Raw genomic sequence first — 72,089 nt, 5'->3', positions numbered from 1 at the left:
CTCTGTCTCACCCTGTCACCCTCTGCCTCACCCTGTCACCCTCTGCCTCACCCTGTCACCCTCTGCCTCACCCTATCTCACACACTCTCTGTGTCTCACACACTCTCTGTGTCTCACACACTCTCTGTGTCACACACACACGCACACTCTCTCTGTGTCACACACACACTCTTAACAAGGACTAATTGTAGTATAATGTAATACAATAAATAAACATGTCAAAAACGAATGTTGTTCTTACTAGGAATTTATTCAATTTTTTTTAAAGCGGGCCTGGGGCGGGGCTAGGTGATGAGTAGATTTTTTTGTTCAGCGAGTAGATTTTTGGGTGATTTGTCAACCACAATATATATATATATATATATATATATATGTAGAGGTATCAGTACCGTGTTAGCCGAGCTTCAATAATCAAAAAAATAAATAGATGATACCGTTCTGTGGCTAACGAAATGCTTTTATTTGTGCGAGCTTTCGAGATACACTGATCTCTTCTTCCGGCGATGTTACAATGAATGAAGCAAAAGGTAAACTTAAAAACAGTGTCTCTTGGAATGTTATCTGTGCTGTTCCTTCCCCTGGTGTGGATGTGTTTTATGGCTATATATATATGTAAGGGGGCCACTCCCGGCTTCCCTGATGTTCCTTTGCCCCTTGCCTTACCCCTGTGGCAGTGGGGGAAGGGGATGGCGACTTTTCCCAGTTGGCGCCGCTATCTGTGCCGGCGCCGTCGGGGGCCCTGATGCTCAAGCATGCGCAGATAGCCACAGCGGCCATGTTGTGTTTGGTGCGAGGTTCGCGCAATACGCAGAGGTTGGCAAGGGTAGTGGTGGCCATTACAAGTGTACAGGAGATCTGGTAGGTTGCGCAGGTGCAGTTATGTGTAGCGGTGGCCACTACAGCTTTGCACAGGTGCAGTAGAGACCGCGCACACAGTCCCCATAGGAAAGAGGTTCTGAGTGGACTACATCCCCCAGCAGCCTCTGGTGAATGCCCTATGTTCCCTGTCACCTGCAACCAACCAGCCACTGAGACTTGCAGATTCTCTGCAGCAGGGAATTTGATACATTGTTTTGTGCAGTCAGGAAGCAGACTGGGAAGCACATGAGTGAGTGAGACTTAGGGGACAAAGGAGGAAAGAAGGTGGGCAGAGAGCTGCGAGATTCTGCCCTAGGCCAGAAATCCCCAGGCTAGAGTTGAGGCCCTGACTTCCCACTAGTGAGGGTGGGTGGTCACAGGGACAGGCCCTAGTACAGGAACCTGTCACTTTAGAGAGAGAGAGAAGTGAAGGAAGCAGAGACTGTCGCAGCACCATTACAGAGGTTTAGGATCAGACCTCTTCAAGCACAGCAGCAACCAACCGGGTGGGATCGCCCTGGAAGGTAACCCTGACGTATCTTCACCGTCGGATCCTTTGCGAAGTCTGTTTGCAGGTCCTAGCGCTGGAGCGCTCGGCAGGTAACATCCATAAGTGCACCAACTATAAATCAGTACATAGTGGCTGTGCAGTCACACACACACATACCTTATTTTGGGGGTGGGGTTGTGGTGTGGGGAGTTGGACATGGTGTGGGTACACGGTGAGGGGTTGCATCCTGCGAGACACGTGAGTTACTGTGTCTCCTAGAAGAGAGACACTTAATGTATGACATGCATAGTTATGTTACTGTTAGAAAAGTCACTGTTCTTTTATATGCTGTGTGCGTGATATTATATTATTGTCCTGTGAGGAACAACTCCCGCTCTGCTTGGAGCCATCACAGGTGGAGGCGCTGCACCATATAGTATTGTTCAGGAGGATACACCCCAGGCTCTCATTGGCGGAGGCTCAGGCCTCCTGTGAGCCTCACAGGTAAAGCACCACACTGGGTAATACATATAGCTCCCCTCACATGCACCCTATCTGCGATTGGGTGGGGGAATATGGGTTACATATATATATTATATATATATAGTACCGACACACTTTATTCGAGTGTGGCCGGTACCGCAAGCCGGGAGATTTCCCGGCTTGCTAGTGGCCGCCCCTCGGCGTGCCGCGCGTCATAGACGCGCGGTCACGCGTCTTCGGGAGCGTGCGCCCCCTGCACGCGCGTCCAGGGGCTCCCCGAGGGAGCCCTGGTGTCCCGCGATCGCGGGACAGCGGCAGGGGGTTCCGGGGGACCCGGCGGACCCGGCAGCGGTAGGGAGAGCGCCCCGATCGGAGGGCGCTCTTCCGCTGCTTCGGCGCGCGCCCGTCACTCTCGGGCGCGCGCCAGGCTACTGCTGCGGCCAAGAACGGGCAAATGCTCGAATAAACTTGGCCGCAGCAGTATATATATATATATATATATATATATATATATATATATATATATATACTTATTATTAGGCTATAACTGCAGCACTGATTATTGTGCTACCTAGTTCTTGTTGGTTCTTAATAGATTGCTATGAGGGATATTGTTATATGCACTTATGATATAATACACCTCATTTAGCAATCAGGACGCCACACTCCATATATTTTAGCACCCTCCCCATCAGTTACATATGTTGCTGGTACCATGGTTTTTTACCTCACTACTTCTTATTGGGACTCACACTGGTACTGTCATTTAGCGCATGAATATTTATTTTGTTCTAACAAAATTAACACAGTATAGGAAAATATGCATTTGTCAGAGGGAAAGGCCAATAATCTGGAGTCAGGTCACCCTAATGTATATTAAAAATAAACACAGGCCTGTCTGATACTCCCTGATATTATAAAGTAAAGAGGCCACTCTATAATAAATATTTACACAGGCCTTTTTAAGTCTGTCCCTAATAATCTGTAATCAGGAGGTCATTATAAGTGTTAAACAGTAGTGGTACTGTGATATTAAAGTGACAATCCCATACAAGTTTAATTCAGCCCAAATCCACACAATAATGTTAATAAATGCATTATAAATATCACATGACCATATGTATACTGGCTTAGTTCATGGCTGTGTTATTACATCATTACATGTGTAATTAAATCCGTGACATTCTCAGGCTCCCCCCTTCTGTGACAATCATACAGCCGGGCCGTTACATTGCAACACACTAATCCCGCCCCTAGTGACATCACGTGATCAGTAACCAGTCAGAGAAGCTAGCAGGCAAAGAACTACATTTCCCACAATGCACCTCGTGGAGTGTGGCTAGCAGCTACACCTTCTCTCACTAGTTTGTCTCCTGCGAGCTTCCGTACACAGCGTCTTGTTAGAGTGGGGCGTGGACATGTGTAAACTTCAATGGTGGGAAAATGAGACAGTTTTAGCTGCTAGCTGAGCAGTGGTACAGCGCTCTGTAGAAGGCGCTCTCAGTCGGGTGAGTGATTTTTCAATGTGTGTGTTTATTTTATTTCATTTCTCATTTTACTTTCACTTTAAGTACTGCATGCTTATTTTTTTCTTTGGGCATTTATGGATTTAAGTGCTCTGTGAGGCGATTCCTCCATTGAAGGAGGAGCTATGAGGCCAACCTATCACAGCTACTGTACCATCTTCAGTTGCTTTCAGTATACTGATTAATCCACGGCACAGAATATGCAACTTCAAATACATCTATCAACTGTCTATATGTTAAGCCCCCGGACAAGCATTTGCTTGTTAGTTATACACTAGTTTCATACAAGCACTTCACACAGGGGGCTTCAACTTAGGTAGTACTTGACCGGCCGGTCTGAGTGTTCTCATTTCCATATATTTCTTGCCTCTACACTTTATTTACATACTTTGTACTTATTACTGCAGTGTAGCATTTTTCCCCACACCTTAAGGTTCAGTTTATAACAGCTTTGTAGGTCACCACTGCTCCTCATTTTAACCATTTATGTGTATGTGATTAATAAACCTTTATTGATACAATTTGTGTATGTTAGAGTGCTATTCAGGGGATTCTTTTTTTCTGTGTTAGTTTTCATATGTGTGTGTGTGTGTGTGTGTGTGTGTGTGTGTGTGTGTATATATATGTATATATTTATGTATATATATTTGTGTGTGTGTGACCTTGGGCAAGTCACTTCATATCCTCTGTGCCTCAGGCACCAATGTCATAGATTATAGCTCTATGGGGCAGGGACTTGTGTCTGCAAAATGTCTCTGTATAGCGCTACGTAAAACTAGCAGCGCTTTAAAAGAACATGCTGTTATTATTATTATATATAAATGTGTATGTATTTATTTATATAGCACTATTAATGTATATAGCGTTTCACAGTAGTAATACATGTGAAAATCCTATAAATAACAAATACAAATATCAGGTCATGGGAATAAGTGATTTGGACATAAAAGTAACATTTCGGAAGTGTGGACAACTAATACATCTTGTAGATTGCCTTTACAGTGTGATGTCATTGATTCAGTAGATTGTGTGCAGACCAGGACTGCAGTACAGTGTCACTCACATGGATGACTTGCGTGGTAGAAGCTCAAGAACAAGGATGTCAAACTCCAGTCCTCGAGGGCAGCAAACAGGCCAGGTTTTCAGGATATCCCTACTGAAAACCTGGCCTGTTTGGGACCCTCGAGGACTGGAGTTTGACATGCATGCTCTAGAAGGAGCACAGCTGTGGGTGGGAGGTGGATTTGCTTTGCATCAAATGGTTTGGAGCAAGGTTTATTGTATGTATTATCATAATAACAATGCAATGCTTAACTTTTATTTCAGGAGGGATGACTGCAGAACAGAAGTGAATATTGAAGCCATGTGTTCCTTTTCTTGCAAAAGAGAAAATTTGAAGGACAGTTGAAGAGAAGGAAAATTACTACACAGAGACAGATAAGCAATGTGTATATTTCTCATTTACCATTTAGTATTTGTCGTTTTATTGACTCCACACAATCCGGCTGCTACGGGTTTCACATTGAATATTTTCATCTCTACTCTACCCCTTCCTGTGATCTGAACCATGCAAGTTTTCGTTGATTCAATACATCATGAGTAGAGGGTGGCTACAGTATGAAGTAAAGACCCAAGGACCACATCTACTACCATTCATAACAAGAACATGTGCAGTAGCGCACAGCTGCAGTTCTATGTGATTGTTATGAAAGGTTGAGGTGGTTCAATTCTATGAATCTGGAGTGGGATGGATCCTGTTTGCATCATATGGTTTCATCTAGGCCAGTAGATTATATAACTCTCAGTACAGGTTACACATGGCATCAGTATTAGTGATTTAAAGAGGAGGAAAGCTTCAATGTGGAGAACAAAGCCAAGTAATGTTGAAGTTACTCCTTTTACCATTTACTTGGTCAGTCTGTACTGTCTACTCTCCACACAGCTGCTAAGGATCTTCCATTTTAAATACTTTCACCTCCTATTCTGCACTGCTTTGCTGCCCATTATTCAGAGATGCGTTCCAGTCATGTTTACCACTCTGAATCTCTCTGCAGTCATTGGTTCAGCACATCATGGGTAGAGCATGGCTACAGATACAGCAAGCTATTATTATTTTACCGGCTGATCATCCATAATATTGCATTAAAACATAGAATATCACTTAATTTCCAAAAGATTCAGTGATGCTGATAATGCAGAATCTCACAACATTTCCCATCATAATGCCATAATGCACAAGTGGGAGAAATAATCCTTGCTATATCTGTACATTGTGTGACGTATTACCTCCATGACCAATGAGAGCAAGTACATCTTCTGTATAGAGCGGCTGTGTTATGATGCAGTTATTGATCATCATTGACATAATCACAAGAATCTTATGCAAAGGGAAATTGTCCGCAGCGAAGTGAGATTTCAGCCCCCAAACGTCTGTAATATTAATGCAATGTCTTACTTTTGTTGCAGTGAACACTGAAGAGACGGATCTACTACAACACTGTACAGGATGAGCATACGCTACAAGCAGCAAAATGATCTTGCAGTTGACAGTATGTTGTTCTGGTAATGTGCACAATTATTATTTATGGGCTACACACCACAGTGCTGGACATATTCTGTTAACTTCAACTCTACTCCTAACATGGAGATGTCTTCCTGGTGTTACTGATTCAGTACATCATATGCACAGTGTGGTTATGATATGATGGATTGATTTAATGAACCCACCAACCAATGATGACATCTGCATCATCTTCTGTAAAGTGCAGCTACAGCATGATATTATCAGCATTTGGTGCGGTATAATCAGAGGTATCTATGTGCTTTTGTGCCTGTTTTAAGTCCTCCAGCTTAACGCCCCTACACCTCCCACTACACAGGCATACTTACTTATGCATACACTGACATCTGGCATACCTACACACACCCCAGGGCCACTTCCTTCCCCTGATGTCAGGGAGAGGATGGGCATGCAGAGTGCAGTAAGTCTCCACGTTACTCTGGCCAACAGTCTTGGCCTACCTCCAGCATCTGTCACCCACAACATCTGTTCCCTCCTTGTAAAGTGCTGAACTATCTCACCTGGGTCAGTGCTATAGCTGATCACAGTGCCCGATCAGGATGTCACTGTGACAGGCAGCAGTGCAGATTGACCGGTCAATCAATGCAGTGCCGCAACATATGCACTAAATGAGATTTCCGTGCCCCCAGTCAGGTTACTCCCTGGGCAGTGACCCTGCTCACACCCTCCCCTAGTTCCACCTCTGATCACAATTATCTCTCTTGGAGAGTGTAGCAAATTGGAGTTGGGGGAATCTCACCTCTGCCATGCATGGTCACAATCTGGGCACAGGACCCAAATAGTGGGCAATGTGGCACTTCTTACAGTAGAGAATAAGTAACTTTATTCTTTACTTGTGTATTAAGGACCTTATTTGCATTAAATTCAGTCCACATGGGACCAAGACTTTCTGGCTTACTGAACAAAGTGGAATTGTTTCGTAGAGGGTGGAGAATTGTATTTTATCTGAAATTACCCCCTCTGCACAAAATACAAACAATTATACCCATACAAGTACCTTGTGGAAGTTGTTGCCCTCTATCTTCCTGTGGTCTCTCCCTGTTTCTCACCGTGCCTCCTCCCATTTCCTTGCACCTCTGCGTCTCCGCATATATTCCTATACTCAGAGCCGGCTCCGGTCAGTGACATGGGATGCCCAAATATGAGCATACCCATATATGGGCATCCATGCCACTGACCGGAGCCCGCTCTGTTGCGGATATGGAGAGAGACTGGGAGATTTACATCCCCTTATAATTCATATGGTGCATAGTACCGGCACGTATTGTTTTACCGGTACTGTGTACCTTCCTACTTTCACACTGGTACAGTATATGCTGCAGTGGGACTGAGAGGGATATATTGGTAACACATAGTCATTGTTGGGGGAATTCAATCCATTTTGAAAATAGTAATGAAATGTTTTTTACTTTTCTTTTTTTTCAGTAATGAAGAATGAAACATTTCTGTTAAAATTGAATTGGAGGTGAACTGGATTCATCATCAACTCTGCACCAGTGTGAATTGATGTTCTTTAATGTTCTGATAAGGTACATGCAACATCTCTTCCTCAACCCCTGCACCACTCTCTGCCTCTTGCCTCTCTCTCTCCACCTCCCTGCTAAGTGTATTAACCCATCTAATGTAATCCACATTCCATGTCTCACTTTACTCTTCACTTCTCACGTGCCCTCTGGAATGACTGCTCTCTGACTAACAAGGTCTATTTGTACATGACCTCTTCTGCTCTCATCATCCACCACCTCTCATTCCCCTCACCCCTGTCCTACTCGATACCTCAGCTTAATTGAACTCTCTCCTCTGACATCTACCCTTATCTCTAACCTCTCCTCACTTTCTGCTTAAACTAACTATCTTGTTAACTTTTACAATGCTATCATCTCCTCCTCCTCCCTCCTCCTCCTCCCTCCTCCATCATATATATGCCCCTTCTAGGCTCTGACCCACTCATCCCTCTAAGGCCATGATTATCATGGGCACATGCTTGGTCATCCACAGTGTGTGCGAGCGATGCAGAGCCGCCTCGGACCTCAGTGCAGGGATTGCTGCATACCCCCAGCATCTGTCACCCACAAACAATACACACACTAATACTCCCCACAATACACACTATAATACCTCCTCAATACTAATCTCCCCAATAATATTATAGCTCCAAACACAATATACACAACACCCTTACACAAGATACACAATCTAGTACTCTCCTCTGCACCTCTACACACAATATAATACTCCCACACACACAATATACACACTACCCTCCTACCCCCATAAAATACAACCAATAATACACACATACTTTGTGGATGTTGGGACCAGCTCCCGGCATGCACCAGTGAAAGAGAGAGGCCCGCAGAAGCTCGGAAGAACTCCCTCCATCCGTGCCTTCCTCCGTTTCACATCTTCTCCCTGTCTCTCTCCCTCCCTTTCCTTGCATCTCCCTGCGTCTTTACGTATACCCAGTCAGTGACGGCTCTGGTCACGTGATGCCTTAATATGGGCTTATCCATATATGTTCATCCACGTCACTAATGTGATGCCCGCACTGTTGCGGAGCTGGTACTTACGACGGGCACTTATTGTTTTATCAGTACTGCGTACCTGACTCTACCGGCCTACTTTCAACACTAGTACAATATGTGCTTCACTACGAGTGAGTGGGGAATATTGGCATCACACAGTCACTGTTGAATATGCCATTCAATCCATTTTGAAAATAGTAATGCAATGTGGTTTTGTTTTGTTTGCTTTTTGCAGTAATGAAGAATGGAAAAGTTATATTAAAATTAAATTGGAGGGGGACTAGATTCAGCATTTCATCATGAACTCTGCACTTGTGAGAATTTAACTTCTTGAATACCCTGACAGGTACACGCAACATTAAGACTATAATCTGCTGTGCAAGCTTTCGTGCTATACCTCCCCCTCAGGTTTTGATTTATACATTTGCTCCCTCAATTCATGTCCTCTAATATTTGAAAGCTCTCTCCTAGCATTTTCTCTTTACCACAGAACGTCATCCCAATGTAACCTCTCTCTTGTTCTTTCTGCTTGCTGTTTCCTCACTCCTCTGTTAAACTTTTCTAATTTCTCTAACTTCCACACTCCTGCTTTTATCCACATGTTCTCCTCTTTCCTTCCCCTACCTTTGCATGTGTCTACACACTGCACCATTTGTACAGACCTCTATTGCAGCTATTTCTGCACTGCTCAATGAAAAGCACTCTTTAATATCCTATTCTCTGTGCCCCCTCTCTCTGCGCCCCCTCTTTTGGCGCCTCCTCTCTCTGCGCCCCCTCTCTCTGCGCCTATCTGTCTCATTCTCTCTACGTCCCTCTCTCTCTACATAGAGCTATCTCTGTCTCTCTCTACACCTATCTCTGTGTCTCCTTCTATGTTTGCTGATGTGTGGGATATCTCTTATAATCTTGAACCTGCTCATATACACATCGGGCCTCCCTGCCTCTGCCTCCCTGCTAAGAGTGTTAACCTATCTAATGTAATCCACATTCCTTTCCTTACTTTTCTCTTCCCTTCTCCTATGCCATCTGGAATGTCCGTTCTCTGACTAACAAGGCTCTAGTTGTACATGACCTCTTCTGCTCTCATCATTCACAATCAGTCATTCCCCTCACCCCATCTTACCTGTCCCACTGATTTGCCTCTGCTTAATTAAACTCTCCTCTGACATCTACTCTAACCTCTCTGCTCTCTCTCTCTTTCCGCTTAAACTAACAATCTTATTAACTCTTACAATGCTATCCTCCTATCTATATGCCCCCTCTAGGCTCTGACACACTTGTCCCTCTAGCCCACACCCTTGGCTAAATTCCCAAACATGTTCATCACACTTCCACTCGCTGTTCTTAATGCCTATGAAGGAAATCACACAATTGATATTTGATTTTTCTACAGTAAAAATGTCTCCAGTCCTGTATAAAGCTGCTCTCTGGGGCCAAACCACACTACTTTTTTTTCACATTCATCAACACTCAAATTTAATTTACGCTGTCTTTTTTTCCCTGTATTTGACTCCCTCCACTAACCTTCTCCTCACACTTGCCATCCTTCCTTCACTTCTCCTCAAGCATTTGACTACTTCAGAGGCAAGGTGGATGCCACCCACAAGGAGATTCCTTCTGTCCCTTCCCCCTTCTCTCCTTCTACCTAATTCTCCTTCTGCATTTGACTCCTTTTCTTCTCTTACAGAGCTGGAAGCTAATCATCTTCTCTTCTCCCTCTACCACATGCCCTCTAGATCGTATCCCCTCACACCTTACTGCATCTCTTAGTCCCCACTCTCACCCACATCTTCAATTCCTCCCTATTCTCTGGCTCTTTACCCTCTTACTTTAAGCCTGTAGTGGTCACCCTTTTCTCAGAAACAACCTACACCCTATGTGCCTTACTAACTACCGCCCTGTATCCCTCCTGCTGTTTGTCTCCTAATTGCTAGAATGTCAACATTCTTAAATCACATTCCCTCCTGGATCCTTTACAACCTGCCTTTCGTACAGCTCGTTCTACAGACTGTGCTTAAAGCAAATTCCCAAGGTCACTTTTCCCTACTAATCCTACTTGATCTATCTGCTGCGTTTGATGCTCTCAATCACTCTCCTCCTTCATATTCTAAACTCTCTCTTGGTATCCGTAACACAGTTCTATCCTGGTTTTCATCATAACTTTCCTGTCACACATTCTCCATCTCTGTTGCTAACATGTCTTCGTCTTCTATTGATCTGTCTGTGGGTATACATCAGGGCTCTGTTCTGAGATCTCTCTTTCTCTCTACATACTATCATTTGGTGACCTCATCAACTCTTTGTGACAATCCTATAAATAACAAATACAAATATCAGGTCATGGGAATAAGTGATTTGGACATAAAAGTAACATTTCGGAAGTGTGGACAACTAATACATCTTGTAGATTGCCTTTACAGTGTGATGTCATTGATTCAGTAGATTGTGTGCAGACCAGGACTGCAGTACAGTGTCACTCACATGGATGACTTGCGTGGTAGAAGCTCAAGAACAAGGATGTCAAACTCCAGTCCTTGAGGGCAGCAAACAGGCCAGGTTTTCAGGATATCCCTACTGAAAACCTGGCCTGTTTGGGACCCTCGAGGACTGGAGTTTGACATGCATGCTCTAGAAGGAGCACAGCTGTGGGTGGGAGGTGGATTTGCTTTGCATCAAATGGTTTGGAGCAAGGTTTATTGTATGTATTATAATAACAATGCAATGCTTAACTTTTATTTCAGGAGGGATGACTGCAGAACAGAAGTGAATATTGAAGCCATGTGTTCCTTTTCTTGCAAAAGAGAAAATTTGAAGGACAGTTGAAGAGAAGGAAAATTACTACACAGAGACAGATAAGCAATGTGTATATTTCTCATTTACCATTTAGTATTTGTCGTTTTATTGACTCCACACAATCCGGCTGCTACGGGTTTCACATAGAATATTTTCATCTCTACTCTACCCCTTCCTGTGATCTGAACCATGCAAGTTTTCGTTGATTCAATACATCATGAGTAGAGGGTGGCTACAGTATGAAGTAAAGACCCAAGGACCACATCTACTACCATTCATAACAAGAACATGTGCAGTAGCGCACAGCTGCAGTTCTATGTGATTGTTATGAAAGGTTGAGGTGGTTCAATTCTATGAATCTGGAGTGGGATGGATCCTGTTTGCATCATATGGTTTCATCTAGGCCAGTAGATTATATAACTCTCAGTACAGGTTACACATGGCATCAGTATTAGTGATTTAAAGAGGAGGAAAGCTTCAATGTGGAGAACAAAGCCAAGTAATGTTGAAGTTACTCCTTTTACCATTTACTTGGTCAGTCTGTACTGTCTACTCTCCACACAGCTGCTAAGGATCTTCCATTTTAAATACTTTCACCTCCTATTCTGCACTGCTTTGCTGCCCATTATTCAGAGATGCGTTCCAGTCATGTTTAGCACTCTGAATCTCTCTGCAGTCATTGGTTCAGCACATCATGGGTAGAGCATGGCTACAGATGCAGCAAGCTATTATTATTTTACCGGCTGATCATCCATAATATTGCATTAAAACATAGAATATCACTTAATTTCCAAAAGATTCAGTGATGCTGATAATGCAGAATCTCACAACATTTCCCATCATAATGCCATAATGCACAAGTGGGAGAAATAATCCTTGCTATATCTGTACATTGTGTGACGTATTACCTCCATGACCAATGAGAGCAAGTACATCTTCTGTATAGAGCGGCTGTGTTATGATGCAGTTATTGATCATCATTGACATAATCACAAGAATCTTATGCAAAGGGAAATTGTCCGCAGCGAAGTGAGATTTCAGCCCCCAAACGTCTGTAATATTAATGCAATGTCTTACTTTTGTTGCAGTGAACACTGAAGAGACGGATCTACTACAACACTGTACAGGATGAGCATACGCTACAAGCAGCAAAATGATCTTGCAGTTGACAGTATGTTGTTCTGGTAATGTGCACAATTATTATTTATGGGCTACACACCACAGTGCTGGACATATTCTGTTAACTTCAACTCTACTCCTAACATGGAGATGTCTTCCTGGTGTTACTGATTCAGTACATCATATGCACAGTGTGGTTATGATATGATGGATTGATTTAATGAACCCACCAACCAATGATGACATCTGCATCATCTTCTGTAAAGTGCAGCTACAGCATGATATTATCAGCATTTGGTGCGGTATAATCAGAGGTATCTATGTGCTTTTGTGCCTGTTTTAAGTCCTCCAGCTTAACGCCCCTACACCTCCCACTACACAGGCATACTTACTTATGCATACACTGACATCTGGCATACCTACACACACCCCAGGGCCACTTCCTTCCCCTGATGTCAGGGAGAGGATGGGCATGCAGAGTGCAGTAAGTCTCCACGTTACTCTGGCCAACAGTCTTGGCCTACCTCCAGCATCTATCACCCACAACATCTGTTCCCTCCTTGTAAAGTGCTGAACTATCTCACCTGGGTCAGTGCTATAGCTGATCACAGTGCCCGATCAGGATGTCACTGTGACAGGCAGCAGTGCAGATTGACCGGTCAATCAATGCAGTGCCGCAACATATGCACTAAATGAGATTTCCGTGCCCCCAGTCAGGTTACTCCCTGGGCAGTGACCCTGCTCACACCCTCCCCTAGTTCCACCTCTGATCACAATTATCTCTCTTGGAGAGTGTAGCAAATTGGAGTTGGGGGAATCTCACCTCTGCCATGCATGGTCACAATCTGGGCACAGGACCCAAATAGTGGGCAATGTGGCACTTCTTACAGTAGAGAATAAGTAACTTTATTCTTTACTTGTGTATTAAGGACCTTATTTGCATTAAATTCAGTCCACATGGGACCAAGACTTTCTGGCTTACTGAACAAAGTGGAATTGTTTCGTAGAGGGTGGAGAATTGTATTTTATCTGAAATTACCCCCTCTGTACAAAATACAAACAATTATACCCATACAAGTACCTTGTGGAAGTTGTTGCCCTCTATCTTCCTGTGGTCTCTCCCTGTTTCTCACCGTGCCTCCTCCCATTTCCTTGCACCTCTGCGTCTCCGCATATATTCCTATACTCAGAGCCGGCTCCGGTCAGTGACATGGGATGCCCAAATATGAGCATACCCATATATGGGCATCCATGCCACTGACCGGAGCCCGCTCTGTTGCGGATATGGAGAGAGACTGGGAGATTTACATCCCCTTATAATTCATATGGTGCATAGTACCGGCACGTATTGTTTTACCGGTACTGTGTACCTTCCTACTTTCACACTGGTACAGTATATGCTGCAGTGGGACTGAGAGGGATATATTGGTAACACATAGTCATTGTTGGGGGAATTCAATCCATTTTGAAAATAGTAATGAAATGTTTTTTACTTTTCTTTTTTTTCAGTAATGAAGAATGAAACATTTCTGTTAAAATTGAATTGGAGGTGAACTGGATTCATCATCAACTCTGCACCAGTGTGAATTGATGTTCTTTAATGTTCTGATAAGGTACATGCAACATCTCTTCCTCAACCCCTGCACCACTCTCTGCCTCTTGCCTCTCTCTCTCCACCTCCCTGCTAAGTGTATTAACCCATCTAATGTAATCCACATTCCATGTCTCACTTTACTCTTCACTTCTCACGTGCCCTCTGGAATGACTGCTCTCTGACTAACAAGGTCTATTTGTACATGACCTCTTCTGCTCTCATCCACCACCTCTCATTCCCCTCACCCCTGTCCTACTCGATACCTCAGCTTAATTGAACTCTCTCCTCTGACATCTACCCTTATCTCTAACCTCTCCTCACTTTCTGCTTAAACTAACTATCTTGTTAACTTTTACAATGCGATCATCTCCTCCTCCTCCCTCCTCCTCCTCCCTCCTCCATCATATATATGCCCCTTCTAGGCTCTGACACACTCATCCCTCTAAGGCCATGATTATCATGGGCACATGCTTGGTCATCCACAGTGTGTGCGAGCGATGCAGAGCCGCCTCGGACCTCAGTGCAGGGATTGCTGCATACCCCCAGCATCTGTCACCCACAAACAATACACACACTAATACTCCCCACAATACACACTATAATACCTCCTCAATACTAATCTCCCCAATAATATTATAGCTCCAAACACAATATACACAACACCCTTACACAAGATACACAATCTAGTACTCTCCTCTGCACCTCTACACACAATATAATACTCCCACACACACAATATACACACTACCCTCCTACCCCCATAAAATACAACCAATAATACACACATACTTTGTGGATGTTGGGACCAGCTCCCGGCATGCACCAGTGAAAGAGAGAGGCCCGCAGAAGCTCGGAAGAACTCCCTCCATCCGTGCCTTCCTCCGTTTCACATCTTCTCCCTGTCTCTCTCCCTCCCTTTCCTTGCATCTCCCTGCGTCTTTACGTATACCCAGTCAGTGACGGCTCTGGTCACGTGATGCCTTAATATGGGCTTATCCATATATGTTCATCCACGTCACTAATGTGATGCCCGCACTGTTGCGGAGCTGGTACTTACGACGGGCACTTATTGTTTTATCAGTACTGCGTACCTGACTCTACCGGCCTACTTTCAACACTAGTACAATATGTGCTTCACTACGAGTGAGTGGGGAATATTGGCATCACACAGTCACTGTTGAATATGCCATTCAATCCATTTTGAAAATAGTAATGCAATGTGGTTTTGTTTTGTTTGCTTTTTGCAGTAATGAAGAATGGAAAAGTTATATTAAAATTAAATTGGAGGGGGACTAGATTCAGCATTTCATCATGAACTCTGCACTTGTGAGAATTTAACTTCTTGAATACCCTGACAGGTACACGCAACATTAAGACTATAATCTGCTGTGCAAGCTTTCGTGCTATACCTCCCCCTCAGGTTTTGATTTATACATTTGCTCCCTCAATTCATGTCCTCTAATATTTGAAAGCTCTCTCCTAGCATTTTCTCTTTACCACAGAACGTCATCCCAATGTAACCTCTCTCTTGTTCTTTCTGCTTGCTGTTTCCTCACTCCTCTGTTAAACTTTTCTAATTTCTCTAACTTCCACACTCCTGCTTTTATCCACATGTTCTCCTCTTTCCTTCCCCTACCTTTGCATGTGTGTACACACTGCACCATTTGTACAGACCTCTATTGCAGCTATTTCTGCACTGCTCAATGAAAAGCACTCTTTAATATCCTATTCTCTGTGCCCCCTCTCTCTGCGCCCCCTCTTTTGGCGCCTCCTCTCTCTGCGCCCCCTCTCTCTGCGCCTATCTGTCTCATTCTCTCTACGTCCCTCTCTCTCTACATAGAGCTATCTCTGTCTCTCTCTACACCTATCTCTGTGTCTCCTTCTATGTTTGCTGATGTGTGGGATATCTCTTATAATCTTGAACCTGCTCATATACACATCGGGCCTCCCTGCCTCTGCCTCCCTGCTAAGAGTGTTAACCTATCTAATGTAATCCACATTCCTTTCCTTACTTTTCTCTTCCCTTCTCCTATGCCATCTGGAATGTCCGTTCTCTGACTAACAAGGCTCTAGTTGTACATGACCTCTTCTGCTCTCATCATTCACAATCAGTCATTCCCCTCACCCCATCTTACCTGTCCCACTGATTTGCCTCTGCTTAATTAAACTCTCCTCTGACATCTACTCTAACCTCTCTGCTCTCTCTCTCTTTCCGCTTAAACTAACAATCTTATTAACTCTTACAATGCTATCCTCCTATCTATATGCCCCCTCTAGGCTCTGACACACTTGTCCCTCTAGCCCACACCCTTGGCTAAATTCCCAAACATGTTCATCACACTTCCACTCGCTGTTCTTAATGCCTATGAAGGAAATCACACAATTGATATTTGATTTTTCTACAGTAAAAATGTCTCCAGTCCTGTATAAAGCTGCTCTCTGGGGCCAAACCACACTACTTTTTTTTCACATTCATCAACACTCAAATTTAATTTACGCTGTCTTTTTTTCCCTGTATTTGACTCCCTCCACTAACCTTCTCCTCACACTTGCCATCCTTCCTTCACTTCTCCTCAAGCATTTGACTACTTCAGAGGCAAGGTGGATGCCACCCACAAGGAGATTCCTTCTGTCCCTTCCCCCTTCTCTCCTTCTACCTAATTCTCCTTCTGCATTTGACTCCTTTTCTTCTCTTACAGAGCTGGAAGCTAATCATCTTCTCTTCTCCCTCTACCACATGCCCTCTAGATCGTATCCCCTCACACCTTACTGCATCTCTTAGTCCCCACTCTCACCCACATCTTCAATTCCTCCCTATTCTCTGGCTCTTTACCCTCTTACTTTAAGCCTGTAGTGGTCACCCTTTTCTCAGAAACAACCTACACCCTATGTGCCTTACTAACTACCGCCCTGTATCCCTCCTGCTGTTTGTCTCCTAATTGCTAGAATGTCAACATTCTTAAATCACATTCCCTCCTGGATCCTTTACAACCTGCCTTTCGTACAGCTCGTTCTACAGACTGTGCTTAAAGCAAATTCCCAAGGTCACTTTTCCCTACTAATCCTACTTGATCTATCTGCTGCGTTTGATGCTCTCAATCACTCTCCTCCTTCATATTCTAAACTCTCTCTTGGTATCCGTAACACAGTTCTATCCTGGTTTTCATCATAACTTTCCTGTCACACATTCTCCATCTCTGTTGCTAACATGTCTTCGTCTTCTATTGATCTGTCTGTGGGTATACATCAGGGCTCTGTTCTGAGATCTCTCTTTCTCTCTACATACTATCATTTGGTGACCTCATCAACTCTTTGTGACAATCCTATAAATAACAAATACAAATATCAGGTCATGGGAATAAGTGATTTGGACATAAAAGTAACATTTCGGAAGTGTGGACAACTAATACATCTTGTAGATTGCCTTTACAGTGTGATGTCATTGATTCAGTAGATTGTGTGCAGACCAGGACTGCAGTACAGTGTCACTCACATGGATGACTTGCGTGGTAGAAGCTCAAGAACAAGGATGTCAAACTCCAGTCCTCGAGGGCAGCAAACAGGCCAGGTTTTCAGGATATCCCTACTGAAAACCTGGCCTGTTTGGGACCCTCGAGGACTGGAGTTTGACATGCATGCTCTAGAAGGAGCACAGCTGTGGGTGGGAGGTGGATTTGCTTTGCATCAAATGGTTTGGAGCAAGGTTTATTGTATGTATTATCATAATAACAATGCAATGCTTAACTTTTATTTCAGGAGGGATGACTGCAGAACAGAAGTGAATATTGAAGCCATGTGTTCCTTTTCTTGCAAAAGAGAAAATTTGAAGGACAGTTGAAGAGAAGGAAAATTACTACACAGAGACAGATAAGCAATGTGTATATTTCTCATTTACCATTTAGTATTTGTCGTTTTATTGACTCCACACAATCCGGCTGCTACGGGTTTCACATTGAATATTTTCATCTCTACTCTACCCCTTCCTGTGATCTGAACCATGCAAGTTTTCGTTGATTCAATACATCATGAGTAGAGGGTGGCTACAGTATGAAGTAAAGACCCAAGGACCACATCTACTACCATTCATAACAAGAACATGTGCAGTAGCGCACAGCTGCAGTTCTATGTGATTGTTATGAAAGGTTGAGGTGGTTCAATTCTATGAATCTGGAGTGGGATGGATCCTGTTTGCATCATATGGTTTCATCTAGGCCAGTAGATTATATAACTCTCAGTACAGGTTACACATGGCATCAGTATTAGTGATTTAAAGAGGAGGAAAGCTTCAATGTGGAGAACAAAGCCAAGTAATGTTGAAGTTACTCCTTTTACCATTTACTTGGTCAGTCTGTACTGTCTACTCTCCACACAGCTGCTAAGGATCTTCCATTTTAAATACTTTCACCTCCTATTCTGCACTGCTTTGCTGCCCATTATTCAGAGATGCGTTCCAGTCATGTTTAGCACTCTGAATCTCTCTGCAGTCATTGGTTCAGCACATCATGGGTAGAGCATGGCTACAGATGCAGCAAGCTATTATTATTTTACCGGCTGATCATCCATAATATTGCATTAAAACATAGAATATCACTTAATTTCCAAAAGATTCAGTGATGCTGATAATGCAGAATCTCACAACATTTCCCATCATAATGCCATAATGCACAAGTGGGAGAAATAATCCTTGCTATATCTGTACATTGTGTGACGTATTACCTCCATGACCAATGAGAGCAAGTACATCTTCTGTATAGAGCGGCTGTGTTATGATGCAGTTATTGATCATCATTGACATAATCACAAGAATCTTATGCAAAGGGAAATTGTCCGCAGCGAAGTGAGATTTCAGCCCCCAAACGTCTGTAATATTAATGCAATGTCTTACTTTTGTTGCAGTGAACACTGAAGAGACGGATCTACTACAACACTGTACAGGATGAGCATACGCTACAAGCAGCAAAATGATCTTGCAGTTGACAGTATGTTGTTCTGGTAATGTGCACAATTATTATTTATGGGCTACACACCACAGTGCTGGACATATTCTGTTAACTTCAACTCTACTCCTAACATGGAGATGTCTTCCTGGTGTTACTGATTCAGTACATCATATGCACAGTGTGGTTATGATATGATGGATTGATTTAATGAACCCACCAACCAATGATGACATCTGCATCATCTTCTGTAAAGTGCAGCTACAGCATGATATTATCAGCATTTGGTGCGGTATAATCAGAGGTATCTATGTGCTTTTGTGCCTGTTTTAAGTCCTCCAGCTTAACGCCCCTACACCTCCCACTACACAGGCATACTTACTTATGCATACACTGACATCTGGCATACCTACACACACCCCAGGGCCACTTCCTTCCCCTGATGTCAGGGAGAGGATGGGCATGCAGAGTGCAGTAAGTCTCCACGTTACTCTGGCCAACAGTCTTGGCCTACCTCCAGCATCGGTCACCCACAACATCTGTTCCCTCCTTGTAAAGTGCTGAACTATCTCACCTGGGTCAGTGCTATAGCTGATCACAGTGCCCGATCAGGATGTCACTGTGACAGGCAGCAGTGCAGATTGACCGGTCAATCAATGCAGTGCCGCAACATATGCACTAAATGAGATTTCCGTGCCCCCAGTCAGGTTACTCCCTGGGCAGTGACCCTGCTCACACCCTCCCCTAGTTCCACCTCTGATCACAATTATCTCTCTTGGAGAGTGTAGCAAATTGGAGTTGGGGGAATCTCACCTCTGCCATGCATGGTCACAATCTGGGCACAGGACCCAAATAGTGGGCAATGTGGCACTTCTTACAGTAGAGAATAAGTAACTTTATTCTTTACTTGTGTATTAAGGACCTTATTTGCATTAAATTCAGTCCACATGGGACCAAGACTTTCTGGCTTACTGAACAAAGTGGAATTGTTTCGTAGAGGGTGGAGAATTGTATTTTATCTGAAATTACCCCCTCTGCACAAAATACAAACAATTATACCCATACAAGTACCTTGTGGAAGTTGTTGCCCTCTATCTTCCTGTGGTCTCTCCCTGTTTCTCACCGTGCCTCCTCCCATTTCCTTGCACCTCTGCGTCTCCGCATATATCCCTATACTCAGAGCCGGCTCCGGTCAGTGACATGGGATGCCCAAATATGAGCATACCCATATATGGGCATCCATGCCACTGACCGGAGCCCGCTCTGTTGCGGATATGGAGAGAGACTGGGAGATTTACATCCCCTTATAATTCATATGGTGCATAGTACCGGCACGTATTGTTTTACCGGTACTGTGTACCTTCCTACTTTCACACTGGTACAGTATATGCTGCAGTGGGACTGAGAGGGATATATTGGTAACACATAGTCATTGTTGGGGGAATTCAATCCATTTTGAAAATAGTAATGAAATGTTTTTTACTTTTCTTTTTTTTCAGTAATGAAGAATGAAACATTTCTGTTAAAATTGAATTGGAGGTGAACTGGATTCATCATCAACTCTGCACCAGTGTGAATTGATGTTCTTTAATGTTCTGATAAGGTACATGCAACATCTCTTCCTCAACCCCTGCACCACTCTCTGCCTCTTGCCTCTCTCTCTCCACCTCCCTGCTAAGCGTATTAACCCATCTAATGTAATCCACATTCCATGTCTCACTTTACTCTTCACTTCTCACGTGCCCTCTGGAATGACTGCTCTCTGACTAACAAGGTCTATTTGTACATGACCTCTTCTGCTCTCATCATCCACCACCTCTCATTCCTCTCATTCCCCTCATCCCTGTCCTACTCGATACCTCAGCTTAATTGAACTCTCTCCTCTGACATCTACCCTTATCTCTAACCTCTCCTCACTTTCTGCTTAAACTAACTATCTTGTTAACTTTTACAATGCTATCATCTCCTCCTCCCTCCTCCTCCTTCCTCCTCCCTCCTCCATTATATATATACCCCTTCTAGGCTCTGACACACTCATCCCTCTAAGGCCATGATTATCATGGGCACATGCTTGGTCGTCCACAGTGCGTGCGAGCGATGCAGAGCCGCCTCGGACCTCAGTGCAGGGATTGCTGCATACCCCCAGCATCTGTCACCCACAAACAATACACACACTAATACTCCCCACAATACACACTATAATACCTCCTCAATACTAATCTCCCCAATAATATTATAGCTCCAAACACAATATACACAACACCCTTACACAAGATACACAATCTAGTACTCTCCTCTGCACCTCTACACACAATATAATACTCCCACACACACAATATACACACTACCCTCCTACCCCCATAAAATACAACCAATAATACACACACACTTTGTGGATGTTGGGACCAGCTCCCGGCATGCACCAGTGAAAGAGAGAGGCCCGCAGAAGCTCGGAAGAACTCCCTCTCTCCATCCGTGCCTTCCTCCGTTTCACATCTTCTCCCTGTCTCTCTCTCTCCCTCCCTTTCCTTGCATCTCCCTGCGTCTTTACGTATACCCAGTCAGTGACGGCTCTGGTCACGTGATGCCTTAATATGGGCTTATCCATATATGTTCATCCACGTCACTAATGTGATGCCCGCACTGTTGCGGAGCTGGTACTTACGACGGGCACTTATTGTTTTATCAGTACTGCGTACCTGACTCTACCGGCCTACTTTCAACACTAGTACAATATGTGCTTCACTACGAGTGAGTGGGGAATATTGGCATCACACAGTCACTGTTGAATATGCCATTCAATCCATTTTGAAAATAGTAATGCAATGTGGTTTTGTTTTGTTTGCTTTTTGCAGTAATGAAGAATGGAAAAGTTATATTAAAATTAAATTGGAGGGGGACTAGATTCAGCATTTCATCATGAACTCTGCACTTGTGAGAATTTAACTTCTTGAATACCCTGACAGGTACACGCAACATTAAGACTATAATCTGCTGTGCAAGCTTTCGTGCTATACCTCCCCCTCAGGTTTTGATTTATACATTTGCTCCCTCAATTCATGTCCTCTAATATTTGAAAGCTCTCTCCTAGCATTTTCTCTTTACCACAGAACGTCATCCCAATGTAACCTCTCTCTTGTTCTTTCTGCTTGCTGTTTCCTCACTCCTCTGTTAAACTTTTCTAATTTCTCTAACTTCCACACTCCTGCTTTTATCCACATGTTCTCCTCTTTCCTTCCCCTACCTTTGCATGTGTCTACACACTGCACCATTTGTACAGACCTCTATTGCAGCTATTTCTGCACTGCTCAATGAAAAGCACTCTTTAATATCCTATTCTCTGTGCCCCCTCTCTCTGCGCCCCCTCTTTTGGCGCCTCCTCTCTCTGCGCCCCCTCTCTCTGCGCCTATCTGTCTCATTCTCTCTACGTCCCTCTCTCTCTACATAGAGCTATCTCTGTCTCTCTCTACACCTATCTCTGTGTCTCCTTCTATGTTTGCTGATGTGTGGGATATCTCTTATAATCTTGAACCTGCTCATATACACATCGGGCCTCCCTGCCTCTGCCTCCCTGCTAAGAGTGTTAACCTATCTAATGTAATCCACATTCCTTTCCTTACTTTTCTCTTCCCTTCTCCTATGCCATCTGGAATGTCCGTTCTCTGACTAACAAGGCTCTAGTTGTACATGACCTCTTCTGCTCTCATCATTCACAATCAGTCATTCCCCTCACCCCATCTTACCTGTCCCACTGATTTGCCTCTGCTTAATTAAACTCTCCTCTGACATCTACTCTAACCTCTCTGCTCTCTCTCTCTTTCCGCTTAAACTAACAATCTTATTAACTCTTACAATGCTATCCTCCTATCTATATGCCCCCTCTAGGCTCTGACACACTTGTCCCTCTAGCCCACACCCTTGGCTAAATTCCCAAACATGTTCATCACACTTCCACTCGCTGTTCTTAATGCCTATGAAGGAAATCACACAATTGATATTTGATTTTTCTACAGTAAAAATGTCTCCAGTCCTGTATAAAGCTGCTCTCTGGGGCCAAACCACACTACTTTTTTTTCACATTCATCAACACTCAAATTTAATTTACGCTGTCTTTTTTTCCCTGTATTTGACTCCCTCCACTAACCTTCTCCTCACACTTGCCATCCTTCCTTCACTTCTCCTCAAGCATTTGACTACTTCAGAGGCAAGGTGGATGCCACCCACAAGGAGATTCCTTCTGTCCCTTCCCCCTTCTCTCCTTCTACCTAATTCTCCTTCTGCATTTGACTCCTTTTCTTCTCTTACAGAGCTGGAAGCTAATCATCTTCTCTTCTCCCTCTACCACATGCCCTCTAGATCGTATCCCCTCACACCTTACTGCATCTCTTAGTCCCCACTCTCACCCACATCTTCAATTCCTCCCTATTCTCTGGCTCTTTACCCTCTTACTTTAAGCCTGTAGTGGTCACCCTTTTCTCAGAAACAACCTACACCCTATGTGCCTTACTAACTACCGCCCTGTATCCCTCCTGCTGTTTGTCTCCTAATTGCTAGAATGTCAACATTCTTAAATCACATTCCCTCCTGGATCCTTTACAACCTGCCTTTCGTACAGCTCGTTCTACAGACTGTGCTTAAAGCAAATTCCCAAGGTCACTTTTCCCTACTAATCCTACTTGATCTATCTGCTGCGTTTGATGCTCTCAATCACTCTCCTCCTTCATATTCTAAACTCTCTCTTGGTATCCGTAACACAGTTCTATCCTGGTTTTCATCATAACTTTCCTGTCACACATTCTCCATCTCTGTTGCTAACATGTCTTCGTCTTCTATTGATCTGTCTGTGGGTATACATCAGGGCTCTGTTCTGAGATCTCTCTTTCTCTCTACATACTATCATTTGGTGACCTCATCAACTCTTTGTGACAATCCTATAAATAACAAATACAAATATCAGGTCATGGGAATAAGTGATTTGGACATAAAAGTAACATTTCGGAAGTGTGGACAACTAATACATCTTGTAGATTGCCTTTACAGTGTGATGTCATTGATTCAGTAGATTGTGTGCAGACCAGGACTGCAGTACAGTGTCACTCACATGGATGACTTGCGTGGTAGAAGCTCAAGAACAAGGATGTCAAACTCCAGTCCTCGAGGGCAGCAAACAGGCCAGGTTTTCAGGATATCCCTACTGAAAACCTGGCCTGTTTGGGACCCTCGAGGACTGGAGTTTGACATGCATGCTCTAGAAGGAGCACAGCTGTGGGTGGGAGGTGGATTTGCTTTGCATCAAATGGTTTGGAGCAAGGTTTATTGTATGTATTATCATAATAACAATGCAATGCTTAACTTTTATTTCAGGAGGGATGACTGCAGAACAGAAGTGAATATTGAAGCCATGTGTTCCTTTTCTTGCAAAAGAGAAAATTTGAAGGACAGTTGAAGAGAAGGAAAATTACTACACAGAGACAGATAAGCAATGTGTATATTTCTCATTTACCATTTAGTATTTGTCGTTTTATTGACTCCACACAATCCGGCTGCTACGGGTTTCACATTGAATATTTTCATCTCTACTCTACCCCTTCCTGTGATCTGAACCATGCAAGTTTTCGTTGATTCAATACATCATGAGTAGAGGGTGGCTACAGTATGAAGTAAAGACCCAAGGACCACATCTACTACCATTCATAACAAGAACATGTGCAGTAGCGCACAGCTGCAGTTCTATGTGATTGTTATGAAAGGTTGAGGTGGTTCAATTCTATGAATCTGGAGTGGGATGGATCCTGTTTGCATCATATGGTTTCATCTAGGCCAGTAGATTATATAACTCTCAGTACAGGTTACACATGGCATCAGTATTAGTGATTTAAAGAGGAGGAAAGCTTCAATGTGGAGAACAAAGCCAAGTAATGTTGAAGTTACTCCTTTTACCATTTACTTGGTCAGTCTGTACTGTCTACTCTCCACACAGCTGCTAAGGATCTTCCATTTTAAATACTTTCACCTCCTATTCTGCACTGCTTTGCTGCCCATTATTCAGAGATGCGTTCCAGTCATGTTTACCACTCTGAATCTCTCTGCAGTCATTGGTTCAGCACATCATGGGTAGAGCATGGCTACAGATACAGCAAGCTATTATTATTTTACCGGCTGATCATCCATAATATTGCATTAAAACATAGAATATCACTTAATTTCCAAAAGATTCAGTGATGCTGATAATGCAGAATCTCACAACATTTCCCATCATAATGCCATAATGCACAAGTGGGAGAAATAATCCTTGCTATATCTGTACATTGTGTGACGTATTACCTCAATGACCAATGAGAGCAAGTACATCTTCTGTATAGAGCGGCTGTGTTATGATGCAGTTATTGATCATCATTGACATAATCACAAGAATCTTATGCAAAGGGAAATTGTCCGCAGCGAAGTGAGATTTCAGCCCCCAAACGTCTGTAATATTAATGCAATGTCTTACTTTTGTTGCAGTGAACACTGAAGAGACGGATCTACTACAACACTGTACAGGATGAGCAAACTCTACAAGCAGCAAAATGATCTTGCAGTTGACAGTATGTTGTTCTGGTAATGTGCACAATTATTATTTATGGGCTACACACCACAGTGCTGGACATATTCTGTTAACTTCAACTCTACTCCTAACATGGAGATGTCTTCCTGGTGTTACTGATTCAGTACATCATATGCACAGTGTGGTTATGATATGATGGATTGATTTAATGAACCCACCAACCAATGATGACATCTGCATCATCTTCTGTAAAGTGCAGCTACAGCATGATATTATCAGCATTTGGTGCGGTATAATCAGAGGTATCTATGTGCTTTTGTGCCTGTTTTAAGTCCTCTTATCTCTCTTGGAGAGTGTAGCAAATTGGAGTTGGGGGAATCTCACCTCTGCCATGCATGGTCACAATCTGGGCACAGGACCCAAATAGTGGGCAATGTGGCACTTCTTACAGTAGAGAATAAGTAACTTTATTCTTTACTTGTGTATTAAGGACCTTATTTGCATTAAATTCAGTCCACATGGGACCAAGACTTTCTGGCTTACTGAACAAAGTGGAATTGTTTCGTAGAGGGTGGAGAATTGTATTTTATCTGAAATTACCCCCTCTGCACAAAATACAAACAATTATACCCATACAAGTACCTTGTGGAAGTTGTTGCCCTCTATCTTCCTGTGGTCTCTCCCTGTTTCTCACCGTGCCTCCTCCCATTTCCTTGCACCTCTGCGTCTCCGCATATATCCCTATACTCAGAGCCGGCTCCGGTCAGTGACATGGGATGCCCAAATATGAGCATACCCATATATGGGCATCCATGCCACTGACCGGAGCCCGCTCTGTTGCGGATATGGAGAGAGACTGGGAGATTTACATCCCCTTATAATTCATATGGTGCATAGTACCGGCACGTATTGTTTTACCGGTACTGTGTACCTTCCTACTTTCACACTGGTACAGTATATGCTGCAGTGGGACTGAGAGGGATATATTGGTAACACATAGTCATTGTTGGGGGAATTCAATCCATTTTGAAAATAGTAATGAAATGTTTTTTACTTTTCTTTTTTTTCAGTAATGAAGAATGAAACATTTCTGTTAAAATTGAATTGGAGGTGAACTGGATTCATCATCAACTCTGCACCAGTGTGAATTGATGTTCTTTAATGTTCTGATAAGGTACATGCAACATCTCTTCCTCAACCCCTGCACCACTCTCTGCCTCTTGCCTCTCTCTCTCCACCTCCCTGCTAAGTGTATTAACCCATCTAATGTAATCCACATTCCATGTCTCACTTTACTCTTCACTTCTCACGTGCCCTCTGGAATGACTGCTCTCTGACTAACAAGGTCTATTTGTACATGACCTCTTCTGCTCTCATCCACCACCTCTCATTCCCCTCACCCCTGTCCTACTCGATACCTCAGCTTAATTGAACTCTCTCCTCTGACATCTACCCTTATCTCTAACCTCTCCTCACTTTCTGCTTAAACTAACTATCTTGTTAACTTTTACAATGCTATCATCTCCTCCTCCTCCCTCCTCCTCCTCCCTCCTCCATCATATATATGCCCCTTCTAGGCTCTGACACACTCATCCCTCTAAGGCCATGATTATCATGGGCACATGCTTGGTCATCCACAGTGTGTGCGAGCGATGCAGAGCCGCCTCGGACCTCAGTGCAGGGATTGCTGCATACCCCCAGCATCTGTCACCCACAAACAATACACACACTAATACTCCCCACAATACACACTATAATACCTCCTCAATACTAATCTCCCCAATAATATTATAGCTCCAAACACAATATACACAACACCCTTACACAAGATACACAATCTAGTACTCTCCTCTGCACCTCTACACACAATATAATACTCCCACACACACAATATACACACTACCCTCCTACCCCCATAAAATACAACCAATAATACACACATACTTTGTGGATGTTGGGACCAGCTCCCGGCATGCACCAGTGAAAGAGAGAGGCCCGCAGAAGCTCGGAAGAACTCCCTCCATCCGTGCCTTCCTCCGTTTCACATCTTCTCCCTGTCTCTCTCCCTCCCTTTCCTTGCATCTCCCTGCGTCTTTACGTATACCCAGTCAGTGACGGCTCTGGTCACGTGATGCCTTAATATGGGCTTATCCATATATGTTCATCCACGTCACTAATGTGATGCCCGCACTGTTGCGGAGCTGGTACTTACGACGGGCACTTATTGTTTTATCAGTACTGCGTACCTGACTCTACCGGCCTACTTTCAACACTAGTACAATATGTGCTTCACTACGAGTGAGTGGGGAATATTGGCATCACACAGTCACTGTTGAATATGCCATTCAATCCATTTTGAAAATAGTAATGCAATGTGGTTTTGTTTTGTTTGCTTTTTGCAGTAATGAAGAATGGAAAAGTTATATTAAAATTAAATTGGAGGGGGACTAGATTCAGCATTTCATCATGAACTCTGCACTTGTGAGAATTTAACTTCTTGAATACCCTGACAGGTACACGCAACATTAAGACTATAATCTGCTGTGCAAGCTTTCGTGCTATACCTCCCCCTCAGGTTTTGATTTATACATTTGCTCCCTCAATTCATGTCCTCTAATATTTGAAAGCTCTCTCCTAGCATTTTCTCTTTACCACAGAACGTCATCCCAATGTAACCTCTCTCTTGTTCTTTCTGCTTGCTGTTTCCTCACTCCTCTGTTAAACTTTTCTAATTTCTCTAACTTCCACACTCCTGCTTTTATCCACATGTTCTCCTCTTTCCTTCCCCTACCTTTGCATGTGTCTACACACTGCACCATTTGTACAGACCTCTATTGCAGCTATTTCTGCACTGCTCAATGAAAAGCACTCTTTAATATCCTATTCTCTGTGCCCCCTCTCTCTGCGCCCCCTCTTTTGGCGCCTCCTCTCTCTGCGCCCCCTCTCTCTGCGCCCCCTCTCTCTGCGCCTATCTGTCTCATTCTCTCTACGTCCCTCTCTCTCTACATAGAGCTATCTCTGTCTCTCTCTACACCTATCTCTGTGTCTCCTTCTATGTTTGCTGATGTGTGGGATATCTCTTATAATCTTGAACCTGCTCATATACACATCGGGCCTCCCTGCCTCTGCCTCCCTGCTAAGAGTGTTAACCTATCTAATGTAATCCACATTCCTTTCCTTACTTTTCTCTTCCCTTCTCCTATGCCATCTGGAATGTCCGTTCTCTGACTAACAAGGCTCTAGTTGTACATGACCTCTTCTGCTCTCATCATTCACAATCAGTCATTCCCCTCACCCCATCTTACCTGTCCCACTGATTTGCCTCTGCTTAATTAAACTCTCCTCTGACATCTACTCTAACCTCTCTGCTCTCTCTCTCTTTCCGCTTAAACTAACAATCTTATTAACTCTTACAATGCTATCCTCCTATCTATATGCCCCCTCTAGGCTCTGACACACTTGTCCCTCTAGCCCACACCCTTGGCTAAATTCCCAAACATGTTCATCACACTTCCACTCGCTGTTCTTAATGCCTATGAAGGAAATCACACAATTGATATTTGATTTTTCTACAGTAAAAATGTCTCCAGTCCTGTATAAAGCTGCTCTCTGGGGCCAAACCACACTACTTTTTTTTCACATTCATCAACACTCAAATTTAATTTACGCTGTCTTTTTTTCCCTGTATTTGACTCCCTCCACTAACCTTCTCCTCACACTTGCCATCCTTCCTTCACTTCTCCTCAAGCATTTGACTACTTCAGAGGCAAGGTGGATGCCACCCACAAGGAGATTCCTTCTGTCCCTTCCCCCTTCTCTCCTTCTACCTAATTCTCCTTCTGCATTTGACTCCTTTTCTTCTCTTACAGAGCTGGAAGCTAATCATCTTCTCTTCTCCCTCTACCACATGCCCTCTAGATCGTATCCCCTCACACCTTACTGCATCTCTTAGTCCCCACTCTCACCCACATCTTCAATTCCTCCCTATTCTCTGGCTCTTTACCCTCTTACTTTAAGCCTGTAGTGGTCACCCTTTTCTCAGAAACAACCTACACCCTATGTGCCTTACTAACTACCGCCCTGTATCCCTCCTGCTGTTTGTCTCCTAATTGCTAGAATGTCAACATTCTTAAATCACATTCCCTCCTGGATCCTTTACAACCTGCCTTTCGTACAGCTCGTTCTACAGACTGTGCTTAAAGCAAATTCCCAAGGTCACTTTTCCCTACTAATCCTACTTGATCTATCTGCTGCGTTTGATGCTCTCAATCACTCTCCTCCTTCATATTCTAAACTCTCTCTTGGTATCCGTAACACAGTTCTATCCTGGTTTTCATCATAACTTTCCTGTCACACATTCTCCATCTCTGTTGCTAACATGTCTTCGTCTTCTATTGATCTGTCTGTGGGTATACATCAGGGCTCTGTTCTGAGATCTCTCTTTCTCTCTACATACTATCATTTGGTGACCTCATCAACTCTTTGTGACAATCCTATAAATAACAAATACAAATATCAGGTCATGGGAATAAGTGATTTGGACATAAAAGTAACATTTCGGAAGTGTGGACAACTAATACATCTTGTAGATTGCCTTTACAGTGTGATGTCATTGATTCAGTAGATTGTGTGCAGACCAGGACTGCAGTACAGTGTCACTCACATGGATGACTTGCGTGGTAGAAGCTCAAGAACAAGGATGTCAAACTCCAGTCCTCGAGGGCAGCAAACAGGCCAGGTTTTCAGGATATCCCTACTGAAAACCTGGCCTGTTTGGGACCCTCGAGGACTGGAGTTTGACATGCATGCTCTAGAAGGAGCACCGCTGTGGGTGGGAGGTGGATTTGCTTTGCATCAAATGGTTTGGAGCAAGGTTTATTGTATGTATTATCATAATAACAATGCAATGCTTAACTTTTATTTCAGGAGGGATGACTGCAGAACAGAAGTGAATATTGAAGCCATGTGTTCCTTTTCTTGCAAAAGAGAAAATTTGAAGGACAGTTGAAGAGAAGGAAAATTACTACACCGAGACAGATAAGCAATGTGTATATTTCTCATTTACCATTTAGTATTTGTCGTTTTATTGACTCCACACAATCCGGCTGCTACGGGTTTCACATTGAATATTTTCATCTCTACTCTACCCCTTCCTGTGATCTGAACCATGCAAGTTTTCGTTGATTCAATACATCATGAGTAGAGGGTGGCTACAGTATGAAGTAAAGACCCAAGGACCACATCTACTACCATTCATAACAAGAACATGTGCAGTAGCGCACAGCTGCAGTTCTATGTGATTGTTATGAAAGGTTGAGGTGGTTCAATTCTATGAATCTGGAGTGGGATGGATCCTGTTTGCATCATATGGTTTCATCTAGGCCAGTAGATTATATAACTCTCAGTACAGGTTACACATGGCATCAGTATTAGTGATTTAAAGAGGAGGAAAGCTTCAATGTGGAGAACAAAGCCAAGTAATGTTGAAGTTACTCCTTTTACCATTTACTTGGTCAGTCTGTACTGTCTACTCTCCACACAGCTGCTAAGGATCTTCCATTTTAAATACTTTCACCTCCTATTCTGCACTGCTTTGCTGCCCATTATTCAGAGATGCGTTCCAGTCATGTTTAGCACTCTGAATCTCTCTGCAGTCATTGGTTCAGCACATCATGGGTAGAGCATGGCTACAGATGCAGCAAGCTATTATTATTTTACCGGCTGATCATCCATAATATTGCATTAAAACATAGAATATCACTTAATTTCCAAAAGATTCAGTGATGCTGATAATGCAGAATCTCACAACATTTCCCATCATAATGCCATAATGCACAAGTGGGAGAAATAATCCTTGCTATATCTGTACATTGTGTGACGTATTACCTCCATGACCAATGAGAGCAAGTACATCTTCTGTATAGAGCGGCTGTGTTATGATGCAGTTATTGATCATCATTGACATAATCACAAGAATCTTATGCAAAGGGAAATTGTCCGCAGCGAAGTGAGATTTCAGCCCCCAAACGTCTGTAATATTAATGCAATGTCTTACTTTTGTTGCAGTGAACACTGAAGAGACGGATCTACTACAACACTGTACAGGATGAGCATACGCTACAAGCAGCAAAATGATCTTGCAGTTGACAGTATGTTGTTCTGGTAATGTGCACAATTATTATTTATGGGCTACACACCACAGTGCTGGACATATTCTGTTAACTTCAACTCTACTCCTAACATGGAGATGTCTTCCTGGTGTTACTGATTCAGTACATCATATGCACAGTGTGGTTATGATATGATGGATTGATTTAATGAACCCACCAACCAATGATGACATCTGCATCATCTTCTGTAAAGTGCAGCTACAGCATGATATTATCAGCATTTGGTGCGGTATAATCAGAGGTATCTATGTGCTTTTGTGCCTGTTTTAAGTCCTCCAGCTTAACGCCCCTACACCTCCCACTACACAGGCATACTTACTTATGCATACACTGACATCTGGCATACCTACACACACCCCAGGGCCACTTCCTTCCCCTGATGTCAGGGAGAGGATGGGCATGCAGAGTGCAGTAAGTCTCCACGTTACTCTGGCCAACAGTCTTGGCCTACCTCCAGCATCTGTCACCCACAACATCTGTTCCCTCCTTGTAAAGTGCTGAACTATCTCACCTGGGTCAGTGCTATAGCTGATCACAGTGCCCGATCAGGATGTCACTGTGACAGGCAGCAGTGCAGATTGACCGGTCAATCAATGCAGTGCCGCAACATATGCACTAAATGAGATTTCCGTGCCCCCAGTCAGGTTACTCCCTGGGCAGTGACCCTGCTCACACCCTCCCCTAGTTCCACCTCTGATCACAATTATCTCTCTTGGAGAGTGTAGCCAATTGGAGTTGGGGGAATCTCACCTCTGCCATGCATGGTCACAATCTGGGCACAGGACCCAAATAGTGGGCAATGTGGCACTTCTTACAGTAGAGAATAAGTAACTTTATTCTTTACTTGTGTATTAAGGACCTTATTTGCATTAAATTCAGTCCACATGGGACCAAGACTTTCTGGCTTACTGAACAAAGTGGAATTGTTTCGTAGAGGGTGGAGAATTGTATTTTATCTGAAATTACCCCCTCTGCACAAAATACAAACAATTATACCCATACAAGTACCTTGTGGAAGTTGTTGCCCTCTATCTTCCTGTGGTCTCTCCCTGTTTCTCACCGTGCCTCCTCCCATTTCCTTGCACCTCTGCGTCTCCGCATATATCCCTATACTCAGAGCCGGCTCCGGTCAGTGACATGGGATGCCCAAATATGAGCATACCCATATATGGGCATCCATGCCACTGACCGGAGCCCGCTCTGTTGCGGATATGGAGAGAGACTGGGAGATTTACATCCCCTTATAATTCATATGGTGCATAGTACCGGCACGTATTGTTTTACCGGTACTGTGTACCTTCCTACTTTCACACTGGTACAGTATATGCTGCAGTGGGACTGAGAGGGATATATTGGTAACACATAGTCATTGTTGGGGGAATTCAATCCATTTTGAAAATAGTAATGAAATGTTTTTTACTTTTCTTTTTTTTCAGTAATGAAGAATGAAACATTTCTGTTAAAATTGAATTGGAGGTGAACTGGATTCATCATCAACTCTGCACCAGTGTGAATTGATGTTCTTTAATGTTCTGATAAGGTACATGCAACATCTCTTCCTCAACCCCTGCACCACTCTCTGCCTCTTGCCTCTCTCTCTCCACCTCCCTGCTAAGCGTATTAACCCATCTAATGTAATCCACATTCCATGTCTCACTTTACTCTTCACTTCTCACGTGCCCTCTGGAATGACTGCTCTCTGACTAACAAGGTCTATTTGTACATGACCTCTTCTGCTCTCATCATCCACCACCTCTCATTCCTCTCATTCCCCTCACCCCTGTCCTACTCGATACCTCAGCTTAATTGAACTCTCTCCTCTGACATCTACCCTTATCTCTAACCTCTCCTCACTTTCTGCTTAAACTAACTATCTTGTTAACTCTTACAATGCTATCATCTCCTCCTCCCTCCTCCTCCATCATCTATATGCCCCTTCTAGGCTCTGACACACTCATCCCTCTAAGGCCGTGATTATCATGGGCACACGCTTGGTCGTCCACAGTGCGTGCGAGCGATGCAGGGCCTCCCCGTCGCCTCGGACCTCAGTGCGGGGATTGCTGGAGCGACAGGCATGCGCTAACTTTGCCTTCTGTTGTGTGCTTACTATAGACGCAGCCTAAACCATGCATTGGTTTAATTCACAAGCACGCTCTCATCACACTTCATCACATCACACTGCTGCTCTTAACACCTATGGAGGAAATCTCACAGTCTGATTTTCTACACTAAACCTTTGTCCTGTTCTGTAAAACTCTGCTCCTTTTTTTAAGGTCAAACACTACTTTTTCCTCACTCATCAACACTCCAATTTCATTCACACTGTCTTCTATGTATTTGAGTCCCACCACTGACTTTCTCCTCCCACTTAACATCCATCCTTTATTTCTCCTCAAGCCTTTGCTCACTTGAGGCAAGGTGGATGCCATCCACAAGTAGATTCGTTCTCTCCCTTCCCCCTCTCTCTTTTTCTATCTAGATCTCATTGCACTCTTGACTCCTTTTCTCCTGTCACAAAGCTGGAACCTGATCTTCTCTTCTCCCTCTACCACATGCCCTCTCAATCCTATATTCTCACTCTCACCCACATCTTCAATTCCTCCATATCCTTTGGCTCTTTCAACTCTTCCTTTTAAGCATGCAGTGGTCACCCCTATTCTCAAAAATAACCTTGACCTTGTGTGAATTTCTAACTATCGCCCTGTATCCGTCCTACCATTTGCCTCCTAATTGCTAGAACGTCTTGTGATCTCCCGTTTGATCAACATTCTTAAATCACATGCTCCTCTGGGCCCTTCACAATCTGCCTTTCCCAATGTAACCAATTATGTACATAAAGAAAATTCCCAAGGTCCATTTTACTTACTAATCCTGCTTGATCTCTCTTCTGCTTTTGATACTGTCAATCACTCTTCTCATTCATATTCTAAACTCTTTCTTCGTATCCGCAGCAAACTTATATCCTGGTTTTCATCATACTTCTCCATCACACATTCTCCATCTCTGTTGCTAACGTGTCTTTGTCTCCTGTTGTTTTGTCTGTTGGTATACCTCAGGACTCTGTTCTGGGACCTCTCTCACTACATACTATCACTAGTTGACCTTATCAACTATTTTGGCCCTTGATATCATCTCTATGCAGATGATACACACACCTATCCACCCTACCGTCACTCCTGCAATTTAGTTCCTAGTTTCGGGTGGCCTCCTGGCTACATCCTCCATGGATGACACTCTTCTGCCTTAAACCTAATGTCTAAAACTGAGCTCCTCATATTTCCCCCTAAATCTGGCCTAATATCACCTTTCTCCATCGCAGTAAACAGTACTACCATCATCCTGTCATGAAAGCACATTGCCTAGGAGTAACATTTGACTCTTCCCTTTCCATCTTCATTCACGACACTGGCTAAAGTTTGTTGATTCTTTCTCTGTAATATTTCCAAGATTTGCCCTTTTCTCTGTCAATCTACTGCTAAAACGCCAATGCATGCCCTTATCGTATGGGTTAACATACTGCTAACAGGGCTCCCTGCTTCACAACTTTCTCATTTGCAATCTATCCAAAACTCTGCTGCTTGAATAATTTCCCTTTCTCCCACAACAGTATCTGCTCATCTCCTCCTCCTCCTTAAATCCCTCTCCTTGCTTCCCATCAAGTTTCAGATCACCTACAAAGTTCTCCTCCTTACCTTTTTGTTAAGGTTCTCTATTAGTGGTGTACCGAGTACCCGGCGTTACCCGACACATTTCCAGCTACCCGGACATTACTCGAAACCGGCCACTGAGAAGTGGACTTGGCCGGGTAATACCCGGCGTCGGGTAATACCCGGCGTCGGGTAATGTCAGGGCAGCTGGAAATAATCTTTTATACTTACCTTTCCTAAGACATCTAGGATCAGCAGCAGCAGTCCTCTGATGTTGGCAGCATCAGAGGTGTCTTCACCTGGCGGGGGGAGCTGCAGGAATCACTTCCACAGCACCGAAGCAGGTAAGCTGTGTCTGTGAGCCTGCAGCTCCCCCGCCGGCTGAAGACACCACAGATGCTGCCACCGTCACAGGACTGCTGCTGATCCTAGATGTCACTGCCACCCGGAAGGTAAGTGCCAAACCGTGTACCCGACCGGGTAGAACCTTTCATTTTGGCCGGGTACCCGTTACCCATTTTTTTATAGTTGAGGACCCAGTCCAACACTATTCTCTATTCATCTGCTCCTTCCTACATATCATCTTTGGTCTCGTTATGCCCTTCCTCGTCTCCTAAGCTCTACTAATAACTGTCTCCATTATACTTCTTACACCTCTACTGCGCACTCGCTCTCTTGCCTGAAACCCTTTCCCATCAATTTACCTGTGAAACTCACACACACTCAGTATATGCCAACATACCCTCTTCCACCCACATTTAAGATCAACCTTAAAATTCACAACTTAAATTAAGCATTTCAATAGCTTTTACTCGTTGCTACTGTCACTCATTCAGTCACTAACTATTGTTCCCAAGAAGTGCTTTATACTACAGTACCCACCATTAAGGACAAGCATTGTCATCTACTGCACTTGTTCCCCCACCTGTTGTCTCTCTGTAAGTCTCCTTACATTTCTCTTAGATTGTAAACTACCCAGGACAGGGATTTACTTTCCTATTGTCTGTTTTTGTTTGTTGAACTTATTGTATAATAATTTCCTGTACTTTTTGGTCTCTCTTGTAAAGCGCTGAGTACACAATGGGTGGTATATAAATAGAGATATATGCAGAGTCTAGAGACAAGGCACACGTGTATAGGTAGCTACAGTTTATCCGGGACCGTATGCATCCTTGAAGTGCCTGTCCCAGTTATTTTCTATTGATTGCAATGTAGGAGTGTCTGTCCTGTCTTATTTTTTTTATTATTATTATTATTATTATTATTATATATACAAAGATATATACAAAGATTGTTTCCTGTCGTTAGCATGACATTGTGTGACACAGTGTGATGTCATTGATTCAGTAGATTGTGTGCAGACCGGGACTGCAGTACAGTTTCACTGACATGAATAACTTGTGTGGTAGAAGCTCTAGAAGGAGCACAGCTGTGGGAGGGAGGTGGATTTGCTTTGTATCACATGGTTTGGAGCAAGGTTCATTGTATGTATCGTCAATAATAATTATAATAATAATGCAATGCTTAACTTTTTTATTTCAAGAGGAAAGACTGCAGAACAGAAGTGAATATTGAAGCCATGTGTTCATTTTCTTGCAAAATAGAAAATTGAAGGACAGTTGAAGAGGAGGAAAATGACTACACAGAGACAGATAAGCAATGTGTATATTTCTCATTTAGTATTTGTCGTTTTATTGACTCCAAAAAATCCGGCTGCTAAGGGTTTCGCATTGGACATATTCACCTCTACTCCACCCCTTCCTGTGATCTGTACCATGCAGATTTTTGTTGATTCAATACATCATGAATAGAGTGTGGCTACAGTATGAAGTACTGACCCAAGGACCACATCTACTACCATTCATAACAAGAACATGTGCAGTAGCGCACTGCTGCAGTTCTATGTTATTGCTATGAAAGGTTGAGGTGGTGCAATCATATGAATCTTGAGTGGGAGGGATCCTGTTTGCATCATTTAATTTGATCTAGGCCAGTAGAGTATATAACTCTCAGTACAGGTTACATATGGCATCAGTATTAGTGATTTAAAGAACAGAAAAACAGGAGTGGAGAACAAAACCAAGTAATGTTGAAGTTACTACTTTTTACTATTTACTTGGTCAGTCTGTACTGTCTACTCCCCACACAGCTGCTAAGGGTTTCCATTTGAGATACATTCACCTTCTACTCTGCACTACTGTGCTACCCTCTATTCAGAGATGAGTTCAAGTCATGTTTACCACTCTAAATCGCTCTGCAGTCATTGATTCAGCACATCATGGGTAGAGCATGGCTATAGATACAGCAAGCTTTATTTTACCCTAATATTGCATCAAAAAATAGAATATCACTCAGTTTCCTACAGATTTACTGATGCTGATAATGCAGAATCTCACCCTCCCATCATAATACACCAGAGGAAGAAATAATCCTTGCTATATATGTACATTGTGTGACATATTGCCTCCATGACCATTGATGGCAAATACATATTCTGTATAGAGCAGCTGTGTTATGATGTAGTTGTTATTGATCATCATTGAGATATAATCACAAGAATCTTATGCAAAGGGAAACTGTCATTAGCATAGTGGGATTTCAGCCCCCAAACTTCTGTAATATTAATGCAATGTCTTACTTTTATTGCAGTGAACACCGAAGAGACGGATCTACTACAACAGCAAAATGATCATGCAGTTGACAATATGTTGTTCTGGTAATGTGCACAATTATTATGTATGGGCTCCACACCACAGTGCTGGACATATTTTGTTAACTTCAACACTACCCCTACCATGGAGATGTCTTCCTGTGATTGGTGTTACTGATTCAGTACATCATATGCACAGTGTGGCTATTATATGATGGATTGATTTAATGAACCCACCAAACACTGATGACATCTGTATCATCTTCTGTAAAGTGCATCTACAGCAGGATATTATCAGCATTTGGGGTGATATAATCAGAGGCATCTATGTGCTTTTGTGCTGGGTAAAGTCCTCCAGCTGAACCGCCCCCCGCCCCCCACCCCCCTACACCTCCTGCCACACAGGCAAACTTACTTACACACACAGCACACTTACTTATGCACACTGACACTTGGCATACCTACACACACACACCCCACAGCCACTGGCATGCATGCAGAGTCCTGGGCATGCAGGATGGGCATGCAGAGTACAGAATATCTCCACCTTGCTCTGGCCCGTACTCTTGGCCTACCCCCAGCATCTGTCACCCACAACCTCTGTTCCCTCCCTGTAAATTGCTGCACTAACACACCTTGGTCAGCGCTGCAACCGATCACAGCACCGGATCATGTCACTGTGATAGGAAGCAGTGCTAATTGACCGGTCAATCAATGCCACGTGGCAACATACGCACCAAAAGAGATTTCCATGCCCCCTGACAGGCTACTCCCTGGGCAGTGACCCTGCTCATCTTCCACCTCTGATCACAATATTCTCTCTTGGAGAGTGTAGCAAATTGGAGTTGGGGGAATTTCACCTCTGCAGTGCATGTAGAGTCCTGTATGCAGAGTACAGAAAGTCTCCACCTTAGTCTGGCCCGTACTCTTGGCCTACCCACAGCATCTGTCACCCACAAATAATACATACACTAATACTCCCCACAATACACACTTTAATACCTCCTCAATAATAATCTCCCCAATAATATTATAGTCTTAAACACAATATACACAATACCCCCTAACACAAGATACCCAATCTAACACTCTCCTCTGCACCTCAACATAATATACACACTATAATACCCTACACACAATATAATACTCCCACACACACACAATATACACACTATCCTCCTACCGCCATAAAACACAACCAATAATACACACACACTTTGTGGATGTTGGGACCAGCTCCTTGCATGCACCAGTGAAAGAGAGAGGCCTGCCATCCGTGCCTCCCTCCGTTTCCCATCTTCTCCCTGTCTCTCTCCCTCCCTTTCTTTGCATCTCCCTGCATCTTTGCGTATACCCAGTCAGTGACGGCTCCGGTCACGTGATGCCTTAATATGGGCTTATCCATATATCTGTTGCAGAGATGGAGAGAGACCTGGAGATTTTACATTTCCTTATAATTCATATTGGTACTTAGTACGGGCACTTATTGTTTTATCAGTACTGGGTACCTGACCGTACTGGCCTACGAGTGAGAAGGCAATATTGGCATCACACAGTTACTGTTGAATATGTCATTCAATCCATTTTGAAAATAGTAATGCAATGTGGTTTTGTTTTGTTTGCTTTTTGCAGTAATGAAGAATGAAAAAGTTATATTAAAATTAAATTGGAGGGGAACTGGATTCAGCATTTCTTCATGAACTCTGCACTTGTGAGCATTGACCTTCTTGAGTGCCCTGACAGGTACACGCAACTTTAAGACTATAATCTTCATCAACTGCTGTGCAAGCTTTCGTGCTATACCTCCCCCTCCGGTTTTGATTTATACATTTGCTCTCTCAATTCATGTCCTCTAATATCTGGAGGCTCTCTCCTAGCATTTCTCTCTACCACAGCACGTCATCCCAATGTAACCTCTCTCTTGTTCTTTCTGTTTACTGTTTCCTCACTGCTCTGTAAAACTTTTCTAATTTCTCTAACTTCCACACTCCTGCTTTTATCCACATGTTCTATACACTTTCCTTCCCCTACCTTTGCATGTGTCTACACAAAGCACCATTTGTACAGACCTCTATTGCAGCTATTTCTGCACTGCTCAATGAAATGCTCTCCTGCACATCCTATTCTCTTCCACCTTCCCTCATTCTCTACGCCCCCCTCTCAAAGCCCCCTCTCTCTATGTCTCCTCTCTCTACGCCTATCTGTCTCATTCTCTTGATGCCCTTCTCTCTCTACATATCCCTATCTCTGTCTCTCTCTACACCTATCTCTGTGTCTCCTTCTATGCTCGCTGATGTTGGGGGATATCTCTTATAATCTTGGACCGGCTCATATACACATCAGGCCTCCCTACTAAGAGTGTTAACCTATCTAATGTAATCCACATTCCTTTCCTTACTTTTCTCTTCCCTTCTCCTGTGCCCTCTGGAATGTCCACTCTTACTAACAAGGCTCTAGTTGTACATAACCTCTTCTGCTCTCATCAGTCACAATCAGTCATTCCCCTCACCGCATCTTACCTGTCCCACTGATTTGCCTCTGCTTAATTAAACTCTCCTCTGACATCTACTCTAACCTCTCTTCTCTCTTCTCTCTCTCTCTTTCTGCTTAAACTAACAATCTTATTAACTCTTACAATGCTATCCTCCTATCTATATGCCCCCTATAGGCTCTGACACACTCATCCCTCTAACCCACACCTTTGGCTAAATTCCCAAACACACTCATCACACTTCCACTCGCTGTTCTTAATACCTACGGAGGAAATCTCACACTTTGTTTGATTTTTCTACAGTAAAAATGTCTCCTGTCCTGTATAAAGCTGCTCTCTAGGGCTAAATACACTACTTTTTTCCACACTCATCAACACTCAAATTTAATTTACGCTGTTTTTTTCTCTGTATTTGACTCCCTCCACTGACCTTCTCCTCCCACTTGCCATCCTTCCTTCACTTCTCCTCAAGCATTTGACTACTTCAGAGGCAAGGTGGATGCCACCCAAAAGGAGATTCCTTCTGTCCTTCCCCCTTCTCTCCTTCTACCCAAATCTCCTTCTGCACTTGACTCCTTTTCTTCTCTTACAGAGCTGGAAGCTAATCATCTTCTATTCTCCCTCTACCACATGCCCTCTAGATCGTATCCCCTCACACCTTACTGCATCTCTTAGTCCCCACTCTCACCCACATCTTCAATTTCTCCCTATTCTCTGGATTTTTGCCCTCTTACTTTAAGCCTGTAGCGGTCACCCTTTTGTCAGAAACAAACTACACCCTATGTGCCTTACTAACTACCGCTCTGTATCCCTCATGCTGTTTGCCTTCTAATTGCTAGTGTCAACATTCTTAAATCACATGCCCTCCTGGATCCTTTACAACCTGCCTTTCGTACAGCACGTTCTACAGACTGTGCTTAAAGCTAATTCCCAAGGTTTTTCCCTACTAATCCTACTTGATCTATCGGCTGCGTTTGATGCTCTCAATCACTCTCCTCCTTCATATTCTAAACTCTCTCTTGGTATCAGTAACAAAGTTCTATCCTGGTTTTCATCATAACTTTCCTGTCACACATTCTCCATCTCTGTTGCTAACATGTCTTCGTCTTCTATTGATCTGTCTGTGGGTATACATCAGGTCTCTGTTCTGAGATCTCTCTTTCTCTCTACATACTATCATTTGGTGACTTCATCAATGCTTTTGGCCTTAGATATAATCTCTATGCGGATGATACACACACAAATCTATCCACCCCTGTTCTCACTCCTGCAATCCAGTCCCTACTCTTGGGTTGTCTCCTGGCTATATGCTCATGGATGGCACTCCACTGCCTTAAACTTAATGTCTAAAACTGGGCTCATATTATCCCCTTTCTCCATCACAGTAAACAGTACTACCATCTATCTTGTCATCAAACATGTTGCATAGGAGTAACATTTGGCTCTTCAATTCCATCTCCATTCACATGCACGGCTATGGGTAAAATGTGTTGCCTCTTTCTCTGTAATATTGCCAAGATCTTCCCTTTCCCCTCTCAACCTACTGCTAAAACTCCAATGTATACTGTTATCCTATAGGTTATTTTAACATACTACTAACAGGCCTCCATGCTTCACAACTTTCTCCTATGCAAAACTCTGCTGCTTGAATTATCTCACTTTCTTCCACAACAGTCTCTGCTCATCTCCTTAAATCCCTGTCCTGGCATCCCATCAAGTTTTTGTATCACCTACAAAGTTCTCCTCCTTACCTTTTTGTTAAGGCTCTCCATTAATCTGCTCCTTCTTGCATATCATCTTTGATCTCTCGTTATGCCCTTGCTTGTCTCTTGCACTATAACCATAACTGTCTCCTGTAAACTTCTTTCACCTCTACTGTTCTCTCACTTGCCTGAAACCATTTTCCATCACTGCACCGTACATGTGAAACTTCCTCACACTCAGTATATGCCAACATAACCTCTTCCACCCACATGTAAGACCAATCTTAAAATTCACGACTTAAATCAAGCATTTCAAAAACTTTGACTCGTGGCTACTGTCCCACACCCACAGTCACTGCTAACAACTATTGTTCCCAAGATGTGCTTTCTACTAATTGTACCCACCATTAAGGACAAGCATTGTCATCTACTGCACTTCTTCCCCCAACTGCTGCCTCTCTTTAAGTCTTCTAACATTTCTATTAGATTGTAAAGTTCCCAGGGCAAGGATTTACTTTCCTATAATCTGTTTTTATTTGTCGCACTTATTTTTTAATTATTTTTCCCCTCTCCCCTAATGATATACATATAGGTTTTCCTGTCATTTGCATGACAGAGTTATTATGGTTAACTATTGCATCATGTAGACTGCCTTTTCAGTGTGATGTAATTGATTCAGTACTTTGTGTGCAGACTGTGACTGCAGTACAGTGTCACGAACATTAATGACTTGTGTGGTAGAAGCTCTAGAAGGAACACAGCTATGGGAGGGAGGTGGATTTACTTTGGATCACATGGTTTGGCGCAAGGTTCATTGTATGTATGATCATAACCATGCAATGCTTAACTTTTATTTCAGGAGGGAAGAACAGTGAATATTGAAGCCATGTGTTTCTTTTCTGTCAGAAGAGAAATTTTGAAAGACAGTTGAAGAGGAGGAAAATGACTACACAGAGACAGATAAGCAATGTGTATATTTCTCATTTAGTATTTGTCGTTTTGTTGACTCCACACAATCCAGCTGCTAAGGGTTTCGCATTGGACATATTCCCCTCTACTCTACCCTTCCTGTGATCTGTACCATGCAGGTTTTTGTTGATTCAATACATCATGAGTAGAGTGTGGCTGCTGTATGAAGTATTGACCCAAGGACCACATCTACTACCATTCATAACAAGAACATGTGCAGTAGCGCACTGCTGTAGTTCTATGTGTTTTATTAAAGGTTGAAGTGGTGCAATCATATGAATCTGGAGTGGGATGAATCCTGTTTGCATCATATGGTTTCATCTAGGCCAGTAGAGTATATCTCTCAGTACAGGTTACACATGGCATCAGTAGTAGTGATTTAAAGAACAGAAAAAACAAGAGAAACTTCAATGTTGATAACAAAGCCAAGTAATGTTGAAGATACTCCTTTAACTATTTATTTGATCAGTCTGTACTGTCTACTCCCCACACAGCTACTAAGTCTTCCATTTGAGATACATTCACCTCCTACTCTGCACTGCTGTTCTGTCCTCTATTCAGAGATGAGTTCCAGTCATGTTTACCACTCTGAATCACTCTGCAGTCATTGATTCAGCACATCATGGGTAGAGCATGGCTACAGATACAGTAAGCTTTATTTTACCGGCTGATCATCCATAATATTGCATTAAAACATAGAATATTACTCGGTTTCCAAAAGATTCAGTGATGCTAATAATGCAGAATCTTACAACACATCCCATCATAATGCACCAGAGGAAGAAATAATCCTTGCTACACTACCGACACGTTTTATTGAAGCACGGCTAGCACCGCAAGCCGGGGGATGCCCCGGCGTGCTAGCCGCACTCCCTCAGCGTGCCGCGCATCACCGATGCACGGTCACGCGTCATCGGGTGCCTGCGCCCCCTGCACGCGCGTCCAGGGCTCCCCGAGGGAGCACTGGTGTCCCGCGATGTGGGGGACAGCGGCAGGGGGTTCCGGGGGACCCGACGGACCCGGCAGCGGAAGGGAGAAAGCCCCGATCGGAGGGCGCTCCTCCGCTGCTTCGGCGTGCGCCCGGCACCCTCCGGCGCGCGCCAGGTTACTGCTGCGGCCAAGAACGGGCAAATGCTCGAATAAACTCGGCCGCAGCAGTATATCTGTACATTGTGTGACGTTTGGCCTCCATGACCATTGATAGCAAATACATATTTTGTATTGAGCGGCTGTGTTATGATGTAGTTGTTATTGATCATCATTGAGATATAATCACAAGAATCTTATGCAAAGGGAAAATGTCTGCAGCATAGTGGGATTTCAGCTCCCAAACTTCTGTAATATTAATGCAATGTCTTACTTTTATTGCAGTGAACACTGAAGAGACGGATCTACGACAACACTGCACAGGACAAGAGCAAACACTACAAGCAGCAAAATGATCTTGCAGTTGCAAGTATGTTCTGTAATGTGCACAATTATTATTTATGGGCTACACACCACAGTGCTGGACATATTCTGTTAACTTCTACCCCTACCATGGAGATGTCTTCCTGTGATTGATTCAGTACATCATATGCACAGTGTGGCTATGATATGATGGATGGATTTAATGAACCCACCACCCACTGACATCTGCATCATCTTCTGTAAAGTGCAGCAGGATATTATCAGCATTTGGGGTGGTATAATCTGGGGCATCTATGTGCTTTTGTGCCTGGATAAGTTCCTCCAGCTGAACCACCCCCCTATACCTGCCACACAGGCATACTTACAGAGCACACTTACTTATGCACACTGACACTTGGAATACACACACACACACACACACACACACACAGACACTGTCATGCATGCAGTGTCCTGTATGCAGAGTACAGAAAGTCTCCACCTTACTCTGGCCCGTACTCATGGCCTATCCCCAGCATCTGTCATCCACAACCTCTGTTCCCTCCCTGTAAAGTGCTGCACTAACACACCTGGGTCAGCGCTGCAGCTGATCACAGTGCCGGATCATGATGTCAATGGGATAGGCAGCAGAGCTGATTGACAAGTCAATCAATGCAGCTCCGCAATATATGCACCAAAAGAGATTTCTGTACCCCCTGTCAGGCTACTCCCTGGGCAGCGACCCTTCTCACCCCTCTCATTCCACCTCTGATCACAATAATCTCTCTTGGAGTGTGTAGCAAATTGGAGTTGGGGGAATCTCACCTCTGTAGTGCATGGTCACAATCTGGGCACTGTACCCAAATATTGGGCAATGTGGCACGTCTTACAGTAGAGAATAGAATAAGTAACTATATTCTTTACTTGTGTATTAAGGAACTTATTTGCAATAAAAATTCAGTCCACCTGGGACCAAGACTTTCTGGTTTTCTGAACAAAGTGGAATTGTTTTCCTATAATTTTATATTCTCTGAAATGTAACATCACAATAAAGTACTCCTATTTTTTTCCTTTGTGCTTTTTTATGGACTATTCCTTTATGTATTTCACTTAATGGGACTAATTACCTTACGATTAGATTTCACTTGTATTTTCTTGGGTTACTCTTTGGAATTTCTCTCTGTGTTCATTTATACTATCTTATTTAGAGCAGTCTTTGCCATTGGACCCCATTTCTTGCCAGAGAGATCTGTAACACAGAGTATTGAAGAGAGTACAGAACAGTGGTGAAGTAGATTTTTATGCTTCTAGGCAGCCTCCCTTCTCACCATGTATTCTGCCCCCGACGGTCTCTTGCACTGCTCCCTCCTACACCCACTCTCCTCACTCTTCCCTCCCCTCCCCGCTATCACTCAATGACCCCCTCTCATTCAATCCTGCTCCCTTACTCCCCCCTCACTCATTCTTCCTTCTGCACACACAATCCTCCCGAATATCACTCCCAAACAACACACACACTAATTCTCCCCACAATACACACTATAATACCTCCTTGTGACGATAGCTTCCACAGGCTTATTAATATTACACAAAAATAATTGGGTTTGAACTGAACGAGGCTTAAGATATAATAAATTGTATTTATTCCTTAGAATATAGGTGAACACAACAGATAATACAGTAACGAACAAGAAGTACACTTACTTAAGGGTTGGGGAATGAGAAGTATGATGTAGCATTTCTTTCAGCAGTGAGGAAATCATTCAGGTGATATCAGGTAACCATATCAGCAAACGAAGACAAAGGATATATGGGTGGACAGCAGTTTATAAACCATTCTCCTTCTATTCTTAACCTTAAGCACAGGGGATTGGTTTACAATTACCTCCAGCCACTCACTAACGTGGGAAAGCATTCTGACCCATGCCCCCCTGCTAGTTGGCACATGCGCAGTAGAACTCTGGGGGTCTCATTTCTGAAGCCCCACATTTACGTCAGGAATGCCAGACAGTCTACCATTTGGAGTTCTGGCAGGAAAACCTTTGTTGAAAGGTGTTAACTGGAACACTTAAGACCTGCCCTGGTTTGGGCTTCGGATAAACAGTGAGGGTGATAAAACTCTTTGAACAGCACTTAAATCCTAGACATAGCGGCGTCCCCAGGGCCATCTGCTACCTTATGGCCCAAAAGAATCTCTTCTGGGTCTTTGTCCATACCTTAAGATACACTATTAAGCATAAAACATAAACGTATTAAAATATCCGGTTCCGTTAGGTTTAGCAGGTCCAAACTTCCCAGTTCGCATTGCCAGAACTGGGACACCATATGGTCCAAAAAGCGACTTGCTACAACCTAAGAAACCGGAGTTACACCAATGCACATTAAATCATTTTAATACAAAAATCTCCATTGAAAAAGAAATCTCAGCTTTTCACTAAATCCCCATTGAAAACAACGGGCAGCTCCGCCATAGACTTTCAATGGTAAATCGCCGCCATTGAAGTCAATGGGGGTTTTCTGCCATTGAAGTTTATGGGAAAAGTCCCGAACTTCAAGGGGGTCCATACTCCGTCGGGTTGGTCCAAGCGGGTCAAGGATGGTTCTGCAGCGATGCCGGAGCAGTGGCTACAGATACCCCAAACCCTGATCCGCTGAACCCTCCGGAACCGGAGATATGGATTCCTAAAATTCAGCATTTCTCACTTAGTCATTTTTCTGAGCCGTTTCTGCCGCCGCCGGCAAAGCCTATGGCGCGACCCGCTCTATCTGGTTCGACCCTTATCGGGGGTCCAGGATTCGGGGACCCGGTGGTGGTCGAGTGGGGGGACGCTTAGGAACTAGGGGCAAAAAGAATTTTATCCCTAGGTGCCCTAAAACAGTTTATTTCCCCGCTAATTGACGTTGAACTTGACCCAGTGATTTTAGCTCTTTTGAAGGACATTGTATCCGCTTTGCGGTTTGCGGTCTGGACGGCAGCCAACTAGGTTACCTCGAGGCATCTCCATTGAAGTCAATGAGCCCATTGACTTTCAATGGGAAACCGCCGCTCTCCCTCTCGGACGCCACCTGCTGGTCACTACAGGAAACAGGACGAAAACAGCACAAATTCCTATTGAAATGCATTGAGCCCTAATGGCGGCCAATGGGGACCTGCAAAATGGTGCCCGAAAAGGCGGGAAACTTACACAAAGAGCTATAATCATTAAAGAATTATTAACCCTTGTGCTCCCGGATGGATTCTAGTGTGTGTGTGATGCAAACACTGAGTAACCAGACATTACAATGGAACAGGGGAAAATACATTTACATGTCATAACAAGGGTTACATCACATTTCTGGACCTCAGCCCAGTTAACCCCTTGTCTCCCTGGTGCGGTCAGGGGTGGCCAAATGGGGTGCAACCCCTTTAATACCGGGCCACCCCCTCTCTCCCTCTACACCTCCCCTTCTTAATGCGTGTCCTGTGGCCCACTGGCCCTGACGGGGAGTGGGGCACTGCTGGCACCATTAATGAATTCAGTCTCAGAGGGATAGTCCTGGCGTGAAAGTCCATCAGCATTGCTGTTTTCACTACCCTTTTTGTGCTGAATGGTGAATTCAAATTCTTGCAAAGCCAAGCTCCATCTCAGCAGTTTGGCATTTTCCCCTGATACCCTCTGTAGCCAGCTCAGGGGATTGTGGTCGGTAATGACCGTGAAAGCCCTCCCATAGACATAGGGCTGGAGCTTTTTGAGTGCCCACACAATGGCCAAGCACTCCTTTTCAATGGTGGCATATGCCACCTCCCTGGGGAGCAGTTTGCGACTGAGATACACCACAGGGTGCTCTTTGCCGTCGTCCCCCACCTGGCTCAACACAGCCCCCACACCAAAGTCTGAGGCATCAGTCTGAATAAGAAAATGCTTGGTATAATCTGGGGCAGCCAGGATGGGGGCCTCAGCAAGCGCAGCTTTCAGTGCCTGGAAAGCAGTTTCACAGGCAGGAGACCAGGTAATAAGCACAGGCAGTTGCTTCTTAGTCAGATCAGTCAGGGGTTTGGCCACGGCGCTGTACTGTGGGACAAATTTCCTGTAGTACCCTGCGGTGCCCAAAAAGGCCATGACCTGTTTCTTGGTTTTTGGAACAGGCCACTGAACTATGGCTTCTACCTTGGCTGGCTCTGGCTTGAAATGCCCTCCACCCACCCTGTGCCCTAAGTACAGGACTTCTGCCATACCTACCATACACTTAGTGGGTTTTAAGGTAAGCCCAGCCTCCCTGATTCTATCCAGCACCGCAGCTACATGTCCTATGTGGGATTCCCAGGAATTACTAAAGACAGCAATGTCATCTAAGTAAGCCCTGGCATAGCTCTGCATCCCTTCCAGTAACCTATTGACCAGGCGTTGGAAGGTAGCCGGGGCATTCTTCATCCCAAATGGCATCACCAAAAACTCATAGAGGCCACTTGGAGTGAAGAATGCTGACTTCTCCCTAGCCTCCAGGGTCAGGGGAATCTGCCAGTAGCCTTTGCTCAGATCCATGGTGGTCAGATACTTTGCCCCCGCGAGTTCATCTAGTAACTCATCCATGCGGGGCATGGGGTAAGCATCTGACACCGTCCCAGCGTTGAGCAACCGGTAGTCCACACAAAACCGGGTGGTTTTGTCCTTCTTAGGCACTAGGACTACTGGACTTTCCCAAGGGCTCTGGGACGGAGTAATTACCCCTAGGGTCAGCATCTCCTCAATCTCTCTCTCCATACTTGTCTTGACCTCTGCTGACACTCTATAAGCGTGCTTATGCAGAGGCTGCAGGTCCCCTGTGTGTACTGGGTGTTTGGTGAGATGTGTGGTCCCTGGCATGTCAGTGAAGAGGGCGCTATACTGAGCTAGCATGTCCCTGGCTTCTCCCTTCTGCCTAGCACTCAACTGTGCCCCGATCTCTACCTGCTCAACAGTGTTTCCTTGCTTTGCCTCCCCTAGGAGATCAGGCAGAGCATTGCTCGCCGGATCCTCCAGCAGTGGGCTACAAATGGCCATTACTGCTCCCATACTCGGTGCTCTGTATTCCTTTAACATATTAATGTGATATGTCTTGTGCCTCTCAGGCGCTACCTGTACAACATAGTTGCACTCATTCACCTTTCGGATAACCGGGTACGGTCCCGACCAGGCAGCCATCAGCTTGTTCTCCCGAGTGGGTTTGAGAACAAGCACCTGCTGTCCTGGGATGAATTCTCTGCTACGGCCTGCTGGTCATACCATTGCTTCTGCTTGGTCTGAGCAGCCCTGAGGTGGTCCTGGGCCACCCCCATAAGCATCTCTAACCGGTCTCTGAGATCTACTACATACTGGATCACTGAAGCATCAGTAGCAGTAGTCTTCCCCTCCCATCCCTCACGGAAGAGGTCCAGAGGTCCACGTACCCTGCGGCCATATAGTAGCTCGAAGGGGGAGAAGCCTGTAGATTCTTGCGGTACCTCTCGGTATGCAAACAGCAAGTGCTGCAGGTGAATCTCCCAGTCTTTCCCCTCCGCCTCTATAAAGGTCCGAAGCATCTGCTTCAGGGTACCATTAAACCTCTCACATAATCTGTTTGTTTGGGGATGGTAAGGGGTAGTGCGCTGGTGCTGTACACCGCAGGCATCCCAGAGACAATGTAACAGTTCACTCATGAACTGCGACCCCTGATCAGTTAGGATCTCACTAGGGAAACCTACCCTAGCAAAAATGTTCAGCAAAGCTGCTGCCACTGTCTTGGCACTTATGGTGCCCAGCGCTACCGCCTCAGGGTACCGGGTGGCAAAATCCACCACCGTGAGGATGTAGCACTTCCCTGACCTGCTAGGAATCATGAGGGGTCCTATCAGGTCCATCGCTACCTTCTGGAAGGGTTCCCCTATTATCGGTAGGGGTCTCAGGGGTGCCTTCACACGGTCGCCCGCCTTACCTACTCGCTGGCAGGCATCACAGGAGCGGCAGAAATCAGCCGCATCCCTGGATGCCCCCGGCCAGAAATAACGCTGCAATAACCGGGCTCGCGTTCTGGTGACCCCCTGATGTCCCGCTAACGGAATAGAGTGAGCTACCCATAACAATTGCTGTCGGTACCCCTGGGGTACTACTAGCTGTCGCTTACCGGTCAATCCCTTCTCTATTCTCGGGTTCCCTTCTTCTCTGTATAGGAGTCCCTTATGCCATAGGCAGCGCTCAGTGCCCTCCCCTGCCTGAGATTCGGACGCCCGAAGTCTCACGCCGGCCAGGGTAGGGTCTGCCTTCACTGCCTCCCTAAACTGGGCTCCTAAATCTGCCCCCCCCAGTCATGTCATTGTCAGGGGAAGGGGACACGGTAAGGGGGAACAGTAAGTCAGCCTGTGGTTGCAACTGATCCTGGCTTACCTCCCTGGGCTCCTCTGTGCCCTCCGCTAACGTTGGTCCCAAAGGCTGGGGGACTGGGGTGGCCACCGCCGACATTGCCGCGGTCTGGCTCCGGGTAACCGCCGCCACTGCAGCGGGCTGGGGCACACGGTCGTAGGTGCAGGTCATCGGTCCCAGGTCATTGCCCAAAAGAATTTCAGCATCCAAACCTGGTAAAACCCCCACCTCCCGCACACTCTTGCCCACCCCCCAATCCAAAAAAATGCGGGCCACCTGCAGGAAACGTGGCTCTCCGTCAGCCACAGTGATCTGTATCCCAGGGCCTGGGATCAATTCCTCTGGCCGGACCATATCAGGTCGGACCAGGGTCACTGCAGCTCCTGAATCAAGTAAGCCAACTGCTTGCCGGTCACCGACTGTGACCGGGGTGAGATGCTTGCTCCTGCCGTCCGTCTGCTGCAGGTCTGCGCTGTGATGTCCTCCGCTCCTGGCTGTAGGCACTGAAGAAACCGGGGTAGGGGTGACATGGGACGTCTCGCTGGGAGTTGTTTCCATGACCGGTCCTGGTTCTTTGGTGGAAGCCACCCGCACGCGGGCTACCGGCTTTGCAGCTGGGGTGCGTTGCCCTCGATAGGGTCCGTTGGAACGCAGGGGTTCCGGGCAATCTGGTCTGATGTGACCAGTGCTGTTGCAATTGTAGCACCGGCGCTCATGCCGGAGCTCTCCCGCCTTCTGTGACCCGCTGCCCGCAGGCGGCTTTTGGGTCCACTGGGGGGTACTCACAGCTTTCTTGGCCGGCGCCGGTGGGGTTACCACTTTGGCTGGTACCTTGGCGGTCATCTGGGACCGGCTGACCACATAGTCATCTGCCATCCTCGCCGCCTCGGTGTAGGTCTTGGGCTTTTTATCATACACAAAAGCCCTCACCGCCGGCGGGCACTGCTGCATGAGCTGCTCCTGAAAGATGAGGTCCAGCAGGCGTTGGTAAGTCTTGGCCTCAGAGCCCTCCACCCAGTGTAACCCATACAAAGCCATGCGGGTCACATAAGTGACATAGGTCTCCTGAGGGTGCCTCTCCTCCAGCCGGAACTTACCCCGGTAAGCTTCAGGGGTAAAACCATGCTGAAACAGCAAAAGTTCTTTCAGGTGGTCATAGTCATCAGCAAACTCCTCTGTAAGCGCCATCAAAGTCTGTTTAGCCAAGCTGGAGAGTAGCGGGTCCAGGCGTGCAACCCTATGCTGGGGAAGCACCCCGTACCGCCGGCACTGCGTTTCAAAGTTCCTTAGAAACATGTCAATCCGATCAGTGCCCTCCACATACTTGGTGAGACTGTGCTTGTCCAGTTGGAGTCCATCTCTGGGGGGTCGAACCGGGGGGCAATAAGCGGGTCTGTTCATTGCCATAGAGATAAACGTTAGGGTTAGGGTTAGGGTTATAGGGGAATACGAAAATTTAGGTATGTGACTCATTTGGGTACTAACCAATCAGAGAAGAGTTAGGGTTGAAAGTTAGGGTTGAAAGTTAGGGTTGAAAGTTAGGGTTGACACTTAGGATTATTTTTCTATTTTTGTTTGGCCCAGGGTTATAGGGGAATACGAAAATTTAGGTATGTGACTCATTTGGGTACTAACCAATCAGAGAAGAGTTAGGGTTGAAAGTTAGGGTTGAAAGTTAGGGTTGAAAGTTAGGGTTGAAAGTTAGGGTTGACACTTAGGATTATTTTTCTATTTTTGTTTGGCCCAGGGTTATAGGGGAATACGAAAATTTAGGTATGTGACTCATTTGGGTACTAACCAATCAGAGAAGAGTTAGGGTTGAAAGTTAGGGTTGAAAGTTAGGGTTGAAAGTTAGGGTTGAAAGTTAGGATTATTTTTCTATTTTTGTTTGGCCCAGGGTTATAGGGGAATACGAAAATTTAGGTATGTGACTCATTTGGGTACTAACCAATCAGAGAAGAGTTAGGGTTGAAAGTTAGGGTTGAAAGTTAGGGTTGAAAGTTAGGGTTGACACTTAGGATTATTTTTCTATTTTTGTTTGGCCCAGGGTTATAGGGGAATATGAAAATTTAGGTATGTGACTCATTTGGGTACTAACCAATCAGAGAAGAGTTAGGGTTGAAAGTTAGGGTTGAAAGTTAGGGTTGAAAGTTAGGGTTGAAAGTTAGGGTTGACACTTAGGATTATTTTTCTATTTTTGTTTGGCCCAGGGTTATAGGGGAATACGAAAATTTAGGTATGTGACTCATTTGGGTACTAACCAATCAGAGAAGAGTTAGGGTTGAAAGTTAGGGTTGAAAGTTAGGGTTGAAAGTTAGGGTTGACACTTAGGATTATTTTTCTATTTTTGTTTGGCTGAGGGTTATAGGGGAATACGAAAATTTAGGTATGTGACTCATTTGGGTACTAACCAATCAGAGAAGAGTTAGGGTTGAAAGTTAGGGTTGAAAGTTAGGGTTGAAAGTTAGCGTTGAAAGTTAGCGTTGAAAGTTAGGGTTGACACTTAGGATTATTTTTCTATTTTTGTTTGGCCCAGGGTTATAGGGGAATACGAAAATTTAGGTATGTGACTCATTTGGGTACTAACCAATCAGAGAAGAGTTAGGGTTGAAAGTTAGGGTTGAAAGTTAGGGTTGAAAGTTAGGGTTGAAAGTTAGGGTTGAAAGTTAGGGTTGACACTTAGGATTATTTTTCTATTTTTGTTTGGCCCAGGGTTATAGGGGAATACGAAAATTTAGGTATGTGACTCATTTGGGTACTAACCAATCCGAGAAGAGTTAGGGTTGAAAGTTAGGGTTGAAAGTTAGGGTTGAAAGTTAGGGTTGAAAGTTAGGGTTGAAAGTTAGGGTTGAAAGTTAGGGTTGAAAGTTAGGGTTGAAAGTTAGGGTTGACACTTAGGATTATTTTTCTATTTTTGTTTGGCCCAGGGTTATAGGGGAATACGAAAATTTAGGTATGTGACTCATTTGGGTACTAACCAATCAGAGAAGAGTTAGGGTTGAAAGTTAGGGTTGAAAGTTAGGGTTGAAAGTTAGGGTTGAAAGTTAGGATTATTTTTCTATTTTTGTTTGGCCCAGGGTTATAGGGGAATACGAAAATTTAGGTATGTGACTCATTTGGGTACTAACCAATCAGAGAAGAGTTAGGGTTGAAAGTTAGGGTTGAAAGTTAGGGTTGAAAGTTAGGGTTGACACTTAGGATTATTTTTCTATTTTTGTTTGGCCCAGGGTTATAGGGGAATACGAAAATTTAGGTATGTGACTCATTTGGGTACTAACCAATCAGAGAAGAGTTAGGGTTGAAAGTTAGGGTTGAAAGTTAGGGTTGAAAGTTAGGGTTGAAAGTTAGGATTATTTTTCTATTTTTGTTTGGCCCAGGGTTATAGGGGAATACGAAAATTTAGGTATGTGACTCATTTGGGTACTAACCAATCAGAGAAGAGTTAGGGTTGAAAGTTAGGGTTGAAAGTTAGGGTTGACACTTAGGATTATTTTTCTATTTTTGTTTGGCCCAGGGTTATAGGGGAATACGAAAATTTAGGTATGTGACTCATTTGGGTACTAACCAATCAGAGAAGAGTTAGGGTTGAAAGTTAGGGTTGAAAGTTAGGGTTGAAAGTTAGGGTTGAAAGTTAGGATTATTTTTCTATTTTTGTTTGGCCCAGGGTTATAGGGGAATACGAAAATTTAGGTATGTGACTCATTTGGGTACTAACCAATCAGAGAAGAGTTAGGGTTGAAAGTTAGGGTTGAAAGTTAGGGTTGAAAGTTAGGGTTGACATTTAGGATTATTTTTCTATTTTTGTTTGGCCCAGGGTTATAGGGGAATACGAAAATTTAGGTATGTGACTCATTTGGGTACTAACCAATCAGAGAAGAGTTAGGGTTGAAAGTTAGGGTTGAAAGTTAGGGTTGAAAGTTAGGGTTGAAAGTTAGGGTTGACACTTAGGATTATTTTTCTATTTTTGTTTGGCCCAGGGTTATAGGGGAATACGAAAATTTAGGTATGTGACTCATTTGGGTACTAACCAATCAGAGAAGAGTTAGGGTTGAAAGTTAGGGTTGAAAGTTAGGGTTGAAAGTTAGGGTTGAAAGTTAGGGTTGAAAGTTAGGGTTGAAAGTTAGGGTTGACACTTAGGATTATTTTTCTATTTTTGTTTGGCCCAGGGTTATAGGGGAATACGAAAATTTAGGTATGTGACTCATTTGGGTACTAACCAATCAGAGAAGAGTTAGGGTTGAAAGTTAGGGTTGAAAGTTAGGGTTGAAAGTTAGGGTTGAAAGTTAGGGTTGACACTTAGGATTATTTTTCTATTTTTGTCTGGCCCAGGGTTATAGGGGAATACGAAAATTTAGGTATGTGACTCATTTGGGTACTAACCAATCAGAGAAGAGTTAGGGTTGAAAGTTAGGGTTGAAAGTTAGGGTTGAAAGTTAGGGTTGAAAGTTAGGGTTGAAAGTTAGGATTATTTTTCTATTTTTGTTTGGCCCAGGGTTATAGGGGAATACGAAAATTTAGGTATGTGACTCATTTGGGTACTAACCAATCAGAGAAGAGTTAGGGTTGAAAGTTAGGGTTGAAAGTTAGGGTTGAAAGTTAGGGTTGAAAGTTAGGGTTGACACTTAGGATTATTTTTCTATTTTTGTTTGGCCCAGGGTTATAGGGGAATACGAAAATTTAGGTATGTGACTCATTTGGGTACTAACCAATCAGAGAAGAGTTAGGGTTGAAAGTTAGGGTTGAAAGTTAGGGTTGAAAGTTAGGGTTGACACTTAGGATTATTTTTCTATTTTTGTTTGGCCCAGGGTTATAGGGGAATACGAAAATTTAGGTATGTGACTCATTTGGGTACTAACCAATCAGAGAAGAGTTAGGGTTGAAAGTTAGGGTTGAAAGTTAGGGTTGAAAGTTAGGGTTGAAAGTTAGGATTATTTTTCTATTTTTGTTTGGCCCAGGGTTATAGGGGAATACGAAAATTTAGGTATGTGACTCATTTGGGTACTAACCAATCAGAGAAGAGTTAGGGTTGAAAGTTAGGGTTGAAAGTTAGGGTTGACACTTAGGATTATTTTTCTATTTTTGTTTGGCCCAGGGTTATAGGGGAATACGAAAATTTAGGTATGTGACTCATTTGGGTACTAACCAATCAGAGAAGAGTTAGGGTTGAAAGTTAGGGTTGAAAGTTAGGGTTGAAAGTTAGGGTTGAAAGTTAGGATTATTTTTCTATTTTTGTTTGGCCCAGGGTTATAGGGGAATACGAAAATTTAGGTATGTGACTCATTTGGGTACTAACCAATCAGAGAAGAGTTAGGGTTGAAAGTTAGGGTTGAAAGTTAGGGTTGAAAGTTAGGGTTGACATTTAGGATTATTTTTCTATTTTTGTTTGGCCCAGGGTTATAGGGGAATACGAAAATTTAGGTATGTGACTCATTTGGGTACTAACCAATCAGAGAAGAGTTAGGGTTGAAAGTTAGGGTTGAAAGTTAGGGTTGAAAGTTAGGGTTGAAAGTTAGGGTTGACACTTAGGATTATTTTTCTATTTTTGTTTGGCCCAGGGTTATAGGGGAATACGAAAATTTAGGTATGTGACTCATTTGGGTACTAACCAATCAGAGAAGAGTTAGGGTTGAAAGTTAGGGTTGAAAGTTAGGGTTGAAAGTTAGGGTTGAAAGTTAGGGTTGAAAGTTAGGGTTGAAAGTTAGGGTTGACACTTAGGATTATTTTTCTATTTTTGTTTGGCCCAGGGTTATAGGGGAATACGAAAATTTAGGTATGTGACTCATTTGGGTACTAACCAATCAGAGAAGAGTTAGGGTTGAAAGTTAGGGTTGAAAGTTAGGGTTGAAAGTTAGGGTTGAAAGTTAGGGTTGACACTTAGGATTATTTTTCTATTTTTGTCTGGCCCAGGGTTATAGGGGAATACGAAAATTTAGGTATGTGACTCATTTGGGTACTAACCAATCAGAGAAGAGTTAGGGTTGAAAGTTAGGGTTGAAAGTTAGGGTTGAAAGTTAGGGTTGAAAGTTAGGGTTGAAAGTTAGGATTATTTTTCTATTTTTGTTTGGCCCAGGGTTATAGGGGAATACGAAAATTTAGGTATGTGACTCATTTGGGTACTAACCAATCAGAGAAGAGTTAGGGTTGAAAGTTAGGGTTGAAAGTTAGGGTTGAAAGTTAGGGTTGAAAGTTAGGGTTGACACTTAGGATTATTTTTCTATTTTTGTTTGGCCCAGGGTTATAGGGGAATACGAAAATTTAGGTATGTGACTCATTTGGGTACTAACCAATCAGAGAAGAGTTAGGGTTGAAAGTTAGGGTTGAAAGTTAGGGTTGAAAGTTAGGGTTGAAAGTTAGGGTTGAAAGTTAGGGTTGAAAGTTAGGGTTGACACTTAGGATTATTTTTCTATTTTTGTTTGGCCCAGGGTTATAGGGGAATACGAAAATTTAGGTATGTGACTCATTTGGGTACTAACCAATCAGAGAAGAGTTAGGGTTGAAAGTTAGGGTTGAAAGTTAGGGTTGAAAGTTAGGGTTGAAAGTTAGGGTTGACACTTAGGATTATTTTTCTATTTTTGTCTGGCCCAGGGTTATAGGGGAATACGAAAATTTAGGTATGTGACTCATTTGGGTACTAACCAATCAGAGAAGAGTTAGGGTTGAAAGTTAGGGTTGAAAGTTAGGGTTGAAAGTTAGGGTTGAAAGTTAGGGTTGAAAGTTAGGATTATTTTTCTATTTTTGTTTGGCCCAGGGTTATAGGGGAATACGAAAATTTAGGTATGTGACTCATTTGGGTACTAACCAATCAGAGAAGAGTTAGGGTTGAAAGTTAGGGTTGAAAGTTAGGGTTGAAAGTTAGGGTTGAAAGTTAGGGTTGACACTTAGGATTATTTTTCTATTTTTGTTTGGCCCAGGGTTATAGGGGAATACGAAAATTTAGGTATGTGACTCATTTGGGTACTAACCAATCAGAGAAGAGTTAGGGTTGAAAGTTAGGGTTGAAAGTTAGGGTTGAAAGTTAGGGTTGAAAGTTAGGGTTGACACTTAGGATTATTTTTCTATTTTTGTTTGGCCCAGAGTTATAGGGGAATACGAAAATTTAGGTATGTGACTCATTTGGGTACTAACCAATCAGAGAAGAGTTAGGGTTGAAAGTTAGGGTTGAAAGTTAGGGTTGAAAGTTAGGGTTGAAAGTTAGGGTTGAAAGTTAGGGTTGAAAGTTAGGGTTGAAAGTTAGGGTTGAAAGTTAGGGTTGACACTTAGGATTATTTTTCTATTTTTGTTTGGCCCAGGGTTATAGGGGAATACGAAAATTTAGGTATGTGACTCATTTGGGTACTAACCAATCAGAGAAGAGTTAGGGTTGAAAGTTAGGGTTGAAAGTTAGGGTTGAAAGTTAGGGTTGAAAGTTAGGGTTGACACTTAGGATTATTTTTCTATTTTTGTTTGGCCCAGGGTTATAGGGGAATACGAAAATTTAGGTATGTGACTCATTTGGGTACTAACCAATCAGAGAAGAGTTAGGGTTGAAAGTTAGGGTTGAAAGTTAGGGTTGAAAGTTAGGGTTGAAAGTTAGGGTTGACACTTAGGATTATTTTTCTATTTTTGTTTGGCCCAGGGTTATAGGGGAATACGAAAATTTAGGTATGTGACTCATTTGGGTACTAACCAATCAGAGAAGAGTTAGGGTTGAAAGTTAGGGTTGAAAGTTAGGGTTGAAAGTTAGGGTTGAAAGTTAGGGTTGAAAGTTAGGATTATTTTTCTATTTTTGTTTGGCCCAGGGTTATAGGGGAATACGAAAATTTAGGTATGTGACTCATTTGGGTACTAACCAATCAGAGAAGAGTTAGGGTTGAAAGTTAGGGTTGAAAGTTAGGGTTGAAAGTTAGGGTTGACACTTAGGATTATTTTTCTATTTTTGTTTGGCCCAGGGTTATAGGGGAATACGAAAATTTAGGTATGTGACTCATTTGGGTACTAACCAATCAGAGAAGAGTTAGGGTTGAAAGTTAGGGTTGAAAGTTAGGGTTGAAAGTTAGGGTTGAAAGTTAGGATTATTTTTCTATTTTTGTTTGGCCCAGGGTTATAGGGGAATACGAAAATTTAGGTATGTGACTCATTTGGGTACTAACCAATCAGAGAAGAGTTAGGGTTGAAAGTTAGGGTTGAAAGTTAGGGTTGAAAGTTAGGGTTGACATTTAGGATTATTTTTCTATTTTTGTTTGGCCCAGGGTTATAGGGGAATACGAAAATTTAGGTATGTGACTCATTTGGGTACTAACCAATCAGAGAAGAGTTAGGGTTGAAAGTTAGGGTTGAAAGTTAGGGTTGAAAGTTAGGGTTGAAAGTTAGGGTTGAAAGTTAGGGTTGACACTTAGGATTATTTTTCTATTTTTGTTTGGCCCAGGGTTATAGGGGAATACGAAAATTTAGGTATGTGACTCATTTGGGTACTAACCAATCAGAGAAGAGTTAGGGTTGAAAGTTAGGGTTGAAAGTTAGGGTTGAAAGTTAGGGTTGACATTTAGGATTATTTTTCTATTTTTGTTTGGCCCAGGGTTATAGGGGAATACGAAAATTTAGGTATGTGACTCATTTGGGTACTAACCAATCAGAGAAGAGTTAGGGTTGAAAGTTAGGGTTGAAAGTTAGGGTTGAAAGTTAGGGTTGAAAGTTAGGGTTGACACTTAGGATTATTTTTCTATTTTTGTTTGGCCCAGGGTTATAGGGGAATACGAAAATTTAGGTATGTGACTCATTTGGGTACTAATCAATCAGAGAAGAGTTAGGGTTGAAAGTTAGGGTTGAAAGTTAGGGTTGAAAGTTAGGGTTGAAAGTTAGGGTTGAAAGTTAGGGTTGAAAGTTAGGGTTGACACTTAGGATTATTTTTCTATTTTTGTTTGGCCCAGGGTTATAGGGGAATACGAAAATTTAGGTATGTGACTCATTTGGGTACTAACCAATCAGAGAAGAGTTAGGGTTGAAAGTTAGGGTTGAAAGTTAGGGTTGAAAGTTAGGGTTGAAAGTTAGGGTTGACACTTAGGATTATTTTTCTATTTTTGTCTGGCCCAGGGTTATAGGGGAATACGAAAATTTAGGTATGTGACTCATTTGGGTACTAACCAATCAGAGAAGAGTTAGGGTTGAAAGTTAGGGTTGAAAGTTAGGGTTGAAAGTTAGGGTTGAAAGTTAGGGTTGAAAGTTAGGATTATTTTTCTATTTTTGTTTGGCCCAGGGTTATAGGGGAATACGAAAATTTAGGTATGTGACTCATTTGGGTACTAACCAATCAGAGAAGAGTTAGGCTTGAAAGTTAGGGTTGAAAGTTAGGGTTGAAAGTTAGGGTTGAAAGTTAGGGTTGACACTTAGGATTATTTTTCTATTTTTTTTTGGCCCAGGGTTATAGGGGAATACGAAAATTTAGGTATGTGACTCATTTGGGTACTAACCAATCAGAGAAGAGTTAGGGTTGAAAGTTAGGGTTGAAAGTTAGGGTTGAAAGTTAGGGTTGAAAGTTAGGGTTGACACTTAGGATTATTTTTCTATTTTTGTTTGGCCCAGGGTTATAGGGGAATACGAAAATTTAGGTATGTGACTCATTTGGGTACTAACCAATCAGAGAAGAGTTAGGGTTGAAAGTTAGGGTTGAAAGTTAGGGTTGAAAGTTAGGGTTGAAAGTTAGGGTTGAAAGTTAGGGTTGAAAGTTAGGGTTGAAAGTTAGGGTTGAAAGTTAGGGTTGACACTTAGGATTATTTTTCTATTTTTGTTTGGCCCAGGGTTATAGGGGAATACGAAAATTTAGGTATGTGACTCATTTGGGTACTAACCAATCAGAGAAGAGTTAGGGTTGAAAGTTAGGGTTGAAAGTTAGGGTTGAAAGTTAGGGTTGAAAGTTAGGGTTGACACTTAGGATTATTTTTCTATTTTTGTTTGGCCCAGGGTTATAGGGGAATACGAAAATTTAGGTATGTGACTCATTTGGGTACTAACCAATCAGAGAAGAGTTAGGGTTGAAAGTTAGGGTTGAAAGTTAGGGTTGAAAGTTAGGGTTGAAAGTTAGGGTTGACACTTAGGATTATTTTTCTATTTTTGTTTGGCCCAGGGTTATAGGGGAATACGAAAATTTAGGTATGTGACTCATTTGGGTACTAACCAATCAGAGAAGAGTTAGGGTTGAAAGTTAGGGTTGAAAGTTAGGGTTGAAAGTTAGGGTTGAAAGTTAGGGTTGAAAGTTAGGATTATTTTTCTATTTTTGTTTGGCCCAGGGTTATAGGGGAATACGAAAATTTAGGTATGTGACTCATTTGGGTACTAACCAATCAGAGAAGAGTTAGGGTTGAAAGTTAGGGTTGAAAGTTAGGGTTGAAAGTTAGGGTTGACACTTAGGATTATTTTTCTATTTTTGTTTGGCCCAGGGTTATAGGGGAATACGAAAATTTAGGTATGTGACTCATTTGGGTACTAACCAATCAGAGAAGAGTTAGGGTTGAAAGTTAGGGTTGAAAGTTAGGGTTGAAAGTTAGGGTTGAAAGTTAGGATTATTTTTCTATTTTTGTTTGGCCCAGGGTTATAGGGGAATACGAAAATTTAGGTATGTGACTCATTTGGGTACTAACCAATCAGAGAAGAGTTAGGGTTGAAAGTTAGGGTTGAAAGTTAGGGTTGAAAGTTAGGGTTGACATTTAGGATTATTTTTCTATTTTTGTTTGGCCCAGGGTTATAGGGGAATACGAAAATTTAGGTATGTGACTCATTTGGGTACTAACCAATCAGAGAAGAGTTAGGGTTGAAAGTTAGGGTTGAAAGTTAGGGTTGAAAGTTAGGGTTGAAAGTTAGGGTTGACACTTAGGATTATTTTTCTATTTTTGTTTGGCCCAGGGTTATAGGGGAATACGAAAATTTAGGTATGTGACTCATTTGGGTACTAACCAATCAGAGAAGAGTTAGGGTTGAAAGTTAGGGTTGAAAGTTAGGGTTGAAAGTTAGGGTTGAAAGTTAGGGTTGAAAGTTAGGGTTGACACTTAGGATTATTTTTCTATTTTTGTTTGGCCCAGGGTTATAGGGGAATACGAAAATTTAGGTATGTGACTCATTTGGGTACTAACCAATCAGAGAAGAGTTAGGGTTGAAAGTTAGGGTTGAAAGTTAGGGTTGAAAGTTAGGGTTGAAAGTTAGGGTTGACACTTAGGATTATTTTTCTATTTTTGTTTGGCCCAGGGTTATAGGGGAATACGAAAATTTAGGTATGTGACTCATTTGGGTACTAACCAATCAGAGAAGAGTTAGGGTTGAAAGTTAGGGTTGAAAGTTAGGGTTGAAAGTTAGGGTTGAAAGTTAGGGTTGACACTTAGGATTATTTTTCTATTTTTGTTTGGCCCAGGGTTATAGGGGAATACGAAAATTTAGGTATGTGACTCATTTGGGTACTAACCAATCAGAGAAGAGTTAGGGTTGAAAGTTAGGGTTGAAAGTTAGGGTTGAAAGTTAGGGTTGAAAGTTAGGGTTGACACTTAGGATTATTTTTCTATTTTTGTTTGGCCCAGGGTTATAGGGGAATACGAAAATTTAGGTATGTGACTCATTTGGGTACTAACCAATCAGAGAAGAGTTAGGGTTGAAAGTTAGGGTTGAAAGTTAGGGTTGAAAGTTAGGGTTGAAAGTTAGGGTTGAAAGTTAGGGTTGACACTTAGGATTATTTTTCTATTTTTGTTTGGCCCAGGGTTATAGGGGAATACGAAAATTTAGGTATGTGACTCATTTGGGTACTAACCAATCAGAGAAGAGTTAGGGTTGAAAGTTAGGGTTGAAAGTTAGGGTTGAAAGTTAGGGTTGAAAGTTAGGGTTGACACTTAGGATTATTTTTCTATTTTTGTTTGGCCCAGGGTTATAGGGGAATACGAAAATTTAGGTATGTGACTCATTTGGGTACTAACCAATCAGAGAAGAGTTAGGGTTGAAAGTTAGGGTTGAAAGTTAGGGTTGAAAGTTAGGGTTGAAAGTTAGGGTTGAAAGTTAGGATTATTTTTCTATTTTTGTTTGGCCCAGGGTTATAGGGGAATACGAAAATTTAGGTATGTGACTCATTTGGGTACTAACCAATCAGAGAAGAGTTAGGGTTGAAAGTTAGGGTTGAAAGTTAGGGTTGAAAGTTAGGGTTGAAAGTTAGGGTTGACACTTAGGATTATTTTTCTATTTTTGTTTGGCCCAGGGTTATAGGGGAATACGAAAATTTAGGTATGTGACTCATTTGGGTACTAACCAATCAGAGAAGAGTTAGGGTTGAAAGTTAGGGTTGAAAGTTAGGGTTGAAAGTTAGGGTTGAAAGTTAGGATTATTTTTCTATTTTTGTTTGGCCCAGGGTTATAGGGGAATACGAAAATTTAGGTATGTGACTCATTTGGGTACTAACCAATCAGAGAAGAGTTAGGGTTGAAAGTTAGGGTTGAAAGTTAGGGTTGAAAGTTAGGGTTGACATTTAGGATTATTTTTCTATTTTTGTTTGGCCCAGGGTTATAGGGGAATACGAAAATTTAGGTATGTGACTCATTTGGGTACTAACCAATCAGAGAAGAGTTAGGGTTGAAAGTTAGGGTTGAAAGTTAGGGTTGAAAGTTAGGGTTGAAAGTTAGGGTTGAAAGTTAGGGTTGAAAGTTAGGATTATTTTTCTATTTTTGTTTGGCCCAGGGTTATAGGGGAATACGAAAATTTAGGTATGTGACTCATTTGGGTACTAACCAATCAGAGAAGAGTTAGGGTTGAAAGTTAGGGTTGAAAGTTAGGGTTGAAAGTTAGGGTTGAAAGTTAGGGTTGACACTTAGGATTATTTTTCTATTTTTGTTTGGCCCAGGGTTATAGGGGAATACGAAAATTTAGGTATGTGACTCATTTGGGTACTAACCAATCAGAGAAGAGTTAGGGTTGAAAGTTAGGGTTGAAAGTTAGGGTTGAAAGTTAGGGTTGAAAGTTAGGGTTGACACTTAGGATTATTTTTCTATTTTTGTTTGGCCCTGCGTGTTAGGGTTAGGGTTAGGGTTAGGGTTAGGGTTAGGGTTAGGGTTAGGGTTATAGGGGAATACGAAAATTTAGGTATGTGACTCATTTGGGTACTAACCAATCAGAGAAGAGTTAGGGTTGAAAGTTAGGGTTGAAAGTTAGGGTTGAAAGTTAGGGTTGAAAGTTAGGGTTGACACTTAGGATTATTTTTCTATTTTTGTTTGGCCCAGGGTTATAGGGGAATACGAAAATTTAGGTATGTGACTCATTTGGGTACTAACCAATCAGAGAAGAGTTAGGGTTGAAAGTTAGGGTTGAAAGTTAGGGTTGAAAGTTAGGGTTGAAAGTTAGGGTTGACACTTAGGATTATTTTTCTATTTTTGTTTGGCCCAGGGTTATAGGGGAATACGAAAATTTAGGTATGTGACTCATTTGGGTACTAACCAATCAGAGAAGAGTTAGGGTTGAAAGTTAGGGTTGAAAGTTAGGGTTGAAAGTTAGGGTTGAAAGTTAGGGTTGAAAGTTAGGGTTGAAAGTTAGGGTTGAAAGTTAGGGTTGAAAGTTAGGGTTGACACTTAGGATTATTTTTCTATTTTTGTTTGGCCCAGGGTTATAGGGGAATACGAAAATTTAGGTATGTGACTCATTTGGGTACTAACCAATCAGAGAAGAGTTAGGGTTGAAAGTTAGGGTTGAAAGTTAGGGTTGAAAGTTAGGGTTGACACTTAGGGTTAGGGTTAGGGTTAGGGTTAGGGTTAGGGTTAGGGTTAGGGTTAGGGTTAGGGTTATAGGGGAATACGAAAATTTAGGTATGTGACTCATTTAGGAACTAACCAATCAGAGAAGAGTTAGGGTTGAAAGTTAGGGTTGAAAGTTAGGGTTGAAAGTTAGGGTTGAAAGTTAGGGTTGAAAGTTAGGGTTGAAAGTTAGGGTTGAAAGTTAGGGTTGACACTTAGGATTATTTTTCGATTTTTGTTTGGCCCAGGGTTATAGGGGAATACGAAAATTTAGGTATGTGACTCATTTGGGTACTAACCAATCAGAGAAGAGTTAGGGTTGAAAGTTAGGGTTGAAAGTTAGGGTTGAAAGTTAGGGTTGAAAGTTAGGGTTGACACTTAGGATTATTTTTCTATTTTTGTTTGGCCCAGGGTTATAGGGGAATACGAAAATTTAGGTATGTGACTCATTTGGGTACTAACCAATCAGAGAAGAGTTAGGGTTGAAAGTTAGGGTTGAAAGTTAGTGTTGAAAGTTAGGGTTGAAAGTTAGGGTTGAAAGTTAGGGTTGAAAGTTAGGGTTGACACTTAGGATTATTTTTCTATTTTTGTTTGGCCCAGGGTTATAGGGGAATACGAAAATTTAGGTATGTGACTCATTTGGGTACTAACCAATCAGAGAAGAGTTAGGGTTGAAAGTTAGGGTTGAAAGTTAGGGTTGAAAGTTAGGGTTGAAAGTTAGGGTTGACATTTAGGATTATTTTTCTATTTTTGTTTGGCCCAGGGTTATAGGGGAATACGAAAATTTAGGTATGTGACTCATTTGGGTACTAACCAATCAGAGAAGAGTTAGGGTTGAAAGTTAGGGTTGAAAGTTAGGGTTGAAAGTTAGGGTTGACACTTAGGATTATTTTTCTATTTTTGTTTGGCCCAGGGTTATAGGGGAATACGAAAATTTAGGTATGTGACTCATTTGGGTACTAACCAATCAGAGAAGAGTTAGGGTTGAAAGTTAGGGTTGAAAGTTAGGGTTGAAAGTTAGGGTTGAAAGTTAGGGTTGAAAGTTAGGGTTGAAAGTTAGGATTATTTTTCGATTTTTGTTTGGCCCAGGGTTATAGGGGAATACGAAAATTTAGGTATGTGACTCATTTGGGTACTAACCAATCAGAGAAGAGTTAGGGTTGAAAGTTAGGGTTGAAAGTTAGGGTTGAAAGTTAGGGTTGAAAGTTAGGGTTGACACTTAGGATTATTTTTCTATTTTTGTTTGGCCCAGGGTTATAGGGGAATACGAAAATTTAGGTATGTGACTCATTTGGGTACTAACCAATCAGAGAAGAGTTAGGGTTGAAAGTTAGGGTTGAAAGTTAGGGTTGAAAGTTAGGGTTAACACTTAGGATTATTTTTCTATTTTTGTTTGGCCCAGGGTTATAGGGGAATACGAAAATTTAGGTATGTGACTCATTTGGGTACTAACCAATCAGAGAAGAGTTAGGGTTGAAAGTTAGGGTTGAAAGTTAGGGTTGAAAGTTAGGGTTGAAAGTTAGGGTTGAAAGTTAGGGTTGACACTTAGGATTATTTTTCTATTTTTGTTTGGCCCAGGGTTATAGGGGAATACGAAAATTTAGGTATGTGACTCATTTGGGTACTAACCAATCAGAGAAGAGTTAGGGTTGAAAGTTAGGGTTGAAAGTTAGGGTTGAAAGTTAGGGTTAACACTTAGGATTATTTTTCTATTTTTGTTTGGCCCAGGGTTATAGGGGAATACGAAAATTTAGGTATGTGACTCATTTGGGTACTAACCAATCAGAGAAGAGTTAGGGTTGAAAGTTAGGGTTGAAAGTTAGGGTTGAAAGTTAGGGTTGAAAGTTAGGGTTGACACTTAGGATTATTTTTCTATTTTTGTTTGGCCCAGGGTTATAGGGGAATACGAACATTTAGGTAAGTGACTCATTTGGGTACTAACCAATCAGAGAAGAGTTAGGGTTGAAAGTTAGGGTTGAAAGTTAGGGTTGAAAGTTAGGGTTGAAAGTTAGGGTTGAAAGTTAGGGTTGACACTTAGGATTATTTTTCTATTTTTGTTTGGCCCAGGGTTATAGGGGAATACGAAAATTTAGGTATGTGACTCATTTGGGTACTAACCAATCAGAGAAGAGTTAGGGTTGAAAGTTAGGGTTGAAAGTTAGGGTTGAAAGTTAGGGTTGAAAGTTAGGGTTGACACTTAGGATTATTTTTCTATTTTTGTTTGGCCCAGGGTTATAGGGGAATACGAAAATTTAGGTTAGGGTTAGGGTTAGGGTTAGGGTTAGGGTTAGGGTTAGGGTTAGGGTTAGGGTTAGGGTTAGGGTTAGGGTTATAGGGGAATACGAAAATGTAGGTATGTGACTCATTTGGGTACTAACCAATCAGAGAAGAGTTAGGGTTGAAAGTTAGGGTTGAAAGTTAGGGTTGAAAGTTAGGGTTAGGGTTAGGGTTAGGGTTAGGGTTATAGGGGAATACGAAAATTTAGGTATGTGACTCATTTGGGTACTAACCAATCAGAGAAGAGTTAGGGTTAGCGTTGAAAGTTAGGGTTAGGGTTGACCCTTACGATTATTTTTGTATTTGTGTTTGGTTAAAAAAGAATAGAACATTTTTAGTTATGTGACTCATTTAGGTACTTGGCCAATGAGAGTTAAGTTCTGAACAATTTAGGGAGGGTGTGGTTTGGGGTTGAAAGTGTGGTAAGAAAAAGTGTAAGTGGGTAAGCACGTGAGGGAGGTTGTGGGTAGGTGGGTGAGGGAGGTTTAGGGATGTATGGTGGGTGTGGGTAAGGAGGTTGAAGGTTTTTGAGGGAAGGTGGATGATGAAGAGAGTGGGTAGGTGGTGTTGAAGGTGGATTAGGGAGGGTGAGTAAATGTGTCTGGGAGGGTGAGGATGAAGGTGGGTGAAAAAAGTGTGGGTCAGTTCAGGTATGGGTGAGTGGGCAAGGGTGAGGCTGGGTATTGGTGTGCAGGTAAGGGTGGTGAAGGTGAATTTTAATATGGATGATGAGGGTAGAAGGTGGGTGAGGGAGGTTGGGTGAAGGAGGGTGTGGGAAGGTGATGTTGAAGGTGGGTGAGGGATGGTTAATATGGGTATAGGAGGCTTTGTAGGTAAGGTTGAGGCCAGTAAGGTAGAGTGAACGTGGGTGAGGGAGGGTGAGGATTAAGGTGGAAGAGGGAGGGTGTGTTTAAGTGGGGTTAAAGGTTGGTGAATGTAGGTGAGGTAGGGGGATGAGTGAAGGTGTGGGTGAGTGAAGGTGTTGGTGAGGGGGCAATGGTGGGTGGGTGAAGGTGGATGAGTGTGAGGGTGAAGGTGGATGAGGTGGTGGGTGATAGTGAACATGGGTCAAGAGCGGGTGAGGGAGGGCATGGAATCAGTCTGTGAGCCTGCCCTTTCTATTTTGTTGTATATATTCTATTCCCTATCCAATTGACATGTTGCATTTATATGCAGTTAGTCATTCAAAAATTTGAAAACTCTTGCATTCGTTGCATGTTAGCGAGAGGCACCCTTAGAGGTAAAGAGCTAGCTTTTACCTCACTACTAAGTACTTGGACATTGAGGACTAGATCCGTTTTGTACAGAGCGGAGCTTCTCCTCTGCCGTATGCTAGGAGTGAAGAAGCACTACTGTCTATCGTCCGTAAAGGGGTATGCTTTCTTCCCCCAATTTACAGTCGAGCTAGCGCTGCAGATGGGACAGTAGCGAAGAGTTCACTGCCTGACTCTAAAAGGGCACACTCGTGTAAAGGGAGAGAAATCAACTCAAAGCTTTATATCCTGAGAGATAAAAGCAATGCATTGTGTAAGTGTACTCACTTACCTCAACTACTTACCTCCTTGTTAGTATGTCCTTTGTGAACATCATCTTGATAGACGAACTTACCTATTTTCATACTGCAAATACATTTTACCCAAGATAAGTGAAAAAATATAATGCAATCCCCTTTAGAGCAATGCAGTTGAGGACCCTCTTTCACTGATGAACTAAATAAACAATGCTTAGACTGAGTGAGAGAGGGGTTTGTGAGAGAGAGGGGAGAGTGGTAGTCCTTGAAAGAGAGAGAGAAAGAAAGGACATTTGTGAGAGTAAAATACAGGTGATTTAGAAGGAGCAGGGATGCTAGTCAGGGAGAGTAATAGAGAGCAGGGAGAGAAAGAGAGGGTTTGAGAAAGAAAAAGAGAGAGAGAGAAGTGGAAGAAAGAAATGTGTGTGAGAGCAAGAGACGGGTTGAAGTGAAAGAGATAGAGTGGGAGTAAGAGAGAAAAAAATTGAGAGAAGGGAGAGGGAGAGAGAAGGGAGAGGGAGAGAGAAGAGAGGGAGAGAGAAGGGAGAGAGAGAAAGCAGGGAGAGACAAGTGTGAGAGGAGGGACAGAGAAGGGAGAGGGAGAGAGAAGGGAGAGGGAGAGAAAAGGAAAAGGGAGAGAAAATGAAAAGGGAGAGAGAAGGAAATGGAGATAGAAGGAAAAGGGAGAGAGAAGGAAGAGGGAGAGAGAATGGAGAGACAAGGGAGAGGGAGAGACAAGGAAAGGGAGAGAGAAGGGATAGTGAGAGAGAAGGGAGAGGGAGAGAGATGGAAGTGACAAGGGAGAGAGGAGGGAGAGAGAAGGGAGAGGGAGAGCGAAGGAAAGGAGAGGGGAAAGGAAAAGGGAGAGAATGGAGAGACAAGGAAAAGGGAGAGAGCATGGAAAGTGAGAGAGAAGGAAGAGGGAGAGAGAAGGAAGAGGGAGAGAGATGGGATAGGGAGAGAGAAGGGAGAGAGAAGGCAGAGGGATAGAGAAGGGAGTGAGAAAAGGGAGAGAGAATGGAGAGAGAAAGAAAAGGGAGAGAGAAGGGAGAGGGAGAGACAAGGAAAGGGAGAGAGAAGGGATAGGGAGAGAGAAGGAAGAGGGAGAGAGAGAAGGGATAGGGAGAGAGAGAAGGGATAGGGAGAGAGAGAAGGGATAGGGAGAGGAAGAAGGGATACGGAGAGAGAGAAGGTAGATGTAGAGAGAAGGGAGATGGAGAGAGAAGGGAGAGGGAGAGAGAAGGGTGAGGGAGAGAAAAGGAAAAGGGAAAGAAAAGGAAAAGGGAGAGAAAAGGAAAAGGGAGAGAAAAGGAAAAGGGAGAGAAAAGGAAAAGGGAGAGAAAAGGAAAAGGGAGAGAAAAGGAAAAGGAAGAGAAAAGGAAAAGGGAGAGAAAAGCAAAAGGGAGAGAAAAGCAAAAGGGAGAGAAAAGGGAGAGAAAGGGGAGAGAAAAGGGAGAGAGAAGGCAAAATGAGAGAGAAGGTAAAGGGAGAGAGAAGGAAAAGGGAGAGAGAAGGAAAGGGAGATAGAAGGAAAAGGGAGAGAGAAGGAAGAGGGAGAGAGAAGGAAGAGGGAGAGAGAATGGAGAGACAAGGGAGAGGGAGAGACAAGGAAAGGGAGAGAGAAGGGATAGGGAGAGAGAAGGGAGAGGGAGAGAGATGGGAGTGACAAGGGAGAGAGGAGGGAGAGCGAAGGAAGAGGGAGAGAGAAAAGGGAGAGAGAGACAAAAGGGAGAGAGAGAGAGAAGGGAGAGAGAGAGAGAGAGAGTGATGAGGGAGTGACAAGGAAAAGGGAGAGAGAAGGGAGAGGGAGAGAGAAGGGAGAGGGAGAGAGGAGAGAGAGAGAAGGGAGAGTGAGAGACAGAGAGAAGGAAGAGGGTGAGAGAGAAGGGAAAGGGAGAGAGAGAGAAGGGAGAGGGAGAGAGAGAGGTAGAGGGAATTATGAGGGAGTTATAAGGGAGAGGGAGAGAGAAGGGAGGGGGAGAGAGAGAGAGAAGGGAGTGGAGAGAGAGAGAAGGGAGAGGGAGAGCGAAGGAAAGGGGAGGGGAAAGGAAAAGGGAGAGAATGGAGAGATAAGGAAAAGGGAGAGAGCATGGAAACAGGAGAGAGATGGGATAGGGAGAGAGAAGAGAGAGAGAAGGCAGAGGGATAGAGAAGGGAGTGAGAAAAGGGAGAGAGAAAGAAAAGGGAGAGAGAAGGAAGAGGGAGAGAGAAGGAAAAGGGAGAGAGAAGGAAAGGGAGAGAGAAGGAAAAGGGAGAGAGAATGGAGAGACAAGGGAGAGGGAGAGACAAGGAAAGGGAGAGAGAAGGGATAGGGAGAGAGAAGGGAGAGGGAGAGAGAAGGGGGTGACAAGGGAGAGAGGAGGGAGAGAGAAGGGAGAGGGAGAGAGAAGGAAAAGGGAGGGGAAAGGAAAAGGGAGAGAGAATGGAAAGGGAGAGAGAAGGAAGAGGGAGAGAGAAGGAAGAGGGAGAGAGAGAAGGGATAGGGAGAGAGAGAAGGGATAGGGACAGAGAGAAGGGATACGGAGAGAGAGAAGGTAGATGTAGAGAGAAGGGAGATGGAGAAAGAAGGAAGATGGAGAAGGGAGAGAGAGAGAAGGGAGAGAGAGAGTGATGAGGGAGTGACAAGGAAAAGGGAGAGAGAAGGGAGAGGGATAGAGAAGGTAGAGGGAGAGGGAGAGAGAAGGAAGAGGGTGAGAGAGAAGGGAAAGGGAGAGAGAGAAGGGAGAGGGAATGACGAGGGAGTTATAAGGGAGAGGGAGAGAGAAGGGAGGGGGAGAGAGAGAGAGAAGGGAGTGGAGAGAGAGAGAAGGGAGAGGGAGAGCAAAGGAAAGGGGAGGGGAAAGGAAAAGGGAGAGAATGGAGAGACAAGGAAAAGGGAGAGAGATTGGAAAGGGAGAGAGAAGGAAGAGGGAGAGAGAAGGAAGAGGGAGAGAGAAGGAAGAGGGAGAGAGAATGGATAGGGAGAGAGAAGGGAGAGAGAAGGCAGAGGGATAGAGAAGGGAGTGAGAAAAGGGAGAGAGAAGGGAGAGAGAAAGAAAAGGGAGAGAGAAGGAAAAGGGAGAGAGAAGGAAAAGGGAGAGAGAAGGAAAAGGGAGAGAGAAGGAAAGGGAGATAGAAGGAAAAGGGAGAGAGAAGGAGAAGGGATAGAGAATGGAGAGACAAGGGAGAGGGAGAGACAAGGAAAGGGAGAGAGAAGGGATAGGGAGAGAGAAGGGAGAGGGAGAGAGAAGAGGGTGACAAGGGAGAGAGGAGGGAGAGTGAATGGAGAGGGAGAGAGAAGGAAAAGGGAGAGAGAAGGGAGAGGGATAGAGAAGGTAGAGGGAGAGGGAGAGAGAAGGAAGAGGGTGAGAGAGAAGGGAAAGGGAGAGAGAGAAGGGAGAGGGAATGACGAGGGAGTTATAAGGGAGAGGGAGAGAGAAGGGAGGGGGAGAGAGAGAGAGAAGGGAGTGGAGAGAGAGAGAAGGGAGAGGGAGAGCAAAGGAAAGGGGAGGGGAAAGGAAAAGGGAGAGAAGGGAGAGACAAGGAAAAGGGAGAGAGATTGGAAAGGGAGAGAGAAGGAAGAGGGAGAGAGAAGGAAGAGGGAGAGAGAAGGAAGAGGGAGAGAGAATGGATAGGGAGAGAGAAGGGAGAGAGAAGGCAGAGGGATAGAGAAGGGAGTGAGAAAAGGGAGAGAGAAGGGAGAGAGAAAGAAAAGGGAGAGAGAAGGAAAAGGGAGAGAGAAGGAAAAGGGAGAGAGAAGGAAAGGGA

At 43.4% G+C, this 72,089-nt stretch overlaps 1 long non-coding RNA gene across 1 annotated transcript; it reads left to right on the top strand.

Annotated features, from left to right (window-relative positions):
• Window positions 1-36,808: 36,808 nt before the first annotated feature.
• LOC142486010 (uncharacterized) lies at window positions 36,809-45,455 on the top strand. Its single transcript, XR_012798758.1, has 5 exons — window positions 36,809-36,931; window positions 37,920-37,986; window positions 39,553-39,663; window positions 42,974-43,083; window positions 44,455-45,455. It is a non-coding gene; the product is annotated as an uncharacterized LOC142486010 (long non-coding RNA).
• The last annotated feature ends 26,634 nt before the right edge of the window (window positions 45,456-72,089 follow it).

The sequence above is a fragment of the Ascaphus truei genome, unplaced genomic scaffold (assembly GCF_040206685.1).
Source record: "Ascaphus truei isolate aAscTru1 unplaced genomic scaffold, aAscTru1.hap1 HAP1_SCAFFOLD_705, whole genome shotgun sequence".
In the NCBI taxonomy this organism is placed as follows: Eukaryota; Metazoa; Chordata; class Amphibia; order Anura; family Ascaphidae; genus Ascaphus; species Ascaphus truei.
The sequence above is the reverse complement of the archived record's forward strand: the minus strand, read 5'-3'. Positions and strand labels throughout refer to the sequence as shown.